The sequence below is a fragment of the Cyprinus carpio genome, chromosome A25 (genome assembly GCF_018340385.1).
Source record: "Cyprinus carpio isolate SPL01 chromosome A25, ASM1834038v1, whole genome shotgun sequence".
In the NCBI taxonomy this organism is placed as follows: Eukaryota; Metazoa; Chordata; class Actinopteri; order Cypriniformes; family Cyprinidae; genus Cyprinus; species Cyprinus carpio.
Window position 1 is genome coordinate 9,271,379 of NC_056596.1, and position 60,948 is coordinate 9,332,326.

At 35.4% G+C, this 60,948-nt stretch overlaps 1 long non-coding RNA gene and 1 pseudogene across 1 annotated transcript; one reads left to right on the top strand and one right to left on the bottom strand.

Moving 5' to 3' along the window:
• Positions 1-25,705: 25,705 nt before the first annotated feature.
• On the bottom strand, positions 25,706-47,130 carry LOC109072232 (annotated as a pseudogene).
• Positions 47,131-49,674: 2,544 nt separating this feature from the next.
• LOC122135723 lies at positions 49,675-51,253 on the top strand. The gene is made up of 3 exons (XR_006153653.1): positions 49,675-49,982; positions 50,210-50,414; positions 50,523-51,253. It is a non-coding gene; the product is annotated as an uncharacterized LOC122135723 (long non-coding RNA).
• Positions 51,254-60,948: the final 9,695 nt, after the last annotated feature.

Sequence of the window (60,948 nt, forward strand, 5' to 3'; positions counted from 1 at the left end):
GATAAATTTAATCTGTCCTCGCGAGGAACGAAAACAGAAGGTTGTGTGTGAATGGTGTGCTTGAAAAAATCTGAATAGGCAGGACAAAAATAGACTTCAAAAATGTTTGGACACTTTAGCAAATAAAAAAAAAACAGAATACTGCAAAAACAATTTTGTTAGGTTTCATTATTAGTAAACAAAAATGATTTCCGTAGAAAGAAATAAAAATCGATTATTTAATAAGTTTAATTTCAACCAATTTTGACGATTTAGCTTTAGAGTTTTCCCAAATGTATGTTAACTCTTCTAACAAGCACAGCACTTCTACGCAGCTTTGACTGTTGCAGGACAGTACGTTGAAGATATCGCCACATCTAACTGGTGGTCATATTGGCTTCCTCTCATGAGTCACAGGCTGGGACCTTCTTCCGGACTCCGTTCAGTTTGGGGGGGTGTTTCTTCTAGATTTAATCTACATTACAAAAGAACAAAGAAAAATACCAATCAGGATTTAAACGAAAAGGCTGTGAATGTGATAAGGTCTCAGCAGGGCACACCACCACACGTACCTTCCAGACCATCAGGAAACACCACCACGGCGGATGAACAAGGATGGCGTCATTATGAGCGACATAAGACTGGCTCTGCCACAACGTTGCGGAAGGAATGCCCCCTACAGAAAAAGATGAGGTGGTTTCATCAGTTTGCAAGATGCTCTTGTTGCAAAACTGTGACAGATAGCAAGATAAACTTTCAACATTACAGATACATCAGAGTATATCTATTGAGAACTAAATCCAATATCTGACCTGCATAACTGGATAGTTCTCTTGAAATAAATGTTGAAAGACATAGATCACCCAAAATATAAACAAAAACTATGAAGAAAAAAATTAATAAAATAAAATTGTTAGAGGTAGAGGAATAGATTACCCCTAAATAAATGTGAAATAAAAGGGGTCATATGAGTTGCTAAAAAGAACGAACTTATTTGGTCTGTTGGTGTAATGAAATGTGTTTTATGTGGTTTAAGGTAGTAAAAAAAAACACATTATCTGCCACATCGTGGACGGTAGACATGTTGGGTCGTTGTTTTAAAGGGGGCCAGTTTATTGAGGGCATGGACGAGTCTAGAACCTTTTTTTAAAAAAATCTCTTTGGGTTTAAGACTCTAGTCTTTGCAACTTTAGGGATCTTATCTATTCCACGAACAGCTTGTAACACTCCAAAGAGAGGAAATTCCAAACAAGGAATTCTGAAGAACATTTTTTTTTTTTTCCCTTATAAGAAGTGTGCATGGGGACTCAGGCTGTTCATGTCTGAACATATTATAAACATTTTGGATCACTATCTCTTCGGATGCAATACAATAGTGGATGGACCGAAGACATTTATGTGATAACTCACCATTTTCGGGGTCATCAGGCAAACCGTTACGTTTCTCTAGAGAAAGCCACAAATAGAGAAGCATTAAAAGTCTCAGATAGAAACCGTTCATGTTAGATGCTTAAGAAGTCCAGAAAAAAACAAATCTCCTTGTTCTCTCCCGCCCCCTTAAAAAAGATCTGATCTGTCCGCTTTAGAAAGAAAGAGCTTGCGCTTGGGAAGATTGAAGATTTCTCTGTAATCAACATGGGTGACAATGGACTTCAATTCTGTTCACCCTTTCATGCCTTTCACATAGGGAGCCACTCTTGGTTTTGAAACTCAGCTGAGACTCTGTCATAAAATTACGCTGGACAAAAAAACATCTTGACTTTCATTGTTTTTTCCAGCGGCTTTCATTGAAACGATGTGGGACCACAAACACATCCACCCACCCCACACACAAGCACCCCACACATGCCGCTAAAATTGCAACCAAAGCTGACCACAAGAGATGTGATTTAAAAGCGTGTATTAACATCACTAAAACTCTGCTGCAAATGGGCGGCCTTCCCACAAATGCCCATTCTGAGGTTTCTCAATAGACTTCATTAAAACGATCACAGACAACACTCTTGCAATATGCAGGACACCATTCACTTTAGAACTGGTTATGACATGCGCCCTCAACCATGGAGTATCTGACGTATGTTGCGCTGAGTAAGGGGGTTCGACAGGCGTTGTAGTTGTCGATCAGGACGCTAGTTGTTTTTGGACGGTGGATGTTGGGGAAAGGAAGGGGGGCTCACAATCCTCGACATCTCTTGACGGAAATTTGCAGCGTTTGTGTTGACAACAGGTCCTTCCACAAATTTCAAAAATCCTTGCAGTAAGCCACATCTCATTTACATAGTGGACAAATCGAAATTCTAGCGCTAACATGGAATCCTCCTACGAATCAGAAAAAAAATGGTTTCGATTACAAGTGCTCATTGTTGCAATGTTTAATTAATATAGATTTGTTTAAAAATCGTTTTGCCTAGAAAAAAATAAAAATGAACAAAATTTAATAAATAGTTTTATTTAACCGAGAGTCATGGTGGCAATGGTACTTAAAAAAATAATAAAAATCGTTTTTTTTATAAAAAAATATAACTGTTTATAAAAAAAAACATGTTTATATATTTATATACGATAGTGTAATTATATATATCTTATATAGATATAATATATTATATATATATTATAGTATAGATATAGTATATATATAATTAATCAATAAATATTCATTTTATGACAAAATTATTAAAACTATAACTGAAAAAAGAAATTACACTAAAACCTTAAAAAAACATGATGACTAGTGGTAAAAAGATGAATAGTTAGTTTCTTGATCATGGTTCAATGCTTACATTCTAAAAAAAATCATATTTGCTATAGAGAAAATTATAGAGAAATAAAAAATTAAGGCGCGAGCGTAAGAAGAACATTGCAAGATTAGTACTGTTTTTTCCAAATTCATTTTACAAAAGTCCTACTCAGCGGATTTATAGAATTGAGTTGTATAGTTGACCTAAAAATTTGTAATCACAAAATAACAAAATACTACTAGATTTTCCAGATTTTGCAATGAAATACAGTTGTTATGTGATCACTTGGTGAGGTTAACTGTACCAGGCCATGTCCAATGTGATTACCGCATCTCTTGCAGTTATTTGGACCCAAAGTGCCTATATTATCTTTATTGGACGGATATATTCCCAAACTTCGCGCCAGGCCTTTTAAGCTCAACCTCCAAGTGAAAATACATTTAGCTTGACCCAGCACATACCACTCTTGAAGAAAAAATAAAAGACATTACTAGATTATCACTGGTTGAGTTGCTTTTATTGCCATGAACGATTCAATGAAAACTGCATGATAACCACTTTACCACTTCTTTAGGTATATAACGTAAGTGTCATCTTGTAGTCTTTTGGTAATGATTCTGTGTCTAATATGAGAGAAAGTAAATCAGGTTCTACAGTGCCAAAAACTACACTATCAATGCACATGGTCATTTCCATTATCATAAACGACGCCAAATGTAAATTCTACTTAAGTGCCACAATGTAACATGGAATTAGCTCCTAATTTGCTTAATAACCTTGGCTTAGGTATAAGGTTATGAGCCACAAATATATTACATATCTACTTTCCACACATTTAAATCCCTCGGTTATCACCTTTCAGCATTTGGACCCGCACAGTGATTTTGCATCATACTTCATAAATATTTTGATAAAAGGAAAGCAAAGCCATTACACAACTCCTATGTTCGCAATAAAGCGATAAACTCAAGTAATCCTTTTTCCAGGCTGATGATTTTTGATGATCCTAAAAAAAAGACTGTCTACAGTAAAAGATTTGATTATGCATATGAATCTATTATCATACTCTGAACCACTATGTCTGGTGCTTTCATTCCAACACACATGAAATACATTTCAGCTCTTTCCCCCAAAGCATCGTAAAATCAGCCATCGCTGTTGTCTTTCACAAAATACGCTTTGAATAAAGTCCTGCCCAGAGAGATAAGAATGTCCAAGCTCTTACCAACAAAGAAATTTTCTTGAGAGTCATCTGGAATGGGATTTCCTATGTTTCACTGGATAATAGGCAGCAACTGGCATGTACAGCAATAAATGGACACAGGTGCTATATCCAAATCTGAAAAAACAAAGGTACAGTAAAAAGATCAGTCTAAGTGGTCATCTATCTAACATCTTTAATATAATAGAATCTGGATGTTGTGTTTCAATCTCATTGTTAGAGGAGTAGTAGGCAATACGGAAATTGTTTTCAGTGCTATTTGAGAACAACTGGGTTAGTTTTGATAGAATAATGGCGTTTTTGTCTACAAATTTTCAGCCGTCGCGAAAAATCTTGTTGTCCCATGGTGGCTTACAGGCTTAAAGCATTTGCTCCCCTTCTTCCCAGACCTGCGATTGAGCTTGTTGCATAACATGAGGGAGATTTGCTCTTAACCTTGTTTTACAAGGGTGATCCCGGACAAACAATGCATGGGCCTTTGTCGGGAGAACGGTCTAGGCGATTGAAAGAGTTTTTAGCTTTGCCTCGGAGAGGGGGAGGTGGAGGCAGAGGTGAAGAGCAGGACTCCATCTGAGGACAGCTGTTTAGCTGCGAGATTGATCTAATTGTGTAATCCCACATTACAAAATTGATGATTCTCTCGCAATTACATATTTTCAAAAAATAAGGCTGGTTTTGGATCACATGACCACAACTGGATGTGTTTCTTGGGAGACATTAACATTCCAAAAACACTTCAAAAACAGCTCAACAGCACAATACAGGGGCTCTCAGTGTATGCTATCACCAAAGTTCAATTTACACATCAAAAATGTACATAGTTTCCAATTAAATGGCTGCTGGTGTCACTAAGACTGGCTGCTGGCTATTGGATAATGTTTACATTCTATTTAGCTGATGGTTTTAGCACAACTTACAAGCTGTATCTCATTTGAAGGCTGCGCCCCCGGAGGTCGCATTCGAAGCTGCATACGTCATCGACGCAGTCTAGTAGTCATTGTTTTAGCACAACTTACAATTCTCTGTAGCTTTTGTTTTTAGTATATTAGCACTTTATTTAGTCCTTTAGCAACTAGCATTCATTTTTAGCTGTTGGTTTTAGCATCAATTTAACATTCTAATTTTAGCTGTTAGCTGTTTTAGCACACTAGCAATTTCATTAGGTATTGTGTTTAGCAAACTAGTATGTCTTTTTGCTGGTGTTTTAGCAACCTAGCTTTCTATTTACCTGCTGTTTTAGCAAACTAGCATTCTGTTAAGCCATTGGGTGCGTATCATCAGCTCCCTAGTTCAGTAGTCTGGGCACTGATTAGGGAGTCGCGACCATTTTAAGGGCTGTCTCAATGCGAAATCCTTCAAGTGCACTGAAACATTAGCTCCCTGAAAAATCCACACAATGCCCACAAAAACTAGGAAGCATCAATGCTCACTGTGCTCCCTTACTGCAAATTAGTATTCACAATATCTGAAGCCAAAAACATAAACCACTAAGAGCCAACTCGATATATATAATTACACTGCGAAGATCTGAATAAGGCAAACCATTTTTTTGTATATCTCTCAGCATAAACCACTAGACAGGTAGAACACATCTAGTTTAACCATTTATAATTAATATTCGGCTGAATGGTTGTCACTGGAAACAATATGAGAAAAAAAATAATATAAAAAAAAGATTGGTCCAGCACTGTTGTAGATTCATACCAGCAGTGTATAACTACCAGTACAATGCTGTCCGTTGATGTTGTACGTAGTCATGTTGCCAGCAAATTGAGTAATCACTGTTCCCATTGTGCAGTGAGTCAGGGTACTTAACTGTGAACTGTAGCTGTGTATACGATATACTGATTCACAAGCTCGGAAGCTAGGGAGCTAATTGAGATGCACCCATGTGTTTTAGAATGCTAACATTCTATTTAATTGTTGTTTTAGGCATAACTAGCAATCCTGTTTAGTCATTGCTTTAACAAACTAGCTTTTAGCTGCATGGGTACATAATGTCCACATTCAAAATAAAGTCAAAAATAAAATGGCCCCACTACATTACTGGATATGCTAATTCTCTCATTAATTAGTCACAGCCTCAGACGTCCATGCCCCAGCGGATCGTTGGCCAAATGTCTGTCCTGTTGCATATGGTGGACACAAAAGTGGAAACACTTCCGGAGTGTCGAACTGCTCGTCATCGGAATTGGTTGAATATTACAGGATTTCTGGGAGACGTGTGTGGCGCATTCTTTACGTGTTTACAACTGTGACAAAATGAGCACTTATCAGGATCAACTAAACACTGCCCAATGTTTCAAAAGTATGTGTGAAATATTTAAAGTTTCGCACACAGAATCTGTAAAAGCTACAGGTCTGAGGAGTTTTACACACCAATCTGTTATTGTGGCGACATTCCATGCCACCGAAACGTGATGCTGAACGAACGAACTGTGATTGGTTGTTTTGACATAGTCAGTCAAAACGGCCTCATGGGCGGGCCTTGGCCAATGAAAAACTGCCATGAATTCGTTCTGGCTACGCTGAGATCTACTCATTAATCAGAATGTCACCTTAATTAAAATGCATTGCAAAAACCACAAATAGTAATGTTGACTTTAAAAGCTGAACAGTTTTTAGCTTGACATAACATTTTTGAAATGCTAAAACTAGTGGACCGGACATTCAAGAAAAACATTGAGACACAGCTCAATACAAATACCAACATATTTTGCCCTGAATATGAATAGTTAGAGCAGTAGTGCTTCTATAGAATTTATGAATTTACAGACTGAATAAGAAACAGTAGCTACTGAAAAGTTAATGCACAGCATGCTATTTAAAGCACCTCCACTAAACTAAAAATTAAATATAGGAAAATCTAGATAAACTAGTCTGGCTTACTGAAGTTGGTTAGATAAATAGTCAAACTCATGAACCATCTTTGATTCCATAATACCAGTTTTTTTGAAGACCATGTGCTGGAACGTCTTCGCTGCAGACATGAAAAGTAAAGCCATAAGAAAGAAGCTAGTTTCATCATCGATAGTAAGTCAAAGACCTGTTAAATTGACACAATTCATACTGCTATGCTGGTCATAAGCTGTTTTTAAAGCAAATCTACAAATTTATAATATATAATAAATGATGCAATGGCGAGGGATTTGGGATTTCCCAATCACATATAGTTTCCAAAATGCATATTCTTTCCGAAAAAGCTCGTCTTCTAAAAACATTCTGTCTTGGTTAAACAGGGCATGTTGATTTGCATTACATCAAAACAATAAATAAGACTGGCCACATGTAATAATGCTTAGGTATTGCTTTGAATTAATGGGACTGCCAAATTATGTAATTCAAAGTAAACAATGCTAGACACATGATGGTATCTGGAATTTAGTATGCACTCTAGGTGCTGTCAAAAGCAGACCCGGGTACTTCGGTACCAAGTGGTACTAAAAAAACAAACATTTTATGGTACCAGTTTTTTTTTTAAGTACCGCAGGTGGTTAACGATGAACCTGGTCAACCCGGATCTTGGTGCGCTGTCCGCAAAGGTGCGCAGATGCGCTCTCTTTCATAAAAGCACCTGAGATGAGGCAACCTCAAAAGGAGAAAACACACCAAACTAACAAAACACTTTAAAGACAGACCCCCAGATCAAATTAAACAGTTCAAGCAGGTAAGTTTCACAGTGTTTCCCATACACTGGGAAATATATCAAAACTGACTGCAACAAACAGATTTTCCAAAAGGCGTTGACTTCATGGAATAAACATGCACGTGTCAAAGTTTAAAAACCGGGTCCGGTGTGTTTTTATATCACTGTATTTTCTGAAGAAAACGACTAGGTCTACAGAAAAATTATGGATGTCCATCTTGCCCTGTAATGCCTGCCGCAGTGTTTTTGTGAGTGCAGGCTCAGTGCTTGTTTGATTACACGCCCTTACCGGGGAAACCTCGCTCTCTTGGGCGCTCTCTCTAGCTCCTCCTGCCCCTGACAGAGATATGAATTTGCATATGCCGCTGTGGGAAACACCGCTTCTGTTTTGAATATTATGAAATTTTTTAATTTGAATGTCGGATTGAAATTATTGCTGTTATTAGAGTTAGTAAATCGTTAGCATAAGCGCGGCTAATGCTAATATAATGAGCATTAGAATTAGAGTTTCTTTATTAACTATTTAATGCTTCTATAACTTTTAGCCGCCTCCCCCCTCCCCTTCCCCCCCCCCCCCTCCCCCCTCTTTCCTTTTTTAGGGTAAAAAAACTGGATGACATGATGATATTTACTATTTTTACCAGAGGCTTTTTAATGAATTGTGAATCTAAAATATGTGTTAGAGAATGTACAAATTAACATTGTTGGTGTCATATCAGTCAGAAAAGCAGTTCTGGGCTTTTTTTATTACAACTAATTTTTTTTAACAACTTAGTTGTTATTCTTGCCTTTAAAATTCAAAATCCCTTTAAAATTAAATATGTACACAGTTTGGATTAAATAAAAAGTATAGTCAAATATTTTTTAATAGCATGTTTTTGTGTGTTTTTGCTTTTGTACCGAAATTGGTCCGAGAACCGTGGATTTTCACTGGTATTGGTACAGAATACTGAATACTGGTACAGGACGTGACTACACTAATGCACTCAAAAAAGTGGTTATCTCTATTCCGAGTAGCTATTTCAGACAGCATCACCCAGTGACTGTAGAGAGCTCTTGCGTGTTGTGAACCAGATGAGGATTTTGTTGAAATTTGATGAATGAAACAACACATGGAAGCCAGATGTTTTATTGGTTATATTATCCATAATTTGACTTCCTCCCAAAACTTTAAAGTGCCTTCATAGCCAAGAACTACGACTCGGCAAGTACTCTGGACACAACAACAAATATTTGTCTGTTTTCGATTTAAACGTGAACAATTCAAACTCACTTGTGATCATATTCAGCACTGACCTACTCTTGTGACCTCCATAAATCAATAGAGTGTAAGTGAAGCTAACCACTGAACTGATCAACCGAGCTACAAGTTACTCCCTAACCACTGGCATGAGCTGCCTACGTAGGCAGCATTTAAGGCATTATAGGTGTGTGTGTGAGGGTGTAGGCATCTCCTAAATGCTGTCTCCAGCAATATGTACAATACGTGGCAAATTGTCGCGTATATACATATTAGTGAACACAATGCTAGAATGCAATGCGGTGCTCGGCATGTATTTATTAAAAATAGCTCTGTGTATATAAAAATGACATGATTTTTTTATCAATTAAATACAAAATGAAAATTACCTGATTACCTTATATATCTCAAATGCAACTTTGTTTCTCATCATTGTGCTTTATATCTCACAATACCACAATTGCTTCATATCCTGCAAAGTGACTCTACATTTCACATCAATTCTTTTCCTCATAATTGCAACTTCATATCATGCAACCCGACCTTGTTTCACACAATTGTGACTTTTATGTGTGCCTTCCCCCCTAATTTCTCACAACTGCAATTTTTCCCCCCACATAACTGCAACTTTAAATTTCACAACTGTGCATGTTCATTTCTCACAATTGTAAAATCACATTGAAGATATAAATTCACTATTATGAGGAAAAAAGTCATGTTGCAAGATGTAAAGTCACACTTTGAGAACTCTTTTTTTTTCTCGTAATTGTGACTTTACATCCTGCAACATGACTTTATATCTAACAAGTGTGCCTTTCTTTTAAATTTCGTCAAAAAAAAAAAAGGTTTTTATAGGACATTGTACAGACTGCTGTATTATAATTACAAAGAAACCTTGAAAGTGTTTGCGTGCTACAACACACCAAATAAGAGGTCACTTTCACTTTAGCCAGACAAAGGAGATGTGAAACAGAACAAATCTTATTATGGCTGACCATGAGAGGCTGGACTGACCACCGGCAGAGACAAAAAGAGAGAGCGGCCAACTCAACCCTTCCTTTTGAACACCATGTTAACAGCAACTCTCTCAGCTAGAAAAATAAGATCATCGCCAGAGTCATGCTGATTCAGACACTTTGATCGCTAGGATTTATTAACTTTTGCACACATCCCCAGATGGACATACAAGCTTGTTCTGAACAATGTACCATTCACTACATAATCTTATTAGTGAGAACAGAGCACATAGTGCCAAAAAAAAGGTCTAGTCACCATCTATCTTCCTTCTTTTTCAATCTTTTCACAGTCAATATTTGGATATCTCATGGTGTACATCAGTCTAACACTTCAAAAACAGGCAGAATCCCAATGATTGATATTAGCTAGCCACATATTGGCTACAACACAAACGCTAACACTTCATGCTAACACACTACAAAGAAAAAGCTAAAGGATTCTGAACATGTGAGAATAACAATGCCATCTCTTAATTTTTGTTTTCAAAAAGTTACCAAATGTGTTTCCGGAAGGCAGCTTTGTAAAGCCGTGTGATTTGCTAACACAGGCCAGAGTAGCAAGAGGACAAACATCAGCGCCGGAAAACTAGCATAATCAGTTTCAGCCTCTGTTGAACAGCCAGCGACCAGTATCCACTCAAAAACTACTCAAATCAAATTTGCCTCTGCAAATTGCACTCAGTCTGCCCCGTGTCCATTCATGTGCACTTTACAAACCTCTGGCTAACTGAATAAACATTAGTTAAAGATGCTATCAAATGTCTCAAAGAATATATATGGTTTCTCAATTTGCTAAGACAGAAGAATGTCAAATTCTTCCTCGGCAGCCATGACTCTACACTTCTGTGGTTCATAATGATTATTTCTTCAAAGTCGAAGTCATTGGGTGCTGCTAAACATCTCAACGCGATGGAAACAATAGGAAAATATGTAGTGGATTTTTACTAGCTGGTGCAACATCAATCACGTTGCAATGTCCTACGATGAGCGTTTTAATAGAGGGCAACAGGCCACAGGAGTCCAATGAAATGTGATCTGGCTATTCGATAGCTAATTTAAAGGGAGTCTATGACTGGGTGGGAGCAAAAATAACAATAGCCTGGGCAATAGCCTGTCCTGGAAGTAGGCCTTGTATTCGGGAACTAACCAAGAAAAGTAGTTATGCTAATGGAACCCACCCAACGCTTTGAGGAGAACGCTGAGAAAGTCATTTCTGAGAGATAAGTAATGCAATGATATTATCGCGAAATTACATTTTCAATTGCTAATTAAGCCAGACATTGAAAGCTACTCCAGGTAAAACATTTTCTGCAATAAAACAACAGACATATGGAACACATAATACAGAAACCTAACGAGGATCATATTATACGTTAGAAGTTTAATTTATTGACAATACTCAATTTGCAGAGTGCGCCAATGAAAGCAACAGATTTATTTTGCTGGTCCAGTGATTTCATTTTTTATCATTGGGTTCAATTCACTTTAGAGAGTCCATTATACAATTAAGCTCTTTCCAAACACGGATAAAGTTTCACCCTTTATTGTGATCCGCTATTGAAAACCTTTTTATTTGGACTAGGCTTAGCAGTGTCAAAGCCAAGTGAGTGTCAAATGCCATGTAAGGACTAAAACGACATGGAAACAAAGTAAATAGGTAAACAGACTTAATTAGAATGGTGCAATGATGTTGCTGATAATGTTCGCTTAAATTATGGTTCAACCCATCATTCCTCTTTCTGGTATTTTATCTCCGGAAAGGCTTGCTAGACTTATTTCAAACCACATATTTATGTAATAACTTATTAATGTACCAGCTTTTTTAACTTGAACAGTAAGTCATTGTGTGTCTGGTTTACTGTGTAATCGATTTAGTATCTAGTGGACGTTTCCTTATTGCTTTACTCAGTGTAAAACACTAAAATCCACAAGTTGTATTTACAGCGCAAAGTGAATCATCTGATATGAAATCAGATGTACATATCAGAAACTTTCTCAAATGTAGACACAACAACAAACTGCTGCAAAACTTCAGCCCAAACAGGAAACTAAAATAATTAGCCTACATAACAAAATAATTTCTAGTAAAAATCCAGAAAATCTAATGTTACTAATTACCTTTGACCATACGCTCCAGATTTATTCATCAAATATGAATTCTTTATTACACATATCGTTTGTCATAGTGCTGTTGGTGCAGTTGTTTAACATTAAGCTATTACTCTAAATGTAACAGTTATTTTTTATCATCATAGGGAGGAAAAAAGCCTTTTGTGTGTCTTATTGCTACTACAATACAATACAATTACCTTTCACTTTTTAAGTAACTTTGGTTCACATATTTTTCAGACGTTTTTTCTATTTATTTTAATTTAAAACTAATTATTCAATAAAGAGTTATTTACACATTTGATTTGAAGTTATAAAGTATGTATACTGTCTAACAGAAAAAGACAACAGTACATGATTTATGGCCATTTTATGAGGGAAGTGACTAACAACCAAACCCATAAATCTCTGTGAAACATTCAGTATTTAGGACTTTTCCACAGTTAACAGGACATTGCTTAAGGATTGTGTTACTTCAGATAAAAAAAAGTTGAAATAACATCAGAAAAGTTACTTACAACTTAAAACAAGCAGATGCCATTGCTTCACAACCTCGTAGTTTGTTTTAGCTCTCTTGAAAGATGTATGTTATCACTAAAACCAGTTTTAAAGATTGTGAATAGGATTACTGTTGTGGTCTACACAACATAAGTTCCCCAAGTTAGCTCATTTCATTTGAAGTGACTTCACAGCTGAGGTGCTAATATGCATGTCTAATTTCAGAGGCTTAACATGCAAATCACATCTGTACATTTAATTCAGTCCTTACACAAGAATGTCATCTGCTATATAGCTGCACGTTTCACGGCACAATGAAATCTTCCAGGAAGGAACTGTGTTAAATAAGGCTATATGCTTCTTGTGAACGTGTATGAAGAACACACTACACAGAAATCTGGTATTACCTGTAAAGAGAAATTCAATACTGCAAAAAAAGCTTTTACTTACTTCAAGATTGTTAGATTTCAATGCATAACACTTCCTCATAGTCACACTGCAAACTGTCACTAACTTATTTTTGCCATTGGGCATGGCATATGATTAAAGGTGTTTTGTTTCCATGCAAGATATTTAACATAATTGAGCCTCAATTTTGCAAAGGGCTGAATGTAAGTGCTGTACAATTATTTCAGTGATTATTCATGTACTACATTTGGTTTCTTAACTCAAGCCACAGAACACTGTTAACTGATTGAAGGTGTTCACACAACATTTTCCTCATACATTAAATTCTCACCGATAGAATAACCACAAAAATCAAATGACTCAGTCTTGTTGAGAAATCAAAACATTCACGTGCACAGTATGAGCAAGCTTTCCTGTGCTTATGTTAGCAAATGATTAACTTTATTTCATGTAAGGTTACAAGTAAGCATGGTAATGAGATTCAAATACAGTGGAAGGTGTGTCAAAGCCAATAAATGCAGTTTTAAAACAGCCAAAGTTAAACATAAATGATGTTTACTTGAAATGTTTTACTGAAGCAGCAGTCTAGCAGTCTATATGAATACTCATTTTAAGGTGCCATGCTTATGGCAGACCAAGGTTCAATTCAAGCCTCAGCCGTTTTCCCATCCTGGTCCAATTTTACATCTCTCTTCTTTATGTTGTTTCTTTATCATTGTCTATCAATAAAATAGAAAAAAAAATACACCAAAAATAAAATTGAGTCTAGGTCTTGGTGAGCACCACATGCCAATTCTTCATCCTAAAACTGCTTACTCCCAACAAGATGTAATGCAAATTCCCAGCAGGACTAAGAAGGTGCAAGGTGAACGATTTCTAACTCTTCAAACATCGATAAAGACTAAGTCTTATTGAAAGTATATTTACAACATGGCAAATGTTTTTCATCATTTGCAGTACCTAAAAAACAAACGCAAAGCCTCACCTAAGGCAAGGGAAGCGTTACTGATGCATTTCGAGGAAATATCCCCCACACTGTCAATGAAAACCATTTCCCCTGGCTTATTTCCCGTTGTACAACATGTCCAAGACAGTGTGTAATGTATCAGGAAAATCTAGTTCTCACAAAATGTGTATGTAGACGTCCAAATGTCGTGTCGTTTTATCAGTATTAGTTTACTCTTATCTACTCTTTCGAGGACTTTATATTTATTGATCATGGATCATGGTTTTGATATCGTTTCACATAAATCATCGAGAGGACACCACAGATTGTCGAAAGATAATAATATTCTCTAAAAGCTGATTTTGCTATTTGATCAGATCGAATTAACCTATGCACGCATAGTGTACCACTGGAATTGAACACTTAAGCTTAATTCCTGCCTAAATTCTTTTTCGAAGTTGCACTTCCTTTGCCCATTTCTGGTTTAAACGCCGAAAATGCAAACTGAGTGCCCATTTCTGGTTCAAACTGAGCAGAACTGACGAAAAATGGTTGTGACAAGTTAAATGGATGGAAACAAACATGCTGTTACAGTATAACGACGCTCGCCTCCGCGAGATCAAAGCATGTTTGCAGGAGCCTAATTAACGAAAAGCGTCAAGTTCATTATAAATAATAAACCATTAAGTAACTAGTCCTTCCTCGCCCCCACCTACTAATTAAGTGCGCACAATTGCGCGCTTTCGTGCGCATTTAACGTCTTAAAATAGTTAAATGCTCAACGATGCGAGAAAGTCAATTCAGACTGTCGCGTCAATGTGTTGTAATATAAAACACGCTATCGTGTTCATTTACATGTCCTCCAGTTATGTTCTGCAGACAGCGCTATTTTACAAGTGCACGTAGCAAAAACTAATGCAAATCACATGTGATTCACGATAAATTGCTCGCGTTAAAGCAAAAGCCGTTCACTTACGTTTGACTTCTTCATATGGAACGAGAGGAGTAACTCCAGTGTCAGCGAAACCCTATTTTATCTTACTTCGGCGGGCAGGGAAAGGGTTCTCTTCATCCCAAAGGTACATATCCAAAATCATCATAAAGTAGAATCCAAGTCGGGAGGGAAAAAGAAGTCACCTAAATTTGCGTAATGATGGTAAATATCCAGGTAGACGCGTCATACCGCACGATGGAGGACGGAAGGCTGCGGAAAGAATCAAGAGGTTTTTTTTCCCCAAGAGCAAAGCCTTTTTATCGTGTGACTTCAGCGCACTCCCGCCCAATAGCCCACCCCAGTTTCTCTCGATCGTCTGCTGCCCTGGGTCTAAGTCGATTTCACAATCACCATCCAAACGTCCAACTGAGATTTATTTGATGGCAGCGTTTTTCCTGCTAATTTTCGCAGGATGGAGTCGCTTGTTTGCGGCGTGTCGTGACTGCAAATAGTTTGTTAGATGTTTTGTAGTGGAAAAAGTCTCTGGCGCGAGATGTTGTAGACATGCTTAGTGAATGTTGGCATCGTTCTGGAAAACGTTTCTTCATGTGCGCGTGTTTACTCCATCTTATTCATGTAGGCTACTAACTATAGCCTATATTAAGACGTTTTAATTAAGACGAAGAACGAAACACTGCTTTGGTTTTGCTAAACTGGATTTTGTTGTCATGAAAACATGAAATGAAGCGCAGCTGACCATTCAAAGTTTTGTGAAGAACCATCAGCCGCTGTTTTTATGTTCACGCCGAAGGCTCTTGGTGGTTTCATGTTACACATTCTTGACATTTTATCGAATATGCAAATCAAATTTTGTTCGAATCCCACGTGTTTGACTTTTCTGTTTCGAATGTGGTCAAATGTGACAGCCGCGCGCTAACACTGAGGGCAAAACAGTCACATCTACAGCAGTGGCACAGTATTCTGGCCAAAACTGACTAGATTGAGGTCACATGGATTGTACCACACAGAAACGTAAATGCGCTACAGTATGTAACTATGTTGATATAGATGTGAAAAGTCCTCTGAATAACTTCACCTATGACATATGCAAATATTATTATGTGTCTCACCTGTTTCAATGGATGTGTCAGTGGAAGGACAACCACCTAGGGAACAGTACACAGATTTAAGTCACTATAAATTTAAGAAGGGCCCATAAAGTTTAGCTGTCTGTTACTGGAAAATGAAATGTATTTATGTGCTAAAAATTTAGTTAAAGTTAAATATTAATGTTAATCTGTAAAAGCAAATATATAATATAATATAATAATAATGTTTGGTCTCATGAAATCCTACAAACATACTTATATATGAATAAATTTGTATATAAATACATAATTTATTATATCAAATATAACAATGAACGTTTTGGAAGGGAATAGGCCATTAATAAATTGTTTTTAATTATTTGAATATATATTCGGTATTAGTGCAGAAATCTCCCCAATACCACATTTGCATTTTGCAGTCTACATAAGAATAATGTGCAATCAGTTTTTGTTTTCTTTAGCACATTTTATAAGCAGCATATTTACTGAAAATCACTTTGTTTACTGACATCTCCATTTCATTCCTGTGGAACATTCTTTAAAGCTTGTCTGATGAACCAAAACTGGTGGAGCTAAGGGAATCAAATATGTTTTTATTTATTATTTATTTTAATAAATTGTACAGTTTACCCAAGATGGACCTACTTAGCCATTAACACGGCACTGGGGCAAGTTGTGCCACTGCACGTGTATGGCCCTATGTTAAAGATGCCATATAAATATCCATTTCCGAACAAAAAAAAAGTTATTTCAATTGAGCAAAACAAATCTAGCAGATCTTACCCAGCTTTCCTCTACTGCAGGGTGAAAATCGCCCTGGTTTTAGTTGTTGTGTTTTACCTCTGAGTATTTCTTACAGAACAATGTTCAGTGTCGACCTTTGACCAAACCTTTGCACTCTTTCTCCTAAGAGAGTGTTGTTTTATGGGTATGTCCGCTCTGTGAACTAGTGAACTGTCATACATCTCTGATAATGATTTCATCTATTATTACAGCTTTTTCCTCTTTCTCCCACTCTGACCAGGCTGTCACGGGTTTCACTTCTGTGTGTATTGGAGGGATAACTTAATCAGCTTTTATTTCCTTGATATTGGTGTAACTCAGCGGTTCTCAATTCCAGTGCTCGCGCCCCCGGCTCTGCATATTTTGCATGTCTCTCTTTGTTAACACACCTGATTCAGATAATCAGCTCATTAGAAGTGAGCTACGTGCATGGACTATGTTCCCATTGACATGGTCCCTACACAGTGTTCATTACTCCCTACTCCCTGAGCAGGGGAAATCTGTTGAAGTTTACCTCACTTCAGAACATTCATTCACGGATTTGTGCTGCGCAATGTCTTCACACACGAACAAGTGTGACATCATATACCTCTGTAAATAAATACAATTTAAATTCACGTCTCGCACACTTCAATGCACTTTGAATGGAACACATACGTTCGCTTTGAACTGGAATCATTTTGGAATATCCTGTGATGTCCACTTCGCAGGGCACTTATGTTCGAATAGAAGAAACGTCTGAAGTGATAAGAGAAACATACAAAATGTGCAGAGCAGGGGGGCGCGAGGACTGGAATTGAGAACCAATGGTAACTTGAGAGGATCAGACAGAAGTTTAATTTTTCTCTCCATGACAGACACTAATTTAAAAAAGCTGCTGAATTCTTGCAGTTTACTTCCTTCAACACTAAAAATGCATCAATTCATCATTTGTCCCTCTTGAGCGTGCCCATTACTGAGAAAACACAGGGGCTTCCGGACTCTTGAGAGACTTATTTTAGACCTCCAGGACTTGATGACTCTCTGTCTATAAATTTGTTTCCAACCATCCCTTGCTGAGCCTCTAGAATGCGTGTAGGGAATTTCTTAGCGATTAGGAGGATATGTTTGTTGTTGTAGGGTCACAAAAATGCAGAAAACATTGATTAAAAATGTCTATGGCATGATAGTTTCATTCATGGTTTCTGCATCTAACTGAAATCTATATGAAATTACAAATGCCCATCTATTTTATTTACACATATTACATTTATATTTTGTACATAAAAATGTGTACGTATACAGTTGTGGTCAACATTTTACATGAACTTTGCAGTATCTGCAAAATGTTCATTATTTTACCAAAATAAGAGGGATCATAATCATAATAAAAAATGCATGTTATGCAAACATTTAAAAAATAAAATTCAGTGCATGTATCTATCTTTGTATATGTATGTATAAATATAGCCTCTCTCTCTATTCATATATTCTCATATGTATATACAGTACTCACATATTAATAATGTAAAAATATATGTATATTTTAACTTCATACAATAACAATTTAATATGAAAATGTCTGTTGATAAAATATATAAATAGATATGTATCACAAATATTAAAGTAAGTATTTTTGGTAATAGGTGCTGCCACTATTTTATGAGACCAAAGCCTCTCTTAAGCTACTGCATGTTCCCAGTAATACATCAGAATTTACTGCTATAAGCAATACCATATGTTGGGAGGGCTGGAGAAGGGTGTTCCCGAAGAGGAGGAGAGCACTGAAAGACAAGAGCTGGTATGCACAGCACTGCTAACAGAACAACAAAACCTGACAGATACAGAATATAAATGTAATTTGAAGAAGGTCTAATCTGCTCCCTGTCAATCTGAGAAACATTTCATGAGAAATGCATCGCTGGATCCCACCCAAATAAAAATCCATTTCCAACCGTCTGCTCCCAGGACCTTTGCCATGTCAATTGGTGCACTGTTTCAGCCTAAAAATATTGAGTCAAGAAGAGAAATTCTTAGATTTGAGTCATAAAAAAGAGAAGCCGCCAGAACAACATTTCTCATTCATGTCAAGAAATACCAGAGAAGCGACCATCTGACAACAGCAACATTGTCACCTCCCAGAATTTTTCCCCAAAGAGGTCACACCGAGTCACTTTCTAACACAGAGCAATAAAGCAGACAATATCCAAATCCAGCAACTCGTACCGGCTTATTGTCCTACCTTCATTTGTCAAACTGTTTATTACATTGTTTACATTTTCAAACACATTGGACAGTTGTGCAGCTGAAATAATATGGTTCGCACGATCCAAAAAAGTGATCACAAGTGCTCAAATTGATTTGTGAAGACCTCCCCATACACAAAATGCATGGCAACAGCATAAACCACTGATCATAAATTACTTTAATGACTCTGTCTCTAGAGGAACAATCTTATAGCTGGCAGAAACATTACATTTGGGGTGGTGTAGTCACAAGCTATTATACTGCATATTGTTACAAGCTTAGAAATACTGTTTAGTTAAGCCAGCATCAGAATTTACCTACAGGCTTTTTGTAGCAAGTGCCATAAAAACAAATTATGTGCGCTTACAGTAAGACAGGAAGTGCACTGTTTATTATTAGTGATTAACAACATCAGTAACAGTAATGAAACTAATAACTAACTGACTTAATCAACAGAACTTACAGTTTTTATCTGGTGTATGATAAGACTTGGGATCTATTTTCAATACCGTATCACTAATGCTGTAATTATTTTCATGTTGATAGCTGATAAATTGCAAATATTACAATTTTACACTATTTTGTATTTATTTTTTTAAGTCATTTACACATTTTATTGACACTTTTCATTAAGTGTATTTAACTAAAATCATTTTAATATAATTTTAGCCATCAGTGTAATTTAGTATTTAGATACTATTATAGTTTTTTTTTTTTTCTTAGTTTAATTATTAATTAAACTAAATGTCACTATATATACACACATATTTAAAATAATCTTTATGTTGTTTCTATATTAATATGGAGATTCAGTGTGAAATTATGACAGTATAAATATATTAATATGTGATTAATCATGATTAATTACAGAAAAATATTAATTATTTTTTTGTTGATTGACTATATGTATCATTGATTATATATATATTTTTATATTTAATATTTTATTTCAAGCAACAAAATGTATACTTTAGTTAACTATAATAACCCCGTTATTACTATAATTAATACTGTAATGTACAGTATGAAAAATTAATATTTGGATTTTCTAAAAATTTACATTTAACAGAGCTATTTAATATATTATAAATATTAATATATAAATAGTTATATAAAATTTTTTTTTTTTTTATTAACTCTAAGTGAGCGTTAGATGACACAAAGGTAATATAAATTTAAAAATAGCATTTAGCATAACACTATACCACTCAGAACACCTTAGTAACCATATAGCCATGCCCTATCAACCACCCAAATCATTCTAGCCAGCTTTGCACGTCAGGCACTGCTCTCATTTTCTTCAGAGAATGAAAAAAAAATGTAGTTTTAATTCAAGACATGCAACTCTAGAGTTACAATCATGTATAAACATTACATCTCATAAAAAGTGATGGATTATTATTATTGTTATTTTCAGATTTAATTATGCTAGACTACTCTGTCAGCACCCAAAACCACAAACTGAAAGATTAACTAATCAAAATGACATTAATTGAGAGATTCAGATCACACACACTCTTCCTTCACCAAATAAAGCCTCAGTTGAGCCAGTAGAACATGCTGAAACAGATAGTTTACTTTACTTTTTTCTAAAAATAAATTAAAAAAGCAATATTATATATAGTTTAAAGATGAGTTGTCTAATGATTTATAATTTCATTTAAATCTTTCAGCACCCCTTATAAAATTCCTAAAATTCAAAGAGCATATACATTGAAAGTGAAAGCGCCTATGCATAAAAAAAATGTCAGTCAAAATATAATTTTTTTGACATCCCTAATAAAGCTGCCATTAACAATTCATAATTTGATGACATTCCTAATATTTTAAGCATGCATACAATTTTAATTTTTTTTTACTAAATATAAATGTAACTATTTAATTAATTAATTTTATATAATTAAAAAAATAATTTAACAAATGTTAATGACTAAACATAAATAAATAAATAAATAAAAGACTATTCATCATTTTATTTTTGATTATTTTATTTTTTTAACCAAAAATGTTAAGCCATTAAAAAAAAATATATATATATATATATATATATACAGCTGTCAAATGATTTAAATAAGTCATATATCTGTTCTGCATGTTTATTAAATGGAAATCTTTCCATGTAACCCCTGGAACCTGCTTACATAGCACTGGTTGGGAATCACTGCTTTAGGTGTCAACATCTCGTAAAGCTACTGGAATGGGGCAGTTGAGGCGGATCACTTCACTGACTGAATGAGTGCCAAACGCACTGGCCCATTTCAGGACACAAGTACCAGCTGGTGGCCGTTTGGTTCGCTGGTGATAATTCAATATGATGTACCTTCGGGTAAAGCTGGATCAAGGGACTTATTGGAACAGGTATAAGGCAAGAGTCACAACAACGTGGCTGTTTGTTATTTGCTCTGGGACAATTTCTCTTTTCATGTTTCATTAGAGAAATCAAGACATACAATGACGTAATGACGTAAATAATGAATGACAATTTTCATTTTTGATGGAACTATTCCTAATTAAGTCATAAAATTTAAACATTCAAAGAAAGGCTCTATTGGAACTGTAAACCTCTTGGCAGGTGGGGAGAGACTTTCACTAATACACAATGTTCAAGGCCTAGGAGGCGATTTGTTGCTTAGTCAGCCTATACATCTGTTAATGTAATCCAATCCTAGCAATCCAACTCAGATAAGAAAGCTGAGTTGTAATGCTGTTAGATTTATGCTAGTTCTTCTGAGAATCAAATACTCTCAGGACTGGCTTCTCTTTAGGAGTGGACACAACAGTTGTAACCTAGTTACACAAACTTTCTTTCCACACTTAAGTCTTGCTGCATTACATCTAGAATTACACAATATGTAGATTAATTACTCAAGTTAACCAGCATGAGCACCGCAAGTGAAGTCAAAAAATATTTCAACTTTGAAAATGTATCTTGAGACTTGAATTGAATGTTTGTAGTAGGAAAACTGTAAGGCAAAGGGAAAAAAATGCAGTTTACAACAGTTTAAAAAAAATGTAAAAGAAAAAGAAATCTAAAGATTATTAACATGACATCCCAATGAGTTTCGATATGTACAGGTGCTGGTCATATAATTAGAATATCATCAAAAAGTTGATTTCACTAATTCCATTCAAAAAGTGAAACTTGTATATTATATTCATCCATTACACACAGACTAATATATTTCAAATGTTTATTTCTTTTAAACTGACAACTAAGGAAAATCCCAAATTCAGTATCTCAGAAAATTTGAATATTTTGAAAAGGTTCAATATTGAAGACACCTGGTGCCACACTCTAATCAGCGAATTAACTCAAAACACCTGCAAAGGCCTTTAAATGTGGCGAAGGGAAGGAAAAGATGTGGTAGAAAAAGTGTACAAGCAATAGGGATGACCACACCCTGGAGAGGATTGTGAAACAAAACCCATTCAAAAATGTGGGGGAGATTCACAAAGAGTGGACTGCAGCTGGAGTCAGTGCTTGAAGAACCACTACACACAGACGTATGCAAGACATGGGCTTCAGCTGTCGCATTCCTTGTGTCTAGCTGCTCTTGAAAAACAGACAGCGTCAGAAGCGTCTCGACTGGACTGCTGCTGAGTGGTCCAAAGTTATGTTCTCTGATTTAAGTCAATTTTGCATTTCCTTTGGAAATCAGGGTCCCAGAGTCTGGAGGAAGAGAGGAGAGGCACACAGTCCACGTTGCTTGAGGTCCAGTGTAATGTCATCTGCTGGTGTTGGTCGACTTTGTTTTCTGAGGTCCAAGGTCAACGCAGCCGTATACCAGGAAGTTTTTAGAGCACTTCATGCTTCCTGCTGCTGATCAACTTTATGGAGATGCAGATTTCATTTTTCCAACAGGACTTGGCACCTGCACACAGTGCCAAAGCTACCAGTACCTGGTTTAAGGACCATGGTATCCCTGTTCTTAATTGGCCAGCAAACTCGCCTGACCTTAACCCCATAGAAAAATCTATGGGGTATTGTGAAGAGGAAGATGCGATATGCCAGACCCAAGAATGCAGAAGAGCTGAAGGCCACTATCAGAGCAACCTGGTCTCTCATAAAACCTGAGCAGTGCCACAGACTGATCGACTGCATGCCATGCCGCATTGCTGCAGTAATTCAGGCAAAAGGAGCCCCAACTAAGTATTGAGTGCTGTACATGCTCATACTTTTCATGTTCATACATTTCAGTTGGCCAAGATTTCTAAAATCCTTTCTTTGTATTGGTCTTAAGTAATATTCTAATTTTCTGAGATACTGAATTTGGGATTTTCCTTAGTTGTCAGTTACAATCATCAAAATCAAAAGAAATAAACATTTGAAATATATCAGTCTGTGTGTAATGAATGAATATAATATACAAGTTTCACTTTTTGAATGGAATTAGTGAAATAAATCACTAATCACTAAATCACAAATTTTATGACCAGCACCTGTATATATATATATATATATATATATATATATATATATATACACACACACACACACACACACACACACATATAAATATATACTGTATATGTGTGTGTGAGTGGATTCTCTACAAATCAAGGCAGGATTCATTGCTAGAAAAACATTCCATTGCTGTTGTTTTCATTTGATTCATTTCTCTACATCTATTCCAAGAATGCCCATATCTTGATCAAGTCAGTAATGCTGATGACGTCCTCAGTCGACTGACTGATATCAGCTGAGAAGCAACGTGAGCTGAAAGAGCAGAAACCAGTATTTACTCAGGTCCAACATTAACAGTTTTTTTTTAGGTTTATGTATGCTTTGTTTTGCCTGGAGGCTATTCATTAGAAGTTCAGAGGAATATGTGTTTTACGTGCGTGAAAAGGGAAACTGAATGGCACACTATGCTTAAATATTTGACTGTCAAATTTGTATTCATGCACAGTGCACACCCATGTTGATTAGACATTGGCTCCGGATTTGGACTGCCTCGCACGTATGGTTGTTTCAGAGACTACAACAAGCTTCTTAATTACAATTTGCCTTATAATGCCACTAATATTAAAAGTTCCCTCAAAAGTACATAAAACCTAATTCATTCCAAGGAATTTTATAGATGGCAAATGTAATATTTGTGGTTTAATTGAGGGTGACTTTGAAAATTGGTTGCTTGTGTTTTACTTGTTTAGTCAAGTGTGGCCTCAGACAGCACTGAAAGGATTCCCATAGGCATTTAAAACAAATGTTGAAATTGAATGAATTCCTTTGAAATGGAATTAGAACTGGCATTGCCATAATTTCATTTGGTACGACTGAAATGTCACAGTAATCTCTGACTTTCTGTTTACTGCTACTTTGACGCAACTGTCTTACATCAAAGAAAAAAAAAGGCTCTTAGGTAAGTGAGCTAAATATTGTGGTGCCAAGTAGTCCAGATGCACTAGTGACCAGTGTCTGAACTCGTTCAGCTATCTAAAAAAATGCTTTAAAGGTCACAGTTTATTACCCACTATTTCTCATTTCCAGACTTTTCTTCATGCTTAATGTGTCTTAAAGTGACAAAAAAAGAAAATTCTGTCTGTATTCACTCACACTCATGTCATTCTCTGACTTTCCTCTGTAGAACACAAAAGAAGATATATTAAGCTAATATTAGGAATTGTTCACTTTCATAGTAAAACAGTGAGAAATTTTTCAAAAGTACTAAAGTAATTATAGTAATTATTAAATCATTAGCCCTATTTTAACGATCTAAGCGCATGGTCTAAAGCGCATGGTTTTAAAATAATAATATTTATTGTTTTTGTAGAGGTAGCATAAAAGGAATCCTGCTGAAATGTAGTAGGTCTGTTTATATGCACATACATGCAAAAAATACATTAATCATTACATTAATCATAAAAATCTAACAAACTATTTTAAAAATGTATTTATTTAAATACATAAGTCTAATATAAAATACTGTACATCTAAAAATTGATTTGCATGTCTATGATTATATAGAAATCAGGATCAAAAATCTAAATTAGAATGTGTTCAAAACACTTTATGGACAGAACTGACATAACATTTTATGTATGGTAGTACATAACTGTGCTCAGTTTACTGAATTTAATTAATGTCATGAAACAGAAACTGAAATGGCACCAGGCCTGGCCTCAAATATCAAATAGTTCGACAATATGAATGCTATTAATGCTTAGATATTTCATATATCAACACCAGCAAAAGCTCGTGTAAAATTGAGAAAAGAAAAAGAATCGTGTTATATCAGTGTGCTAACAAAGCTTGCATGCAATGACAAATAGGTTATATCACGAAATGTGCACAATGATTGTCATGACAACAGCAACGTTTATGGCAACGGTAGCTGTGAGCTCCAGGATAGAGCAAATCCGCTGCAGCCCTGAGGTGACATGTTATTTTACCTGCTACAAATAACGAGCACAACTGGATTTCACTGACGCAAAAGGGTTCATTTTGATTTATTATCAGTATTATGAACTTTTTGAAATCTAAATCTTAGCGTGGGACTTCGTCACTCTCTGTACGTCACTGAAAAGTGATGTACAGGCATCATGATCACATGCTCAAGAACTCAAATTACACATGCTGCATATATTTGCCAAAATGGAAACCAAAGGATTTTCAATTGTATTTGTTGATAAATTAAATAGGAAATGAATGTCTTTTGTTTATTTTAAAAAAGTAACTTTGATTTTATGGTGTGAATTTACCGATAGGAGCATCTAGAGGAGCATGTACATTAATAATCCAAAAAGAGCTGGAAATGCCCATGGTTGTATGATTTCCAAGAAAAATAGCAGCAATTCTGTGGCTATTCTGATAGTAACCCTGGAGCCGGGCCTGAATGTTGCTAACGTCTTGCCTGGAACGTTTCATTCAAATACCAAGCCTCGTCACAGGAAGCTCTGGCACTACAGATGTGTTCCAAGTTCCTGTGACTTAACTGATGGGAGGAACGGGAGGTAGTGGAGCAGTTTGAACCTCTGAATAAAGTCTGTGCAGAAAGGCAGATTGTAACAGGAATGATCGGTGACGTGTATTTGAGATCCTTCATGAACCGTCTTCCTCCAGTTCTTTATTCCTCTTTCTTTTTCTGTTCCTAAGAAAAAACATGATTTTTATTCATTATACCAACACTACATTGACACAACAAGAAAGCAGTCAAAGCAGATATTTAAATCTTGCAACCAGGACATACATTCATTGAAAAACATTTCAGTCAAGTAATTTGCACTTTTAAAAAATTAAAGGTGTTTTATTGGCTTTCATGATTTCACGAGGAACCATCCAAGGAACCTTTCAAGGAAGTTGCCTTCCATTGACAGTGTCCTCAATCTGGCAACCCATGTGAGCATCGAGTCTGAGGAGGAGGAGGAGGCGGGAGAAACAATTCTCTCCAATATTTTGAATTTGGACCACAGTACCCATTTCTGTCGCTAGCTGTCAATATTACATATTGCTATTCAGTGAAATGTTGTCTCATTTTTATTAATCTTTTGTGTATATGTTGTTTGCTTATTTATGTTTTTAGAATCTGTGCAGCGCATTGGTCAACTTGTTATTTTCAATTGTGCTTTAGAAATAAATTGCCTTGCCTTGCCCCTTACATACTGTACCTCCAAGAGTGTGTATTTATCAGCATTTCCTGTTGTGTTCACAGATGTATATTTTTATTGAAAAACCGACTTTCATATGGCTTCCAAAGTGTCGGAACGAGTAGTACAAAGATCTTTTGACCATGACGTCCCCCTGCAGATTCAGTCATGTGTTTTTTACGACTTACCTGGAATTGTGTTGTCCAAAACAAACCCAAAGAATCCACCAATGAACATGTGGGTGGTGAAGAGAATCATTATGAGCTGATCCAGTTCTTTTATATGCCTGTTGACAGATACAAAACCATTCAGATCACAAAGAACCAGGCAGACAGTGACAGATGTCCAACACATGGTTATAGATGTAAGTAAACGGGTAGGCGTAGGGTTAGTAAACTAAAAGATATCTTATTATTATGCCTTAATAGGGTGGATGTTCTAGGGCCAATTAACGTCCATCTGACGAGACTCACACAGCAAGTGTTGGTCAGGAGTTCAATGTGTCAGCTTAAAACACTAATTCCTGAAAGCCTGTCAATAAACTGCTTAAAAGAGCCCCTGATAAAGCACTATTGGACTTTTGTGGATGCAAAAGCCCCCTTGTTTTAAGCAGTGTTAACAGAAAACTTGGGATGAAGATTAGGACAAAGTTCATCCTAAGGGTGCACTGGCCCGGATGTCAAAAAAGGGTCCGCTGGTTTTTACATGCACTGTAGTTAAGGGAGGAGATTACAGCAGAGTCAAATGGAGACTTGTAAAGAGGATTGGCAGATAAGTCGCCCTAACCTCAGGAGCCCAGACAATGCTTTTTACCAATGTAGATAAGCTTGGAATGTGCCACTTGCACCGACTGACCTCCCACATTGCATATCTCAAACAATTAATGTTACTTGTCCTGTTCAGTTGCTAAAGCAACATTTGCATCTAATGCCCAGCAAAGGAGTCTTCTAATATACTTGTTCTGTTATTTTGTTTTCAGTTTTTTTTTTCTCAGAATGATTCTGCTCAAGTGAATTTTATTGGTATAATAAAGAAAGAGTGAGAAAGAGAGTGTTACTTTATCAAATATAATATTATATAATATTGAGTAATATATACATAATAAAAAATAATATACATATTTATATTCACACGCTATTTAACTAATTGTTCACTTAATAAAATGCAAAAATGTTATTATTATTTTATACACACACACACACGTACATGTACATATATATATATATATATGGAATTGTATTGGAATAGCATGAATATGAATTGTTATATATATATTAGGGCTGTCAAATGATTAATCACGATTAATCACATCCAAAATAAAAGTTTTGTTTACATAATATATGTGTGTATACTGTGTATATTTATTATGTATATATAAATACACACACATGCATGTATATATTTAAGAAGAATATGTTATGTTTATATATTAAATATATTTATATATAATATAAGAATATAAATATATAAATGTATATACATATTTTCTATGTAAATATTTTCTAAATATATAATTTGTGTGTGTGGTATTTATATATACATAATACATATACACAGTATACACATATATTATGTAAACAAAACTTTTATTTTGGATGTGATTAATGGTGATTAATCATTTGACAGCCCTAATATAATTACATCGAGTCCTATATGTATATATATATATTGATATATATATATATATATATATATATAATATATATATATATATAATATATATATATATATAATATATATAGCTTTAAATTAACTTTACATTTTACTCATCAATATAATTGTATGTAGATGTATAATCTTATTTATAAAATAATTATAATTTTTTTTTTACAAATACATTTTTAAATAATTCTATTTATTTCTTGTGACATTTATATCAAAGCAATCAAGATCTGATAAAAAACAACAAATTTTTGTGGGCATGCCTAGAGTATTTGTGCAAGATCTGGTTAACATCACGAGCAAACTCTTTGTCTGCTGTCCAGGTTTTGGTTCTTTTGATATTTTTGGCAATACTACTGGGTACCCTTGTGCTCAAGGATTATACTACCAGCAGTCTATCTAAAACAGCACAGACACTGAATACTCATATCCTGGGTTTTTATAATGAGATCTACAAGTTGCATGTAGTTTTAACTATCGCTGTTGCTGACTAATACCACTTCTTTATATACCTATTGCTGATGGGTTAAATGCTGTTGTAAATTTGTATGTGTTGTTATATTCACCTGTGTTGATCATGCCTGGGTTCGAGTGAAACCAGGTTGGAAGCAGAAGACCACTGAAGGTTGAGAAACCGAGAATCAAGAGATTCCTGGAGGAGTTCAAATCCACATACTGCAAGAAAAACAGTAACATAAACTGAAATATAAATGAGATGATGACCCATTAGTATGTATTTATTTAGAAGAAGTCACCCTGACATGCAATTTTAAAATAATGAAATAAAAATATATGACGACTATCAGGTATACCTGCAGACTGGAAATTCCCACTGCTGCTACCATCCCAAACATGACAAGAAACATTCCACCGATGACCGGGTCTGGAATAGTTATAAAGACTGCGCTGAATTTACCAAAGAGTCCCAAGATGATCATAAGAAGCCCAGCAGTCTGAAGTACCAATCTGCTGCCAACCTGGCACCATTAAAAGAAAAGTCATCCAAAACACTGTCATGAAACCCAAACCAAACAACCAAAAAACTTTTTTAAACATGTAGGGAATGTTATCATTGTCATTCCCATGAAATGGAGACAGATTAAGAAAAAAGATTAAGATAAATACATTAATTTTTTAAAATAGCATTACCCTGAGAAAGCTGCATTACAGATGTTAAACATTCCTCAAAAATAACATTAATGTCATGTGTAGCCTCCTTGAGAACCAATGATGGCTTGAAGCAGTTTGTAATAGATTAATCCCTCAATTCCATAATTAGGTAAGAGTTCAAAAGTGCAGAGGATGCTCAGAAACCAAAATAATTTACAGGTTCTGGAGGATTTTTGAGAAGAGTGGGCACCTTCACCGCACAGGAATGATCATAAAAGGTACAAACAGTCATTGAGAAGGCAAAGATCCCAAACAGCTTGAACTTCTGAACAGGATAGCCTCAGGATGACTTGCAGGTTCTTATATATTATAAGTATATCCAATTTTATCCACACACATACAATATACTCACATAATATATTGCAAATCTCAGCTGCTTGATTGTTTATATTGTCACAAAACGTAGCCTATATTTTTGTCAAGCTCTTATCTACATATATAAACTATAAAGCATAAATATATCAACAATGATTCTCTGTGCTGCTTGGAAACAATGTGTATTGGGAAAAACACTATGTAAAATAAAATTGACTTGACATGCAGTACAGATGGTTACTACACTACTATTGTTTTTGAAATAAGTCTCACCAAGGCTGCAATTACTTGATAAAAATACAGCAAAAACAGGAATATTGTGGAAATATTATTACAATTTAAATTAAGTTTTCTTTATATAAATATATTTTAAAATGGAATTTATTCCTGTGATGCAAAGCTGAATTTTCTGCAGCTATTACTGCAGTCTGCAGTGTCAAATGATCCTTCAGAAATCTTGCTTATTTGCTGCTTAAGCATTAATAATGGTTCTTATTATCAAAACTTAATATCCTTTGCTGATTATCATTTTTGTGGAAACTTCGATTAATTTTTTCCAGGATTCTTTGATGTAGAGAAAGTTGAAAAGTACAGCGTTTACATGAAGTAGAAATCTGTCACTTTTGATCAGTTTAATGTCTATGCTGAAAAGAAGAAATCTCTCTCTTTTTAACTTAACCCAAACCTTTGAATCATGGTCTGAATCATCAGTGTATCATGGTTTCCGAAAAAATATCAAGCATTTATTTAATATATACTAGTTTAAACTTTAATAATGTGTATATATATATATATATATTTAATAACATAACACGATATTACAGTTTTACTGTTGTATTTGTAATTAAATAAATGCAGTCTTGGTGAGTTTAAGAGACTTGTTTCAAAAAGAAAATTATGCCAAACTTTTGACCAGTGGTGTACTTAAGTGTGACTTCAGGAGAGTCAAAGTTTTAGTTGAAAAATTGCATAAAAGTGAACAAATTATTTGCTTTGTTAATGTACAACAGAACTGAATTTGAACAAGGTGTCGGTGGCAACAACAATGAAGATAGTTATAGGTATTATTATCAAAAAAAACAGACAAATCCTACCCTTGTAATTCCCAGAGCGGCGATATTCTGACTGTAGGAGGTGGTGCCATTACCAGTACCCCACAGGGCAGCCAAGATGCAACCCACGCCTTCAACTGCAATGCCACGGTTAATAGCATGGTGGGCGGTGGAGGCGCTCCAGAGAGACGAGCGCATGCATAATAGTCTCCAATGGACTCCATTGTTGAAGCTAGTACTCCAGCCATCATGCCCAGTACAGACGACACACTCACAGTCGGTGAACCCCATTGTCCTAAAAAAGCAAGGGTTAAGAGATGAGCAAAGTTCCTTTGCAACAGTAACATTCTCCTTAGTATACTTTGCGATGGAAATAAAAATAAGTACATAGTTTTTACACTGACATTCTGAGACTAATGCATTGCATGTTAATGAGGTTACTAGGAAAATCATTTTTCAATGCACTTGAACTAAATAAACCTTTGGATTGTTTTTTTGTTTTCTTTTTGCGTCATGGAAGCATGTTTACTTTGACTCATATCCAAAATTGTACAAGATTTTAATCAAATAAATAACTAAAATACCAGATTTTAATCAGACTTTCCGAGTAATACGGAAGTGTTTGTTTCTCAAGGCTGTGAATGACAGTTAAATTGGTAATTAACAGAAGCCAAATTAAATGACAGTTCAGAGGGTTCATTTGACAAATGCAAAAGGAAATGGGTGGGGAAAAAGTATCATGGTTTCTACAAGCAGGACATTATTATAAGAAATGTTTCTTGAGCACCAAATCAGCATATTAGAATAATTTCTGAAGGATCATGTGACACTGAAGACTGGAGTAATGCTGCTGAAAATTCAACTTTGATTCACAGGAATAAATTACATTTAAAAATATATTAACATAGTAAACCGTTCTTTTAAAATCATTAAAAAAAACTTACTGACCCCAAACTTTTGAATGGTAGTGTATATATTTTAGTAAAACACTATATAATATTTATTATATAAAATTTACTAAAAACATAATTATTTCTTATTGTAAAGATTTTACCTCTATCTAAAAAAATACATAATAAATGAATATTTAATACACTCTGACATCCTTAAAGGGATAGTTCACCCAAAAAATAAAAATAACCCCATTATTTACTTACCCTCAAGCCACCCTAGGTGAATATGACTTTCCTCTTTCAGCAGAATAAAATCTGAGTTATATTCCAAGCTTTATAATGGCAGTGAATGGCTGTTGAGATTCAATAGTTCAATAGAAGTCCAATAAAGTACATCCATCCATCATAAAAAAGTACTCAACAAGGCTCCGGGGGGTTAATAAAGGCCTCTTGAAGTGAATTGTTGTGTTTTTGTAAGAAAAATATCCATATTTAAAACTTTATAAACAACACATTTACGAGAGATGGTGGTTCCAGCGGATGTTGGAGGACGCGGAAGCGCAGAGGAAAGAGCAAAACCAAACGCTGATCACGAATCAGTAGTACAAAACTAGGATTTGTACAGAAAAAAATAAAAAGACTTCAATATAAGCGATGAGGAGACTGGTTTCCTTAGCTGTAAACAAAACTTGGTTATAGCGAGACTGGATGGCTTGAGGGTGGGGTAATTATCCCTTTAATACACTTAAAACATACACTATAAATAAAAAAGCTATCCAAAAGTTATCCAAAATAAGTATCTACACTATTCAGTATATTCACAGATCAGTGGCTTCAAAAGACATCTGCTATCATTCAAAGTGGATGGCTGAGAGGAGCATATAGTGTAACGTGAGGCTCCTGCTTCTTCATTCTCATATATCAGCCCGAAGCCTCAAGGGATTTAAGTGGGTCAAGCGAAATGATGAATTGCACTCAGTAACATTCAGACACAGATGCAGTCAAACCTGTATTATCTATCTGAAGATTAAAATTCCACATTCCCCAACATGGAAGCCTCCGGGTGGTACAACTTACAGGCTTTATCTAAAGAACTCAAATGGGATGCTGTGCAAAGTAATGCTGCATACCTAAAGCTGTTTCAAATACATACATTTGCTAGCAGAGGGGCATTGGGTGTTGAAAGCATTTCTTAATACAACAGAACCATTAAAAGAAGATGAAACGTGTCTCAGACATTAATACACCACACTTTTATGGGGTGAGAATTGACCCAAGCAAAGCAAACTATGTTTCTCTGTGAATGACAGTTGTTAAATCTTCTTCAGGGTGAACTAGAAGAGCCCCATTCATGTCACTTTATCACCAATGCCCCTGGAGCAGACATATCTCTCATCTCTGGATTCTGAAAGAAACACTGCCATTCAAGATGGCTCATTCTTCTTTAAACAGACACGTCTTTTAAAAACAGCTGGCAAACAGCTCTTGGGAACCAGCTTTGACAGTACTGTTGTAACAGTTAACGTTCAAGCTCATCGACTATGAAAATCAGCATTGATGTGACTTATATTATTCATAAATGGCAGATGTTTTTTTATGAGTTCCAGGGAAACCATATATCTTTGCATCAAACTGTTCATTGTCTCTTTTTTTTTTTTGGTATTTTAATTCATGATAAGATTCATTTGATTGTTTCATCTGGAATTTTTACAGATAAGAGAGAAATAGATATCCATGTTTTTTTAACTATGGGAATTTTTGGGCCCTGTGGATTTTAGACATATCTATTAAAATATATATATTTTTTTTCTGAAATTTCATTTCCACAACAATGCAACTTGTTTTTGTCAGATATAATTCTGTGATAGAAACATTTTAATTTTTTTTTTTTTTGGAAAAGATCTGTGTAACGCTTCAGTTCAAAAAAGACAAAAGGCAAAAATGAAAATTGAAACCAAACATTCATTTTTTTAGCTACTTCATAAGTTAACAATTGCCATTTTCTTTCCTTGTTTTTTAATTACTTTGCTAAATTGTGACTTCAGAAATTATCATTTGATTAAATAAAATCTAAACCATTTTAGATTGCTTTTTTTTTTTATCTTACAATTTGAGCTGTGGGCTGTACCATTAGTGCGGGGGTGTAGCCGCAGAGCGTTTCACAAATGCTTGACGTGTGTCCTACTAAAACAGTGACACTGGAGGACACACCTTATTAATAATAAAAATATAGGCTACTATTTACAGACAAGCAGAATAGCCCAAAACATGAAAGCAAATTGCTCTAAATTGCATGTAAAGTGTTTTGTGCCCCACTAAAAACCTAAAGAAAATACGTGGCTTAATGGACTAAGACAGTGGTATAAATTAAAAAGCCCAAACTCAGTATATTTATTAATACAATGTATTAATAAAGTATAGGTTAGGCTACTGAGAATATGAACGCTACACAGTAAACTGGCATCCTCCCATAGGCTTAATGGAAGAAGATGGTGTAAAAGTATGGCCAAATTCGGTATACACCTTATTAATGTTGCAAACTATATTGCCCTGGCTACTGGGAAGCAGATGTGACCGGAATATGAACTCGACATGCAAAGTCTCAAGTTAAACGTTTCCCTCCCTTTGAAAACCATTATTTAAAAATGCTTAATATGGCTTAATGCATTAAGACAGTGATTAAAAAGCAAAGCATACACCTTATTAATAAAGCATAGCCTACTATTTACACACAAGCAAAAGAGCCCATTTTATGAACGCAATGCGCAAGTTTCACGTGAAGCGATTTCCTCCCATCACAACCACCGGAGGCCATTCTAAAATGCTTAAGTTGGCTTAATGCATTAACACTGTGTTTTTAAAAGAACAAAAAGGTGAGTACAGAATTAGAGTGCAACATGTTTAATTACGCATTAAGTGATTTTCTCCCAAGGATAACATTTAAATTGTGGCTTAATGCATTAAACCATTTTTAAATGACCAAACTCAATTTTAACATTATTAATTTAGGCTAGAGCTTTATTCATAAACACCAGCCAAGAAAATCCGTCTACATATATCTCAGGGTAATGTTTGAACTGTAAAGGCTACATATGAAAAACATTATACAGTAATTTGCTATGCTATTTGCTATGAAAAATAGAAAATTGTTTAGATTTTTATTCAAATGATCATTTCTTAAGTCACAATTTAAATGGATGGAGAGTGGATGTTATTTATTTATTTATTGAATTAAATAAAAAAATGAAAAAATTAATGCTTGGTTTTATTTTTTCATTTTTGCATTTGCACCATATGGTTACACGGATTGGAAATAGTTTTGCAAAATTCAGAATCCAGAATTTTTTTTTTTTTTTACAAAAGCTAAAAATCATATTTAGCATTTAACTTATCCTTATTTAACTTGTTGATATTACCTTTTTTTAAATTTATTTGTTATCTGTTGAAAGTGAATATTTTTACATATTATTTCTGTCTCTCTCTAGTCTATACAGCGTATATACAGCGTATATATAAATATATATATATATATATATATATATATATATATAAAAAATTGAGAATATATATATATATATATATATATATATATATATAAAAAATTGAGATCAGAGAATCTGAAGACTATCAATAAAATCTTTACACAAAAAAATTTAAAAAAAATGACAAAATTGCTAAATTTTTGCAAAAAGAAAAAAAAAAGAGGAAAAAAAAAAACCAAGTTAATTGCTGTATATTTTAAGGAGGTTCACCTGGATAAGGCACGTAGAACCATGCAGCAGTTTTTACTGCATTAAGATTGATGTCTGTCCTGGCCATGTAGCCGTACTCATTTGGAGATGAGGGCAGGGCATTGAAATATGTCAGCAGGAAGCACACCAGCCAGGCTCCGCACATCCCAAATAAAGCCTGTACATTAAACACAACATACATAAACTTCTCTTTCTCCTTTTTAAAGGTTAGACTTTACAGGCTGGATTTATTGGCTTACTTTCATGCCAATTAATGTCAGTGGTTCATGTTAACAATGCTAGCAATGGTTTTGATATCTGTAGCATGTAAAATGTGACAAGCAAAGCATTAGCCCTGGGGCATTTCTCGATTTTTGCCAACACTTAAAGCCAACAAGAGGCGAAACTATTATTTTCAGGTTAACCCTTTCCAAAACGCTTTTGACAAGATGGAAACCTTGCAAATGCATCATGTGTATATCAACATTTAGCATAATATTGTTAACTGTTCCATATGTTTATTTCTTTTGCTTACTTAAAATAATCAGTTTTAGTGACCCTGAAAATTATATGACATAATTGTATAACATATACAAAGTTTGAGGCCTCAATGAAAATCACATTGGGGCATTTTTTAAAATCCCATTTTAACCTGGAAATGAGTTTTTTAAAACATTTTAAACTACATCATAAAACATTTTAAACTACACCATAAAATGAATAAGACATTTTTGAATAAGCACTATTTCTAGGTCACTGATTTTACTGAAGGACTCAAAATCATTCTGTCACTAAAATAAAATGAGGACATATATAATATTAGGAAATGTACAAAGTCAAGTTAATTTTTCACTCAAATTGTTATGCTATTATATAATTTGTAATGACAATTTGAAAAGCAACACTGAAGTATTTTCTCTAGTGGCCCTCAGACCTTCGGTTCCCACAGTAGATATACATACGCAATTACATTATACAGACATAATTACGATATAATACAAATAAAATACACTCACAGAAAAGAGTTTGAAGAGAGGGTACTGGAAGACTTTCCACTTCTTGTCCTTATAAGCAATGAGAGGAAGGTTAACTTTGCTCAAATACTGGGAGAAGAGAAGGATCAGGCCAACAGTTCTGTAGAAAGAAGACATCATTACAGACTTGCATCAATTATACTTACTATACACACAATTATACAAGAATCAATACTATGGGTGAGAAAAAACCCTAAGCATCCCGTATAAAAAATACACACAACTTAATAATAAAAAGGTATATATGTGATAAAAAAAAGTAAAAGATAAAGTATGACACACACACACACACATTTCCTTTTAAAATAACCTAAAATCATAATTCTGATCACAGTTATTTTAATCTTTCAGTCTATTTCTTTATCTGTTTTATAGATTTACCAAAGAAAAGTCAAATTCTTTCCAAGCATCTGCCACGTTTAAACCCTGGTTGAAATCTAATCTTAAATGTTAAATGTAATCTTACCTTCCAGCACAAAATGTAAATAACCTACAAACTGTTTGTAACCAAGGCATAGTTTAAAACCGGATATAATTTGATTGAATTTTTCAGATTGATTTCAGCTACAAAGGGTTCTACACTGTATATGTAGTAGTAGAGGTTTAAGATTAGTGAGGATCAGATTAAGGACTGGACTAGAATGAGGAATAGGATTATGATTAAGGATTTCTTTTAATGTGATATTTCAATTAATACCCTAATTTTCATAGCATCTGCTTTTATAATTAAATAGCAATGAACTTCAAATAAAAGCATATCAGAAAAAAAAAAAACATGCAAACAAACAAACATACACACACACACACACACACACACACACACACACACACACACACACACACACACACACACACACACACACACACACATTCTCTCTCTCTCTTTCTCTCTTTTCTTTCTTTCTTTTTTAATAGCATCTCTTCTCTTGTACACCAATTAATGCTGATAGAAGCCACAGTCTGAATCTAATGTACAGGGCTTAGGATGAGTCTCTGACACACATATGTGCCTTAAACCTTTGTTTACTCAGAGACACCTGGACAGGGAGGGTCTGAGGGGCGAGATGCTCAAACCTTACCAACATTAATGTATTCTCTTAGGAATGCTTTTCAGCAAAGGATCTGAGCGATGTATTATCATGTAAATGAATACAGTAAAGAGGGTTGATCTGTACAGATAAACGCTCACCCCTGAGGGACGTTTTGTTTTTAAAGGGGCCTTGCATTACATAGTCTGCAGAAGCCCTACACCATCAGAAATACAAATTACTGTATTGACTCAGCTCGCAAAGTTACCCATAACTCCACAGTAACTCACAAAGCAGCAATTCCCCAGTGGCCTCCTGACTTCTGCCCGGCCTGGATGAAGAGCGACAGTCCTATGAGGCTGATGGTGGGAGCAATGGCCAGCGGCCCGATGAACCTCAACACTAGCCCCACGAGACCCGACAGACCCAGAACAAGCTGAAGCATTGAGGCCATTAGAATTGCCCCCTGGATCTACGAAAAGAGAAGAAGAGTTGTTTATTCATTAAGCGATTTTATTTTTCTTGCCATGTTTTAAACAATAATTTTCTATTCTGAAACAACAGGTCAGGTTTTTAATTTGTTGGGGAAGGGAGGGAGGTTAAATCATAAAAAATCATTTGTTTTTGCTATGAAAATTTCTGAAGTATTATTATATCTGAATAACACGATAAAAAATAATAACTTGTAATGTAAATACAGCAGTAAAGTCTCCTGATACAGAGAACAACAATATAGTTTTTACAATATGACTCAAAATGTAACGTTAAGGTTAAAGTTGCCTTTTGTGTGAATATTTTTTTTTGTGTATATATAATATTTTATTTTTTTTTCTCTTTTTAGAGAAGAGATTGTTTTAAAACATGAGATTTAAAAGGTAAATTTATTACAGTAATAAAAAAAAAATCAATCTAATCTTACATGAGCAGAAAACTTATAGTTCAACATGATCTCATTAGTATTAGTAACATTCTTACATACATTTTTGTACATTACTGAAATCTATTGGCAGCTTCTAAAACAAACCTTTCCATCTTTAGAGACGTGCAAATGTTTACGAATGCTTTTTATGAATTTTACTGTATTTTACTGTAGATTAATTCCATATGTTTAATGACGCCACAATTTATCACTTTACTCTGTACACAAATCAACATTGTTTCTCTTGTATTTCATTCTTGTGAGCTCCACAAGAATCTGCCATTTAAAAGGTCTTTTAAAACATTTCTGTATTGCAAACATTAGACCATGACGCTAGCAACACTAAAATCGTGGGTTTGATTTCCAGGGAATGCATAAATTTATTAAATGCATATCTTCACAGTTGGTTTGAATAAAAGCATTCACCAATGCATAAATGTAAAAGTTCAATGAGAGTATCGTTGGGGATTGAACTTGCTCACAAAGCTTCCAGCAATTTCATTTCAGACCAGGCTTTTTAATTATATGCAAGTCTCTAAAACTCACAAAAATGTATGTTTGCACTTTCCATGTGCATATGAATGAGACCACCCTGTGTAATTTGAGCACAGAGTGGATCATTATTGTCCGTCGGTTGCTGGTGACTCACATTTCCTCCTGACACATGACTCACAGCTCAGAACAGCCACGCTTGTTTCAAACTCCAGCACAAAGCGAACACTGCAATTATTTTGATCAGCTTTGAATGACATTTCCTACAGTACCTCACGCATTCGGACTTTCCACACCTCATCATCTCCACTAGGAGTGCTGCTAGATCTGTGGCATTAGGGTGAGGGGTGGCACCTGTGTCTGGGCATCTCCACTTGGGAAGGGCGAGGATAGCTAAAGTCGGAGTGATGAAGGTGAACGTCCCTCCTTGGAGGATCGGCAACCTGAGAATACATAAAGGATATTTATTTTGCGTCAAGACTATTTTATGTATTATCATAAAAGCATTGGCAGTAATCATAGAAAACAATATAATATTCCTTTCATTGAATTGTAGGTCTCATAAAAATCTTTAAAAGCAAATGTTCTGGCTGAAAAAGACCAGAGCCAGAATGATTTTAAGGTAATAATATTCAGTCATTATTTACTCTCATGTCATTTCAAACCTGTGTGACCTGTTTTCTTTAGAGTTGCTTTATAGATAGATAAAATTTGTTTCGTAACTGATGTAACATTGACACTACAATTGACCCTTTGCAGGGAGTTTGATTGACAAGCAGTCAGACCAATCATAATGCAGAATCTAACATTTTTTCCGACAAAGTCGAGACAGGAGAGTAGATTAACATCGGTGGACTTGAACATGTAAAGTCAAAATAATTATGTGTATTGACGTCTTTCCATGTGGTGTGGTGTGTACTGATGTCCTTCCACTGTTGAAACAAGATACCTTATTATGTTAATACATGTTTGTGTTGTGCTTTAACTAGTAAAGAGGAAAAGTTGATCGGTTCATGTGGCCCTTGAACTGAGGTGCTACAGCGATCTGTCACAACACAATTCTTACAAAATGATAAAATTTGAGAGCTGACATAGTTTCATACCAAAAGTAACCTGATCAAATCACATCAAGTCACTTTTATTTCTATAGAGCTTTATAGAATATGGCAGCTTCATAGTGATAAATAACAGAATCTATTATGAACTAATATGAACTCAAGGTAAAGTTTTGCACTTTTTCTGCTGGCAGAGTATATATACAGTAATTCACACTTTGAGCAATGTTTATCCCAGTACCTGGTCCCGAGGGTGGTCTGTAGCAAAGTGCACATGCCTGAGACAAAGAAGATGGTGGAGATGAGCTGACTTTTGGCAGCGTTGTTCTCTTTGATGCACAACGGCTCGGCTAGGATGAGAGGAATTGCCAGGATGCCACCAAACGCCAGTATGTAATGCTGTGTGATGCAAGAAACAGGAATGAATAGCTAACACAATGACACCGGGCTTAGGCTCATCGCAAACAACCAGTTATAAGGGGCGAGACACAAGGGAGGACAGATGATCACAAAAAATGTTGCAAATCTTAAATGAGGCCTGACTGAGCCAGGGAGACAAAAATGAAAGACAGATGTTGGCCTATCTGTTGTGAATTGATTGCCCTTTTTACTCTCAGCAGTACGCTTCATAAATTTGTCGGGCTCAGAAAAAGTTAAACTTGGCTAAACGCTCAGTATCTTTGACAGGCGATTACTGTGCGGATACAGAGCACAGGAAAGAATTTACACAGCAGTAGAAACAGGGAATTAAATTCATTTGTCCACACTTAAATTCCTGTTGTTTTATTGTTTTTCAGCAGTTCTGGTTTATGCCTTCACAGCTTCCTTTCCCCAGAAGTCAAGTAGTGTGGGCAAAACAGTTTTGAATTGATTTTAATTTTTTTTATAATAGTGGGGGTGTTTTATTGTTGTGATACTGGTAATGAAAGCAGAAACGAGTCGGAGGCTCTAAGGGAGTCTGCACTGACATGAAATACCAGGTCTCTCCCTGCTTTTTTCCTCCTCTCTGTAACACCGGAGAGATGAAAGTGAGCATGCTGGAGGAGTGAGGCTTCTTCTTTGTACTCCTCTTTGCACACTGCACATCATCTTACCTCACATGTAGATGCAAGTCCCTTGTGTACCTTCCTGCCCTTTCTCTCCCCCCACCCAGTTGTCTTTGATCTTCATGTGTTATGTGGACAAATAAATGGAACACTTTGGCTCATGTTCCCCTCACCTTAAACATCAGATGCATATAATAAGGAATAACATCGTCTAGAGTGGCAGCAAAGCCTTGAGGCACTCATGGTGATTTCAAGCGTCAAAGCAAGCAGAAGTCATTCGTTTTAATGAGAAATGGAGGTTTTGAGTGAAAGAGACCAAAGGTGATGCAACAACGTTGTACAATGGAAACTGTGAAGGCCAAGAACTTTTAATATAACCAAAACGTTTTAAAAATCACTCCATCTCTAAAGGTATGGTCACATTTGCCGGGTGATTTTGTGGATGAAATCCAGTCATTTCAATAAGAATTGGGAATTTCTGGAAAAAGTTCAAGTTTTCAAGTCGGTCACATGAGTTTGCTACGTTGACCAAGAGAAAACTGCTTGGTTTGAAAGGAACTTCTGTGTGAGCTGTACTTCATATATCACTACACTATTGACAATAGACAGTGGATCATTTTTTGGCTAAAAAATTTCACAGATATTTTGCCAATATGACTGCAACTTAAGACAACTGTGGAGACAATGGCACAACTATAACAGCACAGAGGAAAGATAACGTTGGAATCCCTTTCAGAGCTATTTATCTTCAGTTGGTAAACCTTAAAGCTGCAGTGTGCTCTTAGAATAAACATTACAGTAGTGTGAATGAACACTTATTTATATGTAGTTATTGTTATAGTTTTCATTCTTCGTGTGAATGGACCTTAAAGGCATAGTTCACCTAAAAATTAAAGCTTATAAATTGGAATCGATCATGAAATACATGATCCCTATTCCGAAACATCTACTAGAAAGCAACAGCTTGAATACTCCCATTTTAAGCAGCTAAGCACTGCAATCAAATTAGGCGACTTGCAGACTTGCAGTGTAAATACATCTTAGGTTTGTAATTAATTTTATTTTGAAATGAAGAAAAAAAAGCAACTGAAGTCAAGGGGTCAGTGAAATTAGTCTCATTGTATGTAAACAATAAATAGGTGATTAGCGCAATGCTGCCTCTCTACACCCAAAAAAGACTTGCTATGTATAAAATGAGTGGATCTGTGAGATGTGACCAAGCGTCAGGGCAGTATTCCTGGGTATTAAGGAGATAACCTTATCTTTAGTCACCCTGATCTTGCCCTTCAAGGCAACTCTCCCACCTAGATGATTACACACCCACTTTTTCTTGGCATGCACTGAGGAGAACTCTAGCCTCAAGCTGTCAGTTTAACCCTGAAAGGCCATTAAAGGTCCCCTGTGACAGAGGTTTAAATCAGGAGAGACCTGTCCACTTATGAGATGTATGCTTTAAGACGCTTCACGCGTGTGGCAGGGGTTAAGCCGCATTTGTCGCATGTCGTCTCTCACCTGGAAACCCAGAAGAATGCAGAGGTACCAGGGTGGGCGATCGTTGATGGAGTAGATAAGGTTGCCTTCAGGCTTTGAGTCAAGACTCTCTTCCAGACTGTCGGCACAGGGGTCAGCAATGACGGTCTTCTCAGGGTCATGGCTGCCATCTGAAATCTGAGGGTAGTGGAGATTATTCCAACATATTGTAGGAGACTCAGGATTGAGGTTAATTGAGAGAGCAAAGGACAGTGACCACTAAATCCTTCTGAGAAACAAGATACGGAGACCTGCAATGTCTAACCATTCTAGATTATCATGTAAATTAACTGGTTTTATTCCACTCAAAAAAAAATAAAAATAAATAATAATAATAATAATATGGATAAATTACCCTAAAATAAATTAATTTACAACTCTAATAAACTCTAATAAGCATATATATACTTTAATACATTTTGGATAAAACTCCATTTTTATTTTCTTGTTTAATTTACTCTTATTTATTTTATTTCTATTTAACATTTCTCAAACTCTTCTCAGCAACATGTTCTTTTTGTTGTTTCAACAAGCAACCAGTACCAATAAAACATTTATTTATTTTAATTTTGTTAAAATATTGTTAACTAAAATCAAGTCATAGTGAAGTTTCATTAAATTGAACACTTTTTACACTGGTTTAAATAGCTACAATAATACAGAATACATAGCAATTCAGACATGAAAGTTTAGTCTGTAATTAGATCTGTCCAGTTCCAAAAGTCTGACACTGTAATCAGCCCATAGCAGTGAAATGGCAGCAACTTTCACCAGTTTTTTTGTGGTTTCCCCCTCAAGGGAGGCAAAAGAGACACAACCTCCCTCTGAATATGTATTCAATAATGTCAGAAAATTATTATTTATTATTATTATTGTTTTTAATCATTTATCAGTTATTTTTTAGGAGGTATGGCCTTCCTTTCTATCTTCATGAGTCACCCTTTTTTTCTTGTGCTTCTTGCTCATTGAGAAGTTCATTCAAATGAGCACTTATCAGCCAATAATGGGCTCAGTAATGTTCTGTCTGTGGTTGATCTGCTGTTAAGAAAAACCAGGACAGAGCACCTCATGGGGGATATACGATACAACAAACAAGTGACTTGTTTTAATGCGTTACATGGTCCAGCGCATATGTAAGCATGCACAATTTTAAAGGGATTGCTCTTTTCTTTTCTTTTCTTTTCATTTCATGAGCTACATGTCCTCAGTTCAAATTCAAAACATAATTTCTTTAAAATTAAGGAATAAGGATTCATTCATGTGTTTACAAACAAGCCACTATGATGATGTGAGACTGATGATGTCTTAGTTCACCAAAATTGAAACTTCTGTCATCATTTACTCACCCTTGTGTCATTGCAAACCTGTATGACGTACTTTCTCCTGTGGAACACAAAAGATGATTTTGGCAGAATGACAGTGTCAGTCACCATTTCTGTTATTGAATGGGCGGAAGAAAAAAAAACATGCAACAACAGTAAATGGTGACTGAAGCTGTTTGAATAGCATCACCTTTTTCTGTTTTCCACGGAAGACATATGGATTTAAAACAACATCAGTGTGAGTAAATGATGACTGATAAGTTTCCAGCTTTTACAGACAGATAAACAGACAAGACAGACAGACATAGGATAGATAGAAAGAAAGAACTTTTAAGAGTCAAACATCTAGTTATTCATACGTTTGATCAATGAATTAATACCCTCAACTAGTCCAGCCCCATACAGATTGACACATAGCTACTTTTCGTGATTTATTAGTACCTAATTAATGTCACAAACATGTCCAAATGATTTTACAGCAACGTATCAGCATGTAGTTTGGCAAACACACCATGCTATCCAGTCACTGTCTTGAGATGCATCTAACTGATAAGGAAATGTGTGGATACTGTGTTTTCAGTGTTGTTTGAATGTGAAGACGTGTGATTTATGACTAAGGAATTTACAACTACACTCAAATCCACATACCACCTTCTTTCTGGTTGAGGTCCAGGGGGTGAATTTGGCATTAATGCTACTGAACTCATTAAATGAATTAGGCCTACACCATGTTTACCTGAGCAACGCCGCCCCGGGCTCTCGACGCACGGGGCTTTTCTGAACGGTTTATACTGCCACCTAACGTTACTGCTTCATATCGATACCGTGTTGGTGTTGAAAGAACTTAGGCTTTAAGCCCCTCCAGTCTGTTTTCCCAAAAATCATAATCTTCTTGAAGTGTGGCATTTAAATCCTCTCAGCTGTTGTTGTATATGTAAACACAGTCATGCTTCAGGACCAAGCTGTGATGTTAAGTTGTGCCAGTCAAGTAGTCAGTTCAAAGACATAAAAACCGCCATAAAGGATATAAATACATAGTTGTTTATATTGTTAAAGGGTTTGCATACAGAGTAAACAAATTCTGCAAACAGCTGTGGTTTATATAGCGGCTACCGCCTCCTAGTGAAAAAAAGAAAAAAAGTGAAAGTTAGTGGGTTTGCAAAGTATGGTGACCCATACTCAGAATTTGTGCTCTGCATTTCACCCATCCGAAGTGCACACACACAGAGCAGTGAAACACACACACACACTGTGAACACACACCCGGAGCAGTGGGCAGCCATTTTAAGCTGCGGCGCCCGGGGAGCAGTTGGGGGTTCGATGCCTTGCTCAAGGGCACCTAAGTCATGGTATTGAAGGTGGGAGAGAGAACTGTACATGCACTCCCCCCACCCACAATTCCTGCCGGCCCGAGACTCGAACACAACCCTTCGATTGGGAGTCCGACCTCTAACCTGGCCATGACTTCCTAGTTGCGTTCAAATGTGAAAGCAACTAGTGTCGTTGCGTTCACATTTTAGGCATCGGTTCTAGCTGACTCATGGTCATGGATTAATCCACCTTGATAAACTTGACACGGACACCTCTACTGGCTTAGCCTAGAAGTTTAAGTATTTTTATTTATTTATTTACTTATTTTACTAAATACAATACTAAATTTAGTAATGTTATTTAGTTGTGTTATTTCACAGCAGCCAGAGTGACTCACAACTATGTTGTTATTCACTGTGTAGGTTTGCAGATTTTTATGTTTAATCAAGGGCTTAATTACTAAATTACTCATGACAAGAAAATTTCATGTGCTAAGTGACTGGTCTTTTGTAAAAAGCTGGTTGAGGGAGGAGGGTTGGTTGTTGTTGGACTATTGTGGCTATTTTTGTACTTAAGGAAGTAAACAGAGATTTGGATGAAGTGAGAAAGTGGCGTGTTTATCTGAAACTACAAGACGGTGCCCCATTGTTTCCCCTGAAGCCATCTGACCTTTATAAATCAGTTTTCAGTCCCTTATTAAATTACGCTGGTTTGACGAGCCTTTTCCTCCACAGCATATGAAACAAAATGACAGACAGGAACTTATTCATCTGTTATTTTATAAGATGTTATAAGTAAACTTAATAATTAAATGATTAAAGATATTCTCAGAGAATAATTAAAATATGATTATATGTTTTTAGTTATTATGTTTGATTTTTTTAAATTTGTTTGTTTTTTTTTTTTTTTATTATGTATAATTTGCATAGGTTTATACCTTAAAATATGATTTTAGTTCAATAAATGCACAAAATTAAATAATAAATAAAGTGTCTTATTATAAGGATTTTTAGAAAACAAACTTTTTACAAAAATGATTTTTCTATTTACATAATCTCATTCTATCAAAAGGTTTTATGTGTAAAATTGATTGAGATTTATACTTTAAAAAACATTTTATGTCAAAAGATACGATATTCAATAAGAAAAAAAGTAATGTCATGTCTTATTTTTAGGATGTTTAGAAAAATACTTGCAAATGATTCTCTTACATCATATTGGAATCTGTATTATTTAAAATGAAACTTCTTATGCAGTTTCATCGCTTATGTCATTTTTTTTCTGATTTTGTGGATATGTGTATTTAAAAACTGGCATTGTAAAGCATATTAATAATACATCATGTGGTAGCAACAAGAATTTCACTAAAACATCAGCTATTACCTCAACAAGCCCAGCATTCATATGAGGCCTCTCAAGACCACAAGTTAGTCTTATTAACTTCTCAGATTACCTCATATAATTCCATAATGACAAGATGGTTATGATGATTTGAAACTGATCCTTAGAAGTTTGGAATCCAGTTTGAACTACAACAGTTACGTAAAAATGTTGACTTTGTTTTTCAATAAGCATGACCACTGATATATTAACCACGGTTAACCCATAATCCACCAGAAAACAATGTACACTAGTGTTGTTTCACATTCAGGTAAGATGTATTCACTAACTAGTGATTAAAACTGACAAAACAAGCCCCATGGAACAATTCCAGGGCTTTCCATAAAAACACATGTGATGAAGAGAAACAAACAGCAATTGATAAGAGTGTTTTTGTTTTCCTCAGGATCAGGCTATTTAGAATAATTTGTTTGGCACTTACTTGGAAAGCTGAGTCTGTGACGCCCTGGTTTCTTAACACAATGTCAAGCTTTTGGTCCTGTTGAGTGAGATTCATAGCTGACCTGTAGGTTTGTGCAGTAAGGCAGCGGCCACACTTCAGAAGTTGAGAGTGAGAGACACTGGCCTTTGCAGTTTTCTGGTCAGGCTGGTCGTCAAGGAAACCGGAGCTGTGCGTTACATGTGCCTTGGACTCAGCATTTGTGTAATCGGCAGCTTGACTGAGGGTTTTGGAGTCATGTGCCTGCCTGAGGACTGCCGCTGCGGACACTGATAGGGCCGCAGGACCACACGAGTGCTCCGAGTGTTTGTGTTGATTTCAGGCATATTAAAGCAACCCTGACTGAGCATGACGAGGACCAGTGGAACAGGAAACATGACAGTGAAAATCATGAATCTATGCTCCAATCTTGGACAAGTTATGAATCAGAAACCATGAGAATTGACCCAGAGTTCATCAAGAACCGAACAGCATCCCTTATTACCTACCTAAAGACTTGTGTCTTTATATTCAACAAGTCATATCATTAACTGATATAATGTTAAAATGTCAGCTTGAACTCTACTTTAGTCTGCTTTGTGGTAAAACAGAACACAGGATGAATTAAAGTTCATCAGTTAATGGGTTTTTACCGAAGTCTTTGCCATCAAATTTATTTTAAATTATTATTATTATTTAAGCAGGCCTTTCAGTAAACAAGGGTAAATTGAAATAGAGAACATCCTTGTTTTATTTTATTTTATTTTAGTTTAGTTTAGTTTTGTATATTATTTTTTTTATTTTATTTTTTTTTATTTTATTTTATTTATGTTTATTTTAATTTTATTTATGTTTAATTATAGTTGTAATTATTTATATATTTATATATTTGTTTGTAAAATTATTTTAAATAATAATAATAAATTATTATTGTTATTATAATTATAATTATTATTATAAATAACTTCCATTTCTGCAGTAAAAGTACAATAATGTGCAGTAAAAATTATATTATCTTATATTATAAGTAAAAGGTTTATGATCGATTTTAAATAATAATAATAGTAGCAATAATAATAATATTATTTTTATTGTAATTATTATTATTATTATTATTATTAAAACAATACTTTCATAAATCATTTTTCAGTAACATTATAGTAAATTTGCAGGAATAATATAATATAATATCATTATCTTATTATAATATAATATTATTATCTTATTAAAATCCTGTTTATTTGACCATTTTTATAAACTGAAAACTGTCATCATTACATGCACAGTCATTTTGATGATGACAGTTCTAACCCTCTTTGCTTTAAATGCCTCTTCACTGTCACAAATCTAATTCATTAACAGATCCCTCAAAGCAGCTCGCTTTAAACGATCTTGTCATTACGGCTTTGTCTGTTGGATTGACATGTGAAAGGATCAATTCGATCTCTTTGACCCCTTTTTAGCAGACATCATTCTGCCACCCTCATCAGCCATCAGCCAAATAAAATACTGCCAATCAATAGATCACATTCAACAAGTCTTTATAATCTCATCAGAACAGACAGCTGCTCTGAGTTTGTCATCATAATCTGTGTGAAAGGTGACAGCAGCTCCACTCACAGAGTCAGGGTGATACATTAAAGACGTGATTTGCATAACTTTTCGCCTGGAATTTTATTGTTTGTGTCTTTTGCTTTTTCAAGCATAGTCACCAACCCCCTACGCCGAACAGCTGGACAAACGTCTAAATATACGGAACATTTCTTCCACAGTTAAATACAAAAAACTCTTCAGTGGTATGACTAGAAAGAAAAAAATTCAATAAATTCATTACTGATATAATATAATGTTATTATTATTATTATTATTATTATTATTGTTTTGTAATGCTTTTGAAAAAAGTTGCTTATGCTTACAGAGGCTGCATATATTTGATTACAAAATATAGTAAAAACCATAATATTTCAAAATATTATTACAATTTAAATAACTGTTTTCTATTATAATATATTTTCAAATATAATCTAAAATGGCTTGTAGAAAAAAGTAGTCTAGCGATATGGTCTCGTGAGGGAATGATTTGACCAAATTAGAGAGGGGTTATGAAACAATGAGTAGACCACATTCATGATTCCAGACCCTGAAAGAGAGAGTTCAATCCGTTTAGACTCTGACGGAGCAGAAACACAGTCAACCACACAAAATGAAAGGTTCAGCTCTCTGTCATATAAGCATGACATCTGTAGTCATTCCATATCTATGCTCCTCTATTCTCGGAAAATCTCAATTAGATACTGATTAACTCACATGAAACTCACATGCACTAACTGACATTTCAGTGCTATATAGAAAACAATATAATGTGATATATATTCAGAATAACAAAATAATATGACTATGAAAGGGATATTTTGGGTTATTCTAGGGGTATGTAATACTCTATAATTGGTATATTTGTATGATATTCTAAGGATACATTATATTCTATAACTGGGATATTTTAAAGTTTATATGACAAACCCAGACACTTAAAACATAAGGAATGATGTTATACATTCTTATCGGTTCACTGGGGATGCTCATTTCCACTCAGTGGAGATAAGTGTAATTTAAAAAGGAAAATAACATATAAAATAGGAATAAACATATTCCTCCTGTTTCATGCCATATCATTTCCCCTTAAATTAATGTGATCAGCTGAAATGGAATACTGCTGTTTTCTCATAGAACTTGCCAGGAATGGTCAAAGTTTCCATATGGACAAGCTGTGATGGTGTTTAGAGGCCCCCCAAGCAAATCTCCAGGATCTTAGGGTCCTGTGGGGACTCTAAGAAATCAGTGAACTTATGTGGAAAGGAAACGATGGAATGCTATACTAATGCCAAAAGCCCCACAAACATGCTCAAATAATTTGCAGATGATTTATGGCATGTTTGCTGTGGAGTTGTTTGCATGTGGTAACAGATATGCAGGCCACAGTATCCTAAAGAGTTTTGAATATTCCTTGCATGTCCATATTGCTGCAGGTCGAGTTTTACATGACTATGCTATATGATTCTACTAAGGTAACTAGTAGACAATGAATTGTTTCATGGGAAGTTTTTTTTTTTTTTTTTAGGAAAATTTACATTGTTCCTGCTTGAAGACAGCATTACCTTAAAGGTACAGTAACAAAAATGACATGTAAAACTACATTAATATTTTTGATGACAAACACTTTGAAGATTACAATAGATACAATAGATGATTGTATCTACAATAGATTATTTTATTATTAAAATGTTAATACGTTCCAAAGGTTCCATTGTTTCATTGTTGTATAATTGATTCCAGTGTCTTTCAACTGTATATTGACCGTATTTAATAATATACCAAAGTTTGTCCAGCAGATGGCAGCACGTCTCTTCTAATGCGCCACTGCAAACTCCTGACATCATCAACCTTGGGGCAGACATATCCATGGTAACCCATGAATGAATTCACACAGCTGACTGTAATGAATGAAATGGACCAAAAGATAAAAGCTGAAGAAAAAACACAGCTCCCGTGAAAGACTGTGTCACATGAATGCTTAAACATTAGGATCTGCTCTTGGTGAATATTTAACATTATGTATAGAGCTCAAGATTTGCCTGGTTCATAGTCCAGTTAGCCTCTGCTGGACGGTAGATGCTATAACTACACTATTCTGTCTGTCTCCAGGTCACCACAAAAACCTCTGAAAGAAAACAACATCCGGTCTCAATCTGTAGTACAGTTACATGTCCAACAGGAAGGGACTGATAGCATGTCTGTTCAACCGAATCAGGCCAATTAGCTTCCTGTGAACACAGAGTGGAAAGTCAATAGTGACACAGAGGGGTCACTGGCCACTGGCTCTTAATGACATGCTGAGAGGAAGCAGGATTAGCGAGGGATGATGTCATTGCTGCCACCAGCAACTGTGCCCTGAATGACATTTCTATTACTCTGTGTTGGCTTATAAAGAAACACACTGCTGGTTTAATGTCACAGAGACACAGAGGACGAATGTTGGTGGGTCATGAAAAAACCGAGGGGATACATTGTGCTTTTCCTTTGATTTATTTGCTTATGAATCATACAGTGCACGGCTGAATTTATATTGCTTCATGCAGCAAGAATGCGTGATTTGTTCAAGTCTCAGTACGACTTCTTAAAGACACAATAGATTCCAATACATCTGTGTTACATTACATCTGCATTGGATCACTTTATGGCTCGCCTTTTTGGAAATCTTAGTGATACGGAAATATATGTCACGTTGCCATGTGCACAAAATTCAATACTTTTCTCATCCCAGCATGCATGAAAGCTTGGTTGCTGTTGAAACGGTTCTGTTTGTTGTTGTTTTTACGGATGGGCATCTGACTGTACAGTTTCAAATGTTTCCAGCCAAGGGTTACTGGAATAGTTTAACAGTAATATTAGAGGGATAGTTAAACACAAAAGAAGATAATTTTGAAGAATGTTGGTAATCAAACAGTTGACGGTAGCCATTGACTTACATAGTATAGGAAAAAATACTATGGAAGTCAATGGCTACCGTCAACTCTTTAGATGACTGACAGAATTTACATTTTTGCGTGAACTATTCCTTTAAAGCAATTACAGAAAATTAAGTGTGAACATAATATCATTCAAATGTAGCCACAAAACAAGGTCTGTTCACACCAAGGATGATAACAATAACAATAATGATAACAATAAAGCTTTAAGTGAAAGTGACGTGACATACAGCCAAGTATGGTGACTTGGATACTTGGACTTGGATATGGATACTCAGAATTCGTGCTCTGCATTTAACCCATCCAAAGTGCACACACACAGCAGTGAACACACACACACACACACACACCATGAACACAGTTGGGGGTTCGGTGCCTTGCTCAAGGGCACCTCAATCGTGGTATTGCCAGCCTGAGACTCAAACCCACAACCCTAGGGTTAGGAGACAAACTCTCTAACCACTAGGCCACGACTTCCCCACATTTAAAAATCTTTCTAAATCTAAAAGTATAATGAAGTCAACAGCACAATTATAATGCTAACAGCACAGATGAATGACATTGTTGCAATCACTTTCAGAACAAAAAATATTAAAGGCCCATTCACACTAGTGATAACTATAACTATAGCTATAACCATATTAGCGTCCACATCAGTACACAGTAATGTTCTTTTTTATATAAGTATGCGCTGCATTTTTGTCAGCTGTCACTTTAAATGCTCAAGCTTTTTAAGTTGAATGGATTCTGATTGGCTGTCGATGTTTTTATCATGAGCAGGAAAAAATTGTTCTGAAAGTGATTCCAACAATATTGTTAAAGTTGTGGTGTGGACTTTCATGGTCATGAAATTAAAATGATCATAAAAACTTTTTAGTTGTTGTTATAGTTATCATCTTTATTGTGACTGACCTTAACAGCCCATCAGAATCCAACTTTAAAAGACTCAAAAGCTCCAGACGTTGGTGTGGATGCTAATATAGTTATCGTTATTGTTACAGTTGTTACAATTATTCAGTTACTCACTAATAAAGACAGTTTACTTGTTTAATTTTCTAAATAAAGCAGTGTTTTTGAACGGATCAGTTGAGTGATTGATTCAATGACTCGCTCATAAAGGCAGTTCAAGAGTTTCATTGAATGAATTAGCATTTTGGATGCATTAGTTCAGTTAATAATCATTGACAGAATGACTGAATGTCTCACTCATAAAAAGAAAAAAAAACTGTTACTTGACGCCACTTATTGGCATAATGGTGTAAACGTACAGACAGCAAATTCTCTACTACTAATTCACAGCACTTGGACAATCACATTGAATCGTTGTGACTAATACATAAAATAGACATCATGGGTCTACTATCTATAAACAGTGATTCAGTCAAAATTCTCTCAAATCTATCTTCTCTGTCATTATGTTTCATTCATCCATTTTTTTGTGCTTGCTTTCATTATTTATTATGCTTTCACTCATCACTCATTCTTTTGATTCATCTGCCACACTCAATGCTAATATCTGCTGAATCCATTAGGTATTATTTTTAGGTCTGCTTTATGAAGGAAGAAAATGTAGTCTAAATCTAGACACATTCTCTTTGTACAGACTCGCTCTTTTCCGTTGGCTCTCTCGCTGGGTAACTTCCTTTCAGTCATGAGTTGGAAAATGAATTTGCATGCAACCACAGGTTATATATATATAAATATATATTTTCTTATATATAAAACCTTCTCATAATAAAGTTCTCAATTCATTAATGATTGGTGCACAACCCTGCCTTTCACACACACACACACACACACACACACACACACACACACACACACACACACACTCGCATACACCTTTCCATTCACAATGCGACTCTCTTACACACATGCTGCGGAATATGAACCACCCCTTCCTCCTTCCAGCTGGCTTTTTCTTGAATGGATGCTGAAGCTCAGGGACCGGCAGTCTCCACGCTGCGGCTATGGCTCAGGGAGGGAGGGATGCTGGAGGAATTAGTTGCTTCTGTCGCCATTACATGTGCAAGACTGAAACATTCAGCCTCTCATTCGATGTAAGGGGGGTTGGGGGTGTAAGGGAACTGTCATTCACACTCACCCTGTCTGAGGATTACAGCACATAATCTGCACAGCAACAGCCCCGCTCTCTCTCTCACTGAGATGATGGAAAGAAAGAGGGAGGGGGGGGCAGATAGAAAGAAAAGATGAGATTAAGAATGACTGCTGATTCATTCATAATTTCCTCTCTATTCACATTCCCGGCCTGCTCTCTGGAGCAGCGAAAACTGAGCATCACTAAGATCAAGGAGGGTGAGTGAGGAGGAGCTGAGCTTCATCCATCCACACCCCCATCTTCACCAGCGGTGAGGAAGAGGAAGGAGCTAATGACGTCATTGCTAAGGCACCGCAGTACAAAGGCAAAGTTCTGCGTGCTGCAATAAAATACAGACGTGCACTCATTCTGCCAAAGATCCCACGAATTGACGCTGGTGTGCAAAACTGGATTTGAAGCAAAATTCTGAGTCTGAAGCTGTGGGTTTAAATTGGCTGAGAATGGTTAAACGCATTTGTAGGATAGTACTGTGGAAAGTCTTTCCATGCGCAAGCTTTTTTTATTAGGACCAGTCGTTTTGGAAAAGGGGGGCAGAGCGCATGCCAGTGCAGTGGCTTGGGTTTGACGTAAGCACGATGATGTAATTGATTCAGGGGCGCAGAGAATAAGGTGCAGTCTTGATTTTTTTTAGTTGTCAGGACAGACAGTGCTAACAAAGAAAATTCTGGAGCAATAAACTCCTAGAGACAAAACGGATGTACACGTGTGTGGTACTGCACTAAAAATCAACTTCTTATGTTGTGACAAAAGACCTCTTTCAAGAATAGATCCACAGATGAGCCATAGATTCAATGCTAATGAAGCTGAGCTTGATAATCATAAAGCATTGGCTCGCAACCAATGGGTCAGGGTTTGATCCCATTACTACATCATATCACAAAATCTTTCTCCATTGACAGATATTCAAAATAACTGTTTATTCTTGAGTGAATGCATTTAACTGCAACAACCTACTGCAAATATTTCTTTATAGTACTGATTTTACCAGTGCCTGATTCTTTTCATGAAATCTAAAATCTAAATATGTTGAAAAATGTTGAAAACAGTTGTGCTGCTTTGACCAGGATTAACTGATAAATAGAAAGGACACCATTTATTTGAAATAGAATTGTTTTTATATTTTACAAAGATTTATTGCTATTCATATATTGTTTATGGATGAATATTAATTTATTTATTGCTTTCTAGAATCTCCCATTTGAGAACCACTGTCATAAAGGAAGTCCTGTTGTGATGTTTTCTCTGTCTGGCCTGTAAATGCTTCATTATGATCAGAATCATGTTATGGTAACAGTGCATGAGAACAGATAAACCTCTTCCCACTCCTGCTGAACGGGCATTTGACTGGTCTGTCCTCTACTGATCCAGAATAGCATCCTTTTGAAAAAGAGGTCAGAACCCCCTCTGTCTCATGAAAATAAAAAAATAATAACGAAAGAAGATTTTGAACGGGGGAGTGTGAGAAGAGAAAGAGACAAAATGAACCATGCCAGGATGACTAATGTCTTGCATAACTGCCTGAGATTCCCTCCTAGTGTTTATCAATGGGTGGTGGGCTGGCTGGATTTCATAACCCTCCCACATTCCCTTCAAAAAGATCAAAACCTGTGAATATTCACAGTCGCCAATCATCACAAGCCGCCATAGGTAAACCGCATTGCACAGTCGAAAGCGAACAGATTCTGTTTATAAAAGAGAAATGCAGGTTGAATGATGTATTATTGTCGTCAAAAGATATAATCATCGCTGTTTAGGTTGTTTTTTGGATATTTTTAAGTCAATTTTTACTCATGGAGTATGTTAATATTTTAAATTATGTATATTTTTTTATTTTTGGTATTAAGAATGGCATTGCTTGGCTTGGAAGGGATTCCTCAAGAATGTTATGTCTGACACAATCAAACTGCGTGTCTTTCATTTAGTCCTACTTTGAGATGGAGAATCCAGCTCGCTTCCGCTTTGACGTCATCAGCCATATCTGGCCTGTATTATGTTCACTCCCTCTCCTCTGCTTTCCCCTCGAGAATTTGTTATTCCACTGAACCAAAATAAATTGCCTATGAAACCAGATGAATCAGTCAACCCCCTCTTCCCTCCTCCCTATTCCCATTCCATCCTTTTTCACTCAGTATGTACGTATTTGAAGGGAGTCTCAATGCATCTTTTCTTCTTTTTTTTCCAAGTGGGGCATTTCTTCCAGCACCCACTCTTTTGCTCTTTTTAGCATCTCGCTGCTTTCTGCTTGTCACGCCTTATTTTGAGTCATGAGTCTTGGTATTAGCAAAGTTAGCGGGAGTTTGAGGATGATGTGCTGACAGCAGAAGAGTTGACTCATCTGGAATCATCTCGAAGAGGCTACTTGCACACTGACTGAATTTTGAGAATAAAGTGGCTGTAAAAGTGGCATTCAAGAACATCAGGAATAGCACGTTTCACAGAAGAGGTGTAATATTTCCCTCACAAATCAAAAACACCAACGTGTGCAAAGATGCACTGATGCCACACACTTCATTTTATCTCCATCCATCATTTCCAGAAATAAGAAGGCAGTCATTTGTTCAGGCGATGTTCAAGATCGTTCTCGATTTGGTGGTGATGATGGTTGTTATGGTTTCTGTTTCTGTAGCAGAAGTCACACATGAAAGTGAAGTTGTAGGCGGGCATGAGGTGGCTGAGGCCTTAAAATCCTCCAGGCCAGCCAGTGACAGGAACACTGAGCCCAGACTAAGAATAAAACCTCACACGCTCTTTCTAATCTCACATTTCAGAATGTGTGTCATCTGAAAGTGTCAGGAACACAGTAACAGAAAACTTGCACCGAAGTTTGCAGAAGACTGTTGTGATCTCCTATAAAATCCCATAGACTTACACTGAAGGAAGCACCAAAGTCATAAAATTGAAACTTGATTGTCTTGAACAAGTAAACAATCACCGAGAGCACCTTAGTAACCACAGTGCAGTTGCAGCACACTGTAGAAAAGGCCCAGAACAACTGCATGTATAGATTCTTCTAATGGTGCAGAAATCACACATCTTTAAATTTGTTATTCCCATAAACCACCTTGGTTAGTTGAGTTGAGAGCAAGAGCTACCGTGAAAGCATGCAATGACGGATGTTTTAAAATGCAAAAATGATCTACATTATTAATGTGCTTTCGGTAAGTGGTGGGAGCTTAGTGTGCATTATACAATATGATGTCAGTACACATGTAGTGAAGATCTCATAAAATCTTTCGCTATGAAATCAAAAATAAAGCAGATGAGGGAATATTGGGGGAATGAGTTCATATGCACCTCCCTTGCCTATGATGTCAGAATTTTTAAAGAAGTTAGAGAGACAGAGAAATCGAATTAACGTAGATCATAACCTGAAGTATTCATTGGAATATTACAATTTTAATGTGCAATGTGGCTACAACTATATTTTATTCATTCTCAGTGCACTGGGATGTCTACTCATTCTTCAGGCTGATGTAAACTCAAATGATGAAGTCAAGTATATTTGGCTGATTTGTTCATGCTTTGGCTGAATGACCAAGTCTCTTGTATTCTCTAATTTATCTTCTTCCTGCTGTCTTGGTATCCGGGAGAAGCCTGATTAAATAAATGATGATATGTCCCTGCTAATTCCAGTTTATTATGAGACAAAGTTTTGAATGTATTTTGAATGAATTGCAAGTTGCAGATGAGAAACAAAGTCGCAGCTGAGGAATAAAAAGTGAGAAAAATTATGTGAGAAAAAAAAAATTGAGTAATAGTGTCGCAACTGCAAGATATAGTCAAACTATAATATATACAGTGGCAATTATGAGACAAAGTTTTGAATGTGAGATATAAAATCACAATTATGAGAAACAAAGCTGCAATTGGGAGATATAAATTTGCAATAATGAAAAAGTTGCAACTGCAGAAGATAAAGTCACAATTTTGAGAAATAATGTCTCAAATGTAAGATTTAAAATAGTTGGAAGATAGAAAGTCACACCATGAGACATAGGCTACAGTCATAATTATCAGAAATAAAGTTTGCGAATGCAAGAGAGTTCTCATAATTGCAAGTTGCAGATGAGAAACAAAGTCGCAGCTGAGGAATAAAAAGTGACAATGTGAGAAATAATGTCACAATTATGAGAAACAAAGTTGCAGCTACGAGAAACAAAGCCGTAATTTTGAGAAATAATTTTGCAATTGTGAGAAGTATAAGTCACAATTATGAGAAACAATGTTGGAAATGCAAGCTGCAGTTATGAAAAACAAAGTCACAGTTGAGGAATATAGTCACGAATGTGAGATATAAAGTCACAATTATGAGAAACAAGCTGTAATTTTGAGAAATAATGTCCGAATTGTTAGATAAAAAGTCATACTGTTAGATATATAGTCATAATTGTGAGAAAAAGTGAATGTGAAATATAGTTTCAATTATGAGAAACAAAGTCTCAGTTGGGGAATGTAAAATCTACATGTGACAAAGTTGCAATTGTCAGAAGTAGCTTCGATTTTTAGAAGTAATGTTGTAAATGGAAGAAATAAAACCACATTTGTGAGATATAAAGTCATATTGTGAGATAAACAGTCACAGTTATGAGAATTAAAGACCGTGATCATCCAGATTCAAATATCTGAGTTTTGTCTGATACCATAAGGAAGGATTAAACAGCTTGTTTTGTGTTGTTCCCTTACGAAACCTGAACCTTTGGCATGCACCTCTCTTGTGATCACTGCTGCAAACGCTGAGCTCATCTGCGAGTCTTACCACAACTTATCTCATCTCAGAAGTGCGACATGAGACTGTCACGTGACCTCCTGCCAGCTCAGGTGCACCCAATGCTGTTTCACGGCCCGTTGCATCGTAAAGATGATCAACCATGGATCCTTGAGTCAGTGAAGGCACAAAACACATCAGCTTCCCCAAAAACAGTCACCACCACAGTACCCTTGTTAAAGATTTAAGTTTTTTCACTGTGTACTAGACCAAACCTTCAGAAGGAGTTAATAATACATGTAACTCAATGCATGCGCTCTTAGCATGTGTGCACAAGTCACATTGATTCCTCTTGCTTTGTCTTTGTTGTTGTTTACTATCACACACAACTGAAACTTTCTCACAGACTTTTTTTAATAAGATAATGAGGTGAACGTCTTTCCAAATTCCATATCAAATCTGCCATTTTTATCAAATGAAACGATAATCAGTCACTCTCATGTGAGAGTACAGGATGTTCTGATCTGCGGTAACAAATGTTCTATATCTGCACACATGATGACCTTTTAGAAGTAAACCACTTTTTTTTCCTTTTTTTTTTGCCAATATGGGTGTAGATGTTGGTGAGTAATGGGAAATCATTTGGCGGTTCAGAGCCTAGGGCGATTTAGCATGAAAGGGAGTAAACAGCTCCCAGTGGAGCAGTGACTGGCAGTAGCCACATGGTGTCATAAGTTTTGCTGTGGTGTCATCTAAGCATGAAGTTCCTTCCTTGTTGTTAAACAGTTGAACCCCAGCACTCCTTTTGTCACAACAGCCGCAGACCACATCCTGATCTCTGGTTTAGCACTCTTCCTACTGGTATGACTGTTGTTTCACAGTAGGCACTAACATACACAGCACTGTGACCTTTGCTGAATTGTAGTCAAACTAGAGGGCTATACTACACACCAAGAGTAATATATTAACCAGGCAAATCTCAAAAAGAAATTTATGGGTCATAAAAGAAATGACCCATAAATAGTTTTAGGACTATTAAGATTTGTTTATGACAGTTTGAGCACATTTCCCATTGCAAATTCATTACTGTAGGCAAAAAAAATAAAAAAATAATATAATAATAATATAATAATAATTATAATAATTATATATATATATATATATATATATATATATATATATAATATATATATATATATATATATATATATATATGCAATATATATTAAATAATAATAAGTAATAATTTCTTTTAAAATATTTTAAAAATGTTGATTTTCTTTCTATATATTTATATATAGTTGATGTTTTTTTGCCAACTTAAAGCAATATATATATATATATATATATATATATATATATATATATATATATATATATATATATATAAATTTTACTAATAAGAATATAAGCACATTTCGTCAAAAAATTTCATTGCTGTAATGCAAACATAAATCAAATTTAGCTTTAACAAAAAAAGTGAAAAAAATAAAAATAAATAAAAAACAACAAATTTAAAATAAAATTCATGTATAGGTTTATATATAAACTGTAGGTTTATATGTAAACTATAATTTCAATCAATTTTACTTTATATAAAAATGGTGTGTTAAAACAATATAATAGTTTTTATTTAATTTTATTTATAAAAAATTGTTGTTTTAATTATTACAATGATTAAAATGTTTATTTATTTACATGAGTTTTTGTAATTGCTTATTTGTTATAGGTATAGCTTAACTTTTTATTTTGTGTAATTGTATATATTAGGCTATTTTAAATAGATAATTTTTTATATTTATTTTAAAACGTTACTTAAATGTATAATTTGGGCAATGAGTCAGCTTTTTTATCTTGTGCAAGGGGCAAGATGGATGAATTGACACCCTTTGTGTAACGCTGAAAGAAAAAGACCTGAACAGTTTACTGAGCACGGCATGACTGTTTAAAACTCATCAATATTTAAGCAGGCCGGCTTTCTGCTTCTCTCTCTCTCTCTCTCTCTCTCTCGCTCTCGCTCTCTCTCATGCTTCAGTGAAGGTAATTCTTGCATAATTTGACTTTAATGCATTCTTAGCTCAGCAACAGGAAGATAGAAAAGCAAAAGCGAAAAATAAGTATTCACACCAACATCAAATACTAGATCACTGATTATGTGATAAAAACATTCAATTTTATACAGCTAATTAGACTGGCACTGACTGAAAGAACATGCTACTGTCACTTCCTGTTTAGAGCTTGTGTGGTCGACAAGTGCAAACCTCTTTACCTCCTACTCAGATCAAAAGGTTCGAAGTGGCCTGTGGCCTCCTGCATCTCTTCCTTATCAGGTACGACGCTTCCCCCTCCTCAGCAGTAACCTTTTGAACTGCCTCTTCAAATCGCCTGTCTTGATGAGTCTCATCAAGCCACAACCAGAACACAGTGGAATTTTTATAACAGGACATTATTATGGTGAAGTGTGTGTGTTTATGGGAGGAGCCAAAGGTTTGACCCTTATCTAAAGGGTCAAATGACACCCTGAAAGGAAGATTAGGTGTGCCATTTGTTTGCAAAAATGCCTATTTTGAGGGAAATTGCCTCAGTCAGCTTTGGCAAATCCATTCATTCTCTCTGTTTTGACTCTCTTCATTTGCAACTTGTTGACTAATGACTTAATGTGTAGGGTGTTCACGGTAGTTCATTAATAAATGTCTATACCAATGAATCACCTCTCACAAAAGATCACTTAACTGTTAAGCATTGATGTGACACAATGAAACCTAAATAGAGGTCATA